Raw genomic sequence first — 72,089 nt, 5'->3', positions numbered from 1 at the left:
AATATTGAGACTAGAATCAACTGACCAGGGCGAGTTAATGATCAACCTGTTGATGTTACACATAATTCAGGAAAAACTATGTTTCAAGCTATTGAAAGGATATTTGGGGCTATTTTGCATTTCAAACTCACTCCAATGAAAAAATATCAAGCACATCGTCATGTGCTAGTCAACTACGATATCGTGGTTCCTTTTGTTGAGTAAGTATTCACATGTATTTTTAAAACACCCATATAACTTTTTTCTCCCAGTGACTATTTAGACTAATTTTCTTTTCTCTCATAAAGTACATTTAGGAAAAAGACAAAGCGAAGCTTATGAGCTCAAACAAGGTCGCAATCTAAGATAGACAGTGTTGTGCATGTAAAATTTTCTCGATGGTTCAAGCATGAGGTTGATAGAATATTAATCTGACCAATGTGTTTTTAGCCTAGAATTAGTACTTTATGAAATTTGATTTTAAGATAAAGCATGAATGTTATATGGTTCCAGGTTCCAATGGAAAGTACGCTTCATTCGAAAGAAATGAAGTTGCTTGCTTGCAGTCCCATGAATCAGGGAAGACGCTTTAGGGCGTACAATGTTAACGGGTACAAATTTAGAACTATCACAAAGGAAGACAGGCTAAAAATCCAAAATAGTGGAGTATATGTATCATCTAATACAAGAAGTTATGCAAGCATGCGTGATAATAGAGTGGCTGTTGGTAGTGTTTCGTATTACGAAAAAATTATGGACATAATTGAATTGAATTATAGCTTCATTTCACAGTGGTATTGTTCAAATGTGTTTGGGCTGATACCACTACCAGTAGAGGCATCAAACAAGACTATTTGGGACTTACCAGCGTTAATTTCTCTCATCCGATACACACTGGTGATCGAGAAAAAGATGAACTGTACATATTGTCATCAGAAGCTCAGCTTGTATACTATGTGGATGATGAAGTAGCTAAGGAATGGAGTGTTGCGGTTTATATGAAACCACGAGATTTGTATGACATGGGAAAAGAGAATGAAGAAGTTAAAGTTGGTTTTTCTCCACAGCCAGGATTAAACATGTCAGCAGAAGGTGACATTGGAGATTTACTGTTGACAAAGGAGGATGATATAGAAGATCCCATAGAAAATGCTTCAGAGAATTTCGATGATGTCGCGTAATGCTTATATGAAAAATGTTAACGTAATTTAAAAAGGATCTTTGTGTCATGAACTAAGTTAAACAAATTTATCGTTATACGTTGTTTTCTTTGGTTACAAAAAACTTGTGTATTTTTTATTTGCAGTTAAGTATTTATTGTATTGTGAATTTTCATGAGAAAAAGCAGATTTTCCATTTATTTTAAAGATTTTTTTCGTCAAAAGTTAGTTTACGTTAAATTATTAATGTTGTTTCAGTTATTGTTTTTCTTATAGTTGCAGTTTTGATAATCTTGATATCTAATATTCAATATCAATTCTAATAGTGTTACGTTTTTTAAACATGAATAAACATAATATGACGGTGGAATAAAACAAATGAAAACTGAGGACTTTCGTCATCCTCTACAAGCACAACATTCGCTACAAAGATTCTATCTAAAAAAATTTCCTTAACTACCAATAAGGGAGATGGTAATTGTCAAAAATTTGCGTTTAGTTTTAAAATTGCCTTAGCATATTGTCGTCTGATTTTTTTTCTAAGTCAGTATTTAATGACTTGGGAGTTCTCAGTTTCTTTTGAGTATACTCATTTTGTTGTATGCATGTTGATATTTTTAGTATTACCTGAATGTTTCGGAGAAATAGTTCCTGGTAGTCTTGATGGTAAAGGGTCTGATTCAGAAGACAAATTAGATGATATCTTCTCTGTTGGAATTGACAGATCCATGCTGTTTGATATCAATAAGGTTTCGGAAGAAGACAATGAAACTTTAAAAGACCAACAAAAAGAAGATGATATACATGTTAAGAAAAGTGTTTTAATATGAACAAAAAGCCATGGTATGGAGATAAAATATTAGATCCTATAAAACGTGAAGCCCATATATTCTTGATAGAGTATTTTTCGCCTGGTCAATACGATGTTAAAGAGAAATTTTGATATTTTATTATAAGAGTTACGTTGATTCCCTTAATTTAATGATTTGGATCGCAGCTTTACATGTTTATTTACTTTTAGAGTTTCTTGATTTAGGTTTAGTAAGACATAACTTCAAAGAGGAGTAACTTTAATTTATGCTCGTTAGAACTTTATTTTAACTTTATAAATTTAGACTATGACTTTATTTTCTTCTTTTATATTTATGTTTGAATGCAAATTTAAATGACAATAAAGTAAACAAGAAAATCTTATTGGTAAATTTATTCACATGAGTTAACATATGTAGTTTATTTAACTTGTGAATTTATTTTACGTAAAACGAATTTAGAAAAAGTGTTACGAATTTAAGTATCAATGATTTAAATATATGTAGTTTAAAATAGTAGTGTTAACTTAACTAGATTATATCCAGATGGTTACTACTAAAGAAAACATTGGAATATGTGGTTATACGCATTTTGCGACAGTTGAAAAAAAGCCGCCACTAAATACAAAGTTGATTGCACTCCTAACCGCCGTTAAATGTAAGACTGATCGCAGCCTCACTCTTTAAAAGTATATATTAACTAAACTTATATTATTATAATAAACTGTAATAACTATCTCTTATATTTTTCGATTTATTAAAAAAAGATCGCATTTAATTTTTTCTTTAAATATATTATTTTAAATAAATTTAAAATAAAAAAACTTTATATTGATTGAAGCGTGGTGGACAACAGCTATAAAAAGCTTTTTTGGAGGGCAGAGAAGAGGGCGAAAGACTAATATGAGTTGGTGGCTTGGCACTGTTTTAGGGTTCTTCAGTATCCATGTGATTTTTTTCTTGGCGGGAACCGTACCGTCCAACTTCATATATTTGGTTTATGCAATCAAATCAAATCAAATACATTTAATAAAACCTATACTCTATATGTGCTGTAACCAAAATATAAATATATACCATAGTCTATGTCACGTGTACCTAGGTCACGGTATGTGGACCTAACTTGGCCATTTAATACTTGGACACTTAGTAGTAGTTAATAATACAGACATTTTTTCACGGAATTTTGATTCTTGGTAGAATTTAGAAGACTGAGATATTTTGACTAATAATTATTGATTATGAACCTTATTAATAGGTAAATGGTTTAACTAATATTCGCTGTAAGAATATATATATAGGGCACATAATAAAACTATATTTTAATACGTTGTTTTTTACTTTAATAAATATATTCAAAATTTAATTTTTGTATATTTTTTATAAAAATGTTTTTTAATTTATAATATTTAGTTACGCTTTTAGATTACATGTTAACTAAATCATAAGTAAATTATCTCCTGGTACTAATTTGGTGATATTCAAAATATAAACAGAGAATAAGTTAACACAGCTGTATTTTCAGGATCCAAAGGAACTTTGTTAGTTGCTGACAGTTCATATTCTAGGGTTTGGTTGTGCACTGTTTTTCCTTAATTGGCTCTTTCTGTTGTCCTTTAGATGAACTAGTCAATGATTTATTGGACTCACCTGTGGCTCAAATTAACTATGGGACACTGTGAAGTTAGATCTATGTAATTTGATTCGGATAAAATTACTATAGTCTAAATATTTTCAGACCACTTCTTAATAAAAATCACAAATTTGATTAATTTGGCTTTATTTAACACAAGTTTTTTCTTTCACAAAGTGAAAATTTGAAATCACTAAAAAGATTAGACATTTATCTGTTATTTGACCAACCCACCCAATATTGATGTTGATATTTTAAATTAAATTAGGTGTTAATAAATATTTTGTAGTTTTGAATATTGAAACACTACCTCATGTTCTGTAGGTTAGTATGAAAATAGTGAAAAAGAACAAATAGGACCGGTGGAAGTAGTTGAACAGCATCAATTTGTTTCTTTTGTTTGGTTACTTTCTTCTTAATAAAACCGAAGGGAAGGTGTGTTGGATTTGTCTCTATGGAACAACAAAACAAAGCACCCTACTCCTGTCTCCATTATTAAAAGTCAACTATTGACATTTAATCCTATTCTTTAATTATGTTATACTACACTACCATGCTATATTAAGTAACTAAACCATATATATCTTTGGCATCGCTCTCAATTAATTAATTAATTAATGGCCCCTTTCTTGTTTGTTGGCATTGCAAAGAAGGTCATTCTTCAATCTCCATTTGGCTTTGGTGTTGGTTTCGAAGTTACTAAACAAAAGACATTTATACAAGATAATTAGATAAATGTATTTATTATTATTCTAAAGGATTACGATGTACTATAACACACGGCGAAAGTAATAAACTATTTTTAAAGATTTATTTTATATTTAAATTTTATTCAAATAATATAAATCAAATTCAAATATATATATATACTAGTAAAAGCAATTTTTTTTTCAATAATACAAAGATATTATGTATATTCACACAGAAATTAAGCTTTGCTATTTAATTAATAGACATCTGATTTAAATTAAAAAATTTTTACAATTCTTTACATACCATAATTTTTTTTAAAAATTAGACTTATATATAATTTTGTATGTAGAAATAAAAAAATAAAACTCTTATTTATTTTTTTACTCTTATCATATATATATATGAGTTAAATTTTAAAGTGGTCCCTGAACTTACAATCAAATCTCACAGTAGTCTCTAAACATACAATGGCCTTAATATTGTCCCTGAATTTAACAAAGGTGACTCACAGTCATCCCTGAAACATTTTCCGGAAAATATTTCTTAACGGTGTGATGAAGTGTGCTGAGAGATGCCACGGTGGATAGGTGACGTAGCTGTTATCGTTATTTGACTTAATTTAGTCCCTGAAGTGGTTTATAACCCTAGTTCCCAATTTGAGTTCCATCTGTGTCCACTATTAGAAGTCACTCTCTTTCTTCTTCTCTGCTCTCCTTCTTCTTCTCCATCACATCTCCTTCAACCAAAGCAGCATAGTCAAATAGGATGAACTCAAATGACATCCATACAAATTCAATTTAGCCTCCGATAAATTCCACACCATTAGCTCTCACACAAGAATCCAGTAACTCCTTAAGTCCAGAAACCATTTTCACTGTCGATTACCTCCTGAATGAGTTGCCATTATCAATTGAGAAGTTGAATAAGATGTCTGAGCTTCTCATCTTCTTAAGCCAGGAAACCATTTCCATGTGCTCACCATGAGTGCCAAAAGTTGAAAGAACCATATTTGCGCAAACAGTGTCAATCTCAAAGCCACCTCATTTCATTTGATCCATAACTCTCTGCAAATCATGGAACAACCCCAGCCTCCCATAACTATATATAACGGACTTCAACTCAAAAGCTGAAGGGCCAATCGCTCTACCATTATCTCTCAAATCCTCAACCAAATCCTCAGCTTCACAAGGCTTATCCATTGCACACAAACCACTAACCATATACTCAAAAGCTCTACGTTTTATGTAAATAGAGAAAGAACTACGAAAAAACTGGTTCATGTAACAATAAGCAATATCGAAATCTTTCGGTGAGCCTCTTTTGGAGTATGACTCAAGCAATTTATAGTAGAAAAGAGCAAGCTCTCTGTTTCGAGATTCAAACTCGGAAGTGGCCTCAAAGACCAGAGCTTTAGCTTCCTCAGAACGACCCAATTGATCAAGAAGCGTTGCAGAGTCAGAAACAATGGTAGGATTCCAAGTGAACTAGGGAGATTGGGCGATACATGAATAAAACTGCTAAATTTTGGAGAATTAGAAAATGGGAAAAGAAGAAAAGGGTTTAGGGTTTACCGCACTTACAAAGAGAGCGAGAGAAGAAAGGTGAGAAAAGGAGGAGGAAGGAGATAGAAGATGACTAAATAGTGTCTTCTAATAGTGGAAGAAGAAGAAGGAGATGTGGTTGAAGGAGATGTGGCGGAAAAGAAAAAGGAGAGCAGAGAATAAGAAAGAGAATGACTTCTAATAATGGACACAGATGGAACTCAAATTGGGGACTAGGGTTATAAACCACTTCAGGGACTAAATTGAGTCAAATAACGATAATACCTACTCACCGATCCACTGTGGCGTCTCTCAGTACACGTCATCATGCCCTTAAGGAATATTCTCCGAAAAATGCTTTATGGACGACTGTGAGCCACCTTTGTCAAATTCAGGGACAATATTAAGGCCATTGCAAGTTTAGGGACGGCCATGAGGCTCGATTGCAAGTTCAGGGACCACTTTGAGATTTAACTCTTTTATATATATGTATATATAAGTAAAATTTATTTTTGACTTTTGTCTTTTTTTTTTTAATTTAGACAACAAATATCTTAATGATTGAAAAATGATAATTCATCCCTTGTCTTTCTTTTCTTTAGACACATGAGCCTTTATATGAAGATTTTTGACAAAAGATGATGAAAAATATTTACATTATGACGTAATTTGTATGACTTGGTCTTTATTGACCCTACGTGGATGATAACTATTTGTTGGGATTGTTTAGCTCTTATATAATCATTAAAATGATGTTTCAATCAAATGGTTATCATCTCTTTGAAATATCGTTTTGATAACTGTACGAATAATAAACAGTCCCAATCAAATAGTTATCGTCCATGTAGGATAGATGAAGATTAGATCATACAAACTAACGTCACGCATAAGTATTTTCCATCCTTTTCTGCTAGAGATTCTCAGAGAATCAAAGGGATCATGCATCTAACAAAAGAAAAGACTAAAGGACAAATTGTCATTTTCTAATCGTTAAGGAATAGATTGTCGAAATTAAAAAAGACAAGGTACAAAAAGGAATTTACGAATCTCTCTCTCTCTCACATAAACACTATCAACACTAACTATCAACACTCTCCTTCTTTACTCATTTTTCTCTTTCTTTACAACAATGGAAGAAGCAAAACTCAATAGGACGGCCATCCTCTCATTCATGGCCTTCTTCCTTTGTGTCACCGCGTCGCACACGTTTTTCTTCTTCCTTTGCATCACCGCGCCACACGCGTCCTCCCTTGCGTCACCGCATGCCACACGCATCTTTTTTTACGCCACTGCGCACGTCTTCCTCTGCGTCACCGCACTGCACGCGTCCTCCTCTGCATCATTGCGCTACTCATGTCTCCTTTAACTGCGGTTTTATAAATGTAATGTAAAGACAAGATAATCTATATATATCGCTTAGCTCTTATGTAAATGTAATGCAAAGATAAGATAATCTATGAAATTTGCTACAATTTTTCATCTGTAACATCTCTATTTTCTTCACGCAATATCAAAGTCATGGTATCCTCCTTAAAGAGGATATGATATCAGTTTTCCAATAAAACTACCACACACACACACATTCTCTCTCTCCCTCTCTGAATTTTATCTTATTTTAAATTAAAATCTTATGAATCATATCATACCATAATTCAATTTAAAATAGAATAATTAATTTTTTTATTTTTATTTAATATTTTTAATTATCATATTATTATATTTTTAGGGCTAGCAAATATGTAATAATATTCTATTTGAATTAATATAATTATTTAGCAAAAATTAGAATATTCGTTAGTGTGTGACTCTATAGGCTTTCAACACTAAACTAGTAGTAAATTAGTCATATTAAATTTACTAATCAAGGTTGATATCTAAAAATACTCCTCAACGACCCAATAGTATGAAGTAATGTATTTTTACTAAGAATTCGAGATGAACAAAATATAACTTCTTCCATCTTTTTAACTCTTAATTAACCCTTAGAGTATAATTTAATTGTCAAACTCTAATTTGTTACTGTTATTATAATAAACTATGAATGACCTAAAAAATTTATTTTTTCATTCATTCAATCCCTTTCATCATTGTTTTATTTATTCCAATCATTATAATCATAGAGTTCAAACTCTTTACTGAGAATTAACAGATTTCTTATTGACTAATCATTATTTCTACAAATATTTAAATCATACCCAATATCAATTCAACTAGAACTTTATAGTATTAGGTATCTAGAATCAAAGTACAATAAATACATTTTTTAATTACCATAATAATTGCAGATAAAAAAAAATTATTATCATGTTCATCTTAAAAATATCCTATTAACAAATGTGTAGTAATTATAACTATTAGAAATGATTAAAATGAGTCAATTCAATGACCATATCTCTATATATATATATATAATATATATATATATATATATAATTAACCAAAATACTATATCAAGTAAATTATCATTTAATTTATGAAATTAAATATAGAACAAATACTCTAATGATGTTATGTGTTACTTTTAACTTTAAAAAATGAAGTATATAAACTTTTTTTAATATCAAAAGTCTCAATAATGACTCTTTAAATGATAATGAATCATGATAATTTTAATAAAATTTAAAAAATCATTTATTATTTTGTTTTAAATTTATAAATGTGCAAAAATACATATTTTCTGAAATTTGTATTTCAACTTTTATTTATTTTAATTTCTGTGATATTTTATTTAAATTCAAATAAATATATTTATTTATTGATATTTATGTTTTAAAGTTAATAATTAATTTAAAAATAAAAGATACTAATAATCTATTTTTTATTGGTCTAATTTTACTGATAGTGCTTGTAAAATTATAAACTTAAATTTTCTTTCTCTATTTTACAGACATTAACTATGAAATTGAGTGTTTGAAAAATTAAGAGATATTATATAAAATAATAAATATAGATTTTTTGGTATAAAGTGATCAATATAATTTTTTTATTTATTTAAAAGAAACCTACGAATTTTTTATAAAATATAAATATATATTTTTATATATAGTAACTGATTAATTACTAAATTTTGATATATAAATAATATAATTAATATATAAAATATACAAATATAAACTAACTGTTTTAATTGCTTATATATATTTTGGGTTGATGGATATGCAACATATACCAATATTGGTTTGTTGGTGTTCTTTCAATTTTGGTTCAAATTTTATCCATGGTGGACTTGGCTTTGCTACAAAGATACCAAGCAAAGCCTGCAAAATAATTTAAGGTAACATGCAACGAGAGATGGGCTGTGAACACGTGGAGGGTCACAAGGACGTTTCATTAGCGGTGGATGTGACAATATGGGCTATGATTCTTTTTTCTATTTTTTTATTATTTTATTCTTATTTATTTTTCTTTTAGCCTCTTCTTCATGAATATGGGTTTAACCCTACATCATTTTTTGCCCATATTTAGCCGTCAATCACGTTATGGGTCCACTCTCCATTTTATTTTTATCCCCTTTTTTCACATGTTTCTTTTATTTATACCAATCACCAGCTACAAGCCACATCATGAAAAATAAAAAGAAATTTTATACCAAAATAGGAAAAAAAAACCGTATCATAGACAATATATATCTTGATCTATCACATGCTAATGGGTAAATTTTATACTTTTTAACTTCTGGGTAAAGTTTGCTATTGTGGATTTTATGGCAAAGTGTAAAAACATGCACAATTGTTTTTCTTTGTTTCCTGCAGTATTTTTTAATTCGGCAAGCCAAAAACTAATTCACTACAGTACTGAAGGTTTGTTGTTGGCTAATAGGTTGCTGCATGCACAAGGCGAAATTCGAACTTCTAACACTCGCTTAAGCGGACTAGTGAGTCAATCACTAGACTAACCTAATTTGGTTAAAACATGCACAATTGTTCCAACCAGATTAGAGCTTAGATGATTAATTAAAAACAGGCTTATGATTTGGATTTGATGAGAGTAACTATGAAGACGTGTATTGCAAGTTAGTGTAGTGTTGGGACATATTATGAAGCTAATAAGTTTAAGTGTCCGAAACAATTAATAATAATTGACAAAGGCCCACATAGCAATATACAAAAATGAAAAATCAAAAGCTTCATCATCGATGAGTGTTTGCAATTTGTTAATGCCGTCTATCATGCATGCTTGCATGATCCTTATCACTAGCGTGCACTTAAGTCAATCATTTGCAGCTACCAACATGTTAAAGAGAGATAAAGTAATCACATTTTATCTTTCTTTTTTTTATTTAAAAATATGCTAATGATGTTAATTGTAGTTATCATGAAGACGGTTGGGTATTTATTTATGCTTGGACCTCATAAATAATATAATTGAAAAGATAATCTCCAAGATTCCCAAAGAGATGGAGAAGGAAGAGTAGAACCAAAGTGCTTCTAAATGTCAATAATTTGTTTCAACTTTTTCTTCTTCTTTCTTTAATGCTATGTTTGTTTGAAAGAAAAATAGAAAGAAAAAAAAGGAAGAAAAGAAAATGAGAAAAAAAATGATTATTTTTCATTGTTTGGTTGAGAAGAAAAATTAGAAGAGAAAGAAAATGAATGGAATAAAATTGGTGGGACTTACCAATTTTTTTTCTCTCCAATATTAAAAAAAAATGGAGAGAAAACTAATATTTTTCTCTTTATTTCTAATACTACCCCTTCACTTTTTTAATATATATTATAATATAAAAATAAAATTGTCTTTTTATAACATTTCTTTTTTTCTTATTTTCCTTCCATCCAAACACATCTACAAAAAATAAAAATCCACTAAATTTCTTTTCTTTTTTTTCTTTCCTTTCTATTTCCACCCTCTTTATTTCCTCCCTCTCTATTATAGTATAGGGATAAATATCGGTTATTTCTCTTGAAATTTGTCGAAATTCATCAACCGAATTTCCCTTTAATTGTTTGACTTATACTAAGATCCCTTAAATTAGACAATAACAAAAAAAATCCCTTGAATTTAATTTTTTTTAAAACTACTAAATATATTCCTACCCTCCTCTCACCTACACTCTCCAATTCTCCTTATTAATGCACACAGAAGATAAAATAAAATTGCCAATTTAATGATAAGCTTTAGTTTTTGGTCTTTACTTCTCTAAACATTTTCGTTTAAGTTTAGAAATTCTAAATCTATTTTCTTTTTTTTTTGTGAATTTGGGTCTATTATTTGTAAATATTAAGCAAGAAGACAAAAATGATATAATGAAACTAAAATTAAAGTGGTTTATATGTAAACAAAGGGGAAAAAAATAATTAACTTAAAAGTTTAATGTACGTTTGTTTTAAAGAATTTTAATTATTATTGGAAATTTTCCATGTAAATATATTATTTTTTATATTTGTTTAAAGTTTTAAAATTTAATTCCCAGGAATAATTTATTCTCAAGAATGATTCCGTGTCTAAAATTTAAAATTTTATTCCTATACATAAAAAGGAATATTTGATATTCTCATATTATGATAATAAAAAAGATAAATTATTAAATTTATTTCTGTAAAATCATTCATTTTTTAAATTTATCTTAAAATATTTTTTTAATCAAATTTACTATTTAAAAATTTTAAATTGGTAATTGATTCTTTTGTCACTTTCTTTATTTATGGCATCAGAATTTATTAATGTGACAAATTAAATGTAATAGCATAGTACACATCTCACCATTTTAATTAACTTTTAACATAATAAATTTATGAAATAAATAAAATCAATTCTAAATTTAGAAATTTAAATACCTCAAGACCTTTCTTAATTTAAAATTGATTTGATATAATTTCATAAACAAAAATATTTAATAACAAAAAAATATTAACAAAAAAACTGTCAAAATTTATTTTATTTAATAATAATCAATTATTATAATAATAAATGAATATTAAATAAGACATGTTCTGATTTTTTTTATCTTTTTAGAAGATAACTAGTTCGTTAAGTGTCAGATATATATTATGGTTAATGTGATGTTACTTATTTACTTAGTATGCTATATCAATAAATTTAATATTGTCAACAACAAAAATAATAGAAAAACCAATATAACTAACTTAAAATTTTTAAAAGATAAACTTAACCAAAAATTTTTTAAAAAAATCAATTTAAAAAATAGATAATTTTTCAGGGATGCCTATAATTGCTAAGGCTTGATTTAAAACACATAAAAAATACTTTATATCCTTCAATTACTATGACTTTTTTTTAATCAAAGAGTTCTTGTTATTGACGTTGAGAGTTATTTTGAAAAGTAAAATAAACAATTTCCAACCATTTATAGCACGAAAAGACAATGTTTTGTTTTATAATATTAATATAATTTGTAGAAAATATAATTTCCTGGAGTATTTTTTATAGCCTTAAATCAAATTCAGCTAACTATATTTTATTTATCTGTATAATTGAAATTAGTTGTGAAACTTAAAAGTCCCAATATATATTTTTTATATATCTACATTACATCAAAGAATGCAAAAGAGATGTCTATTTTTTTTTATTTCGGTAATTCAAAAGATATGTCTTTTTTTTGTTCTGGAAGAAATATATTTAATTGTCAATAATTTATGAGGCTTGATTTGATATAGGCCCAATTTATATGCCCTGGGCTAGCCAACCTTGACGTTAATAGGCTTCTTCTCAGTTAGAAAAAAAGCATTCTTTTTTCTGCTTAATCATGCCAGAATAAATTCCAGACCAGAAAACAAAAGCCATAATAAATTCATGACAAAACAATGCTGTGAATTATGTATGAATATGAAAGAGACTGGGCTTAATCCACCAATTAATATTTAGCTTATAATGTTTTTCATCCACCATCATAGAAGAGTTGTAGCATAACTAGCATTTCATGGATTAAAAATTAAAAATAAAAAACAGAGACCGTATATTAAATCCAATTTAAGAAAGCAAGTAGGACTAAATCCCATTTTTATCCTTAAAATTCACGCAATTTATTTTAATCTTTAAAATTTAAAATTATCTATATTGAATACCAATATAAATTCTCAATTCCGGTGATAATTAGGTAAATAAAATATACTAAAATAACACCCTTCTTATCACGATATTTCTTTTATCACACTGCATACAATCTTTAAAGCAAATAACTACATACTAATTCACTAATAAACACACCACAAAACAGCACAATTATACTCACAAGACACTTAAAAGAAAAAAAAAGCTCTTGCATTACATTATAAGGCAATTACATAAAGTATTCAACATAAAAAACATACACAGAGAAAATCAAAACCACACTGACGTAATTGGCAGCACTGGAGCAGAGTCCACATCTGCACTCAACAACCATAGATACATATTTATTATTATACTATATATATATTTTTAATTTTATTTCGCAAACTGCTTAGCCCGCCATCTGGAGGGGCTTTCACATCGGGCTTTAACTTTAAGGCTCTTCAGCCGGTGATCTGAATGGGCTTGACATCGGGCTTCTTAACTTCCTCCTTGGGAACCGTAACAGTAAGCACCCCGTTCTCCATGGAAGCCTTCACCTGCTCCAACTTAGCATTCTCCGGCAGCCTAAACCGTCTCAGGAACCTTCCGCTGCTTCGCTCCATGCGGTGCCACGTGTCACCCTTATCCTCCTTCTCCTTGCTCCTCTCGCCGCTAATCTGAAGCACCCTCCCTTCCTCGATCTCGACCTTCACTTCCTCCTTCTTGAGTCCCGGAAGGTCGGCCTTGAACACGTGCGCCTCAGGTGTCTCCTTCCAGTCGATGCGGGTGTTGGCGATGGCGGTGGTTTCGTTGGCGAAGTCGGAGCGAGGAGCGGAGAGTGCGGCGGAGGGGAAGTCCTGGAATGGGTCCCAGACGTCGAGGGAGAATGGGTCAAAGATGTTGGTCCTTCGCCCTGTTCCGAAGAAGCTTGGAATCAGCGACATTATTGTTTTTGTTTTGAAGAAAAAGAGTCACAGAAAGATGAAGGTTTAGCTGCGTATTTACTTCGTTTCTGATGGAATGCATTGGAATGAAACGAGAGCGTGTATATATAGTGTGTGTGAAAATGTTTCGAGAGGGTTCAAGATTAGGATTATGAAGGGGGAAGAGTGGAGAAGGGTTTAGAGGGTTCTGTAATTGGGAATGATGGTTTTCTGTTTCCGAATAGACGTGAACGTGGGTGAAGGATGAAGATCTTTCCCGAACAATGGAGAAATTACCCACCATCTTAATCAAAAGTTTTGATTTGATTTAGGAATACGAATATGGGCCACAAGCCCACACGTCCCAACCCCCTTTATTACTTGATGAGTAATGCTCTCGAAAACAAATTAAAAATAAAGAAAAATGTATGTGTTCAAAAATTTAAATTTGATTTTGATCTATCAACTGTATAAAAATGAAAAAATTTAGGCAATTATCTAAAAATTTAATTTTCATGCATAAAGTAGCTTTATACAAACATTTAGTGATATAATATCTTATGATAAAAAATAATTATTTTTATATAAAAAATATTATTTATACATTAATTTTCGTTATTATTTTTAGTCATTGTATACAAGTATGGTAAAATATCATATATACGGTGTTATAGAAATAACTACAATACATTTATGCACTAAAACAGAATTACGATGCGCAACACCATTACTCCTTAGTTTTTTCTCTTCTCCACGCAGCACTGTTCACTCTCTTCTTCTCTGCGCCGTCCATCTCCTCTTCTCAACGCCGTTTTCTTTTCTCTTCTCAGTGTGCTTCATTTTTCTCTTCTAATCGAAGATAAATTTCTCAGATCAATCAATGCATTATGTTTATTTATTTTGGTTCTTCTTATCTTAAGGTTTTGATTTTATTTTTATTAACCAAAATTAAAAATTTTGTTGTTTATTGAAATAAAATCCAAAATTCAATGGAATTTATAAATTCTTCGCTCGCCTTTTCTCAGCGCTCTTCGTTTTTTTCTTCTAATTAAAAGCGAATTACTCTTATCAATCACTTATTAATTCAATTTCATTCCCTCTCTTTTGATTTTGTTTTATTTTTTTATTTTAGGATTTTGATTTTTTTAATTGTGAAGTTTGTAGTTAGAATTAAAAAAATTCTGTTGGTCTTTCAAGTAAAATTTAGAATCTAATGAAATCACGAAGTTCTAATATTGAAGTTTGTGCTTTACTTAGTTCATATGTAGTTAGTTAATGATTTTATAGAATTAATGGATTGGTAAACTCATTTCTAATGCTGATTTGATTTTAGCCTCTGTTTATGGTACTTTAGACTTTGATAAAAAGAATTTTAACTAAATACAAAGTGTATATTTAAGTAGCTAATGCTTTTTAAGATATTATTTTCTGCACAAAATTTTGGATGTTGTATATAATTGCATTTGCAGATAAATATTTAAATGACATTACTAAAATCGTATGAGATAAATATGTCTATTCATAATAAGTTGTTAATTAAGCTTATTTTTAAGAATTAATCTCTACATACAAGTGTTTTACATTTACAAGCTTTACAAGTCTGAATAAAATTCACCTATTAAATAGTTACAGAAATACACTCAAAAATTACACAAATATACTCAAAGAATTTAAAAAATACACCCAAAACAGAAGGAAACAGTATATTTCTTCTTGAAATCTTTTAATGTTTTGCTGGTTAAAGATGAAGCACATGGCAAAAATAATCTAAAAGAAAAATCTAGAAGAATAGTAAAACACTACATGTTTCTTCTTTTTTTCTGGTGTATCAATAAACCATAGCCATCCACCGGTTTGAGCATTGCCGGTAGATCTCCTATTTCGGAGAACGAGTCGCAGAAACACTTAATCGTGAACTTAAAAGTTGATGATCCATCATTGCAATCATGTTGATGGCAAAAGAAAGCCATGTGTACAACATCTACAAACGCAAAGAGGTTATTGATTTCAAGCACAATAAAAATAATTACCTAACACTAATTTTTTTCAACACTAGAGTTGTGAATTGCAGTTACCTTGAACGGCGAGCATGGCGTCAAGGAAGAAGTGGCGGAAAGGAAGGGGTGCGTGGTTTTTTTTTTTGTGGATTTTGAACAACTTATATAACTTGTAAGCCAAAAAAAACTTGTATGTGTAACAAGCCTCTATTTTTAATTATCTTTTTAAAAGAGAAAGGGAAGAAGAAATTGAATCAGTTGCATAGATAACTAATCAAAGAAAAATTTTCATGATGAGAATATGAGAACATTATAATTTTACATAATTATACGTGTTTGAATTTTTTATTAACTAATATTTGTCTGCCTTTTAATTTGATTATCAGATTGGCAAAGTAAGATTTAAGATTTGCCAATTACATAAGATGGACATGAAGTACATAATGGTTAAGACTTAAAGACAACTATAAGACTCAATCTTGTTATCACATAATCTATTGGTTTGTCAAAACCTTTGCCAGCAACATTATCAACAAGAGTAATTGATATAAATGGGACAGAAGGTTTGGAAAGTGAAAAGCGTTTTTGTGGATAAATTATGGTCAATTACAAATTCACATATTTTGACAAACAAGATGTAACCTGAAATATAATTTATTAGGAAGACTTTTAATCATGTGCATTGCTATTAAAGAGGTTGTACAAAAATTTAAAGAACTGACAAAATTGATATATATGTGTGTTAATTAGTTTACAATTTGGAGGTGTTTTATTATAATTTTGTTATCACAATGAACTTTAATTTGAATTCTTAAGTTTGACTATTGATAGGTTTGTTTTACATGGATTCCAAACTTGATTATAATATGATTAAAGAATGAATTTGAATTTTTAAATTTTATTATTGTCTTAAGCGTGTTTAATTATAACCAGATTTTATAATATGTTTGAAGCGTGTTTCATTATTAATCTCATTATATCATAAAGTTGATAATTAAATACGCTTCAAATTATAATTTAAAATTCATTTATAGTCAAACAAGCTCAAAGTTGTAATCAAACTCAAAAATTCGAAATAAAGTTCAAAAATCATATTATAATCAAACACGCTCAAAATCATAATTCAAAATCCAGTTATAATAAAAAAAAGTTCAAAGTAATAATAATCAAAATCTATAATCCAAACAAAGTCCAAAATTCAAACTCCTATTTATATTGTCTTGTCCCTATCTCTATTTTAACTATAACACTAAGAGAGGAGACAACTAAAAAATTTAAGGGATTCACAACTAAAAATTGAGAGTCATATAATCCAAACAAATAATTAACAATTTATATTAGTCAAGATTATATCCTTACATATCAGCATATATAAAATCTATATGATATGAACATTATACTTAAAAATCTCCAAAGCCTAATGCATTTAGCATTTTGATAAGACAATAGAAAAAGATTCACCTAAATACATATAAATATAAAAGTTCTATACCGCATATTTTAGCCACAAGATAATCAATTCTACACACTTGAGCCAATTGCTTCTTCCATCTTCATCATCAACTTAAACCATCATATGTTCCTGAATCCAACACACACAATAGTTAAAATGAAGAGTGTGTGAGTGTCTAACTTCAATTGGATTTTTAAATAAATTACACTATGAACATGAACATGATTGATTATAATTGAATTTTTAAGATAAGTCAGATTAACTTGTAATGGAGTAAGAAGAGCATAAAGTCATACACATAATGCAACCCCATTAGGATAAGATTAAAACATGATTAGTTAAAGCTTCTACTACCAAGATATAGATAATAAATTTGATAAACTTAACCAGATAAAATGAACTCTAATTCCAAATTAAAAAAAAAATCAAGAATGAAAGCTATTTGGTTTAATACTACTCCTTTCTTAAATTACATGCTCCAAGACTAACATGACTCTAGGAGAAGAATACATTATAATTGGTTGAACTACAAAAATCATACATGCACGGGTGAGAATTTATTCGGCAGGATAGAAGAAAGATTTTCAAGGATTCAATCCAGCAACAGAGTATGTTTTTACACATTTTAACTGGCTACAATGATGTAATATCATGTTTTAAAACCTGAGCATAATCAAATAGACTCTAAATTATATCACAAAAATCCAACTATAATTAAGCATACCAAAAATAACATCAACTATGCTATAATCAAACATGTTGTAATATCATATTTTAAAAGTAAGGCATAATCAAACTCATTCAATATAATAATCAAACTAACTCTAACCCATATCACAAAAATTCAGTTATAATCAATTAAAAATAAAATAAAAAAAATAAGACTCCAACTCATCACAAACAGACTCTGAGGTGAGATAAATGTCAGTTATGAATTTTCACAAAATAATTCCATTGTAAGTATAGTTTCAAACCGACAAATTATTCTTCAATTAAAGTTTAATTTTATTTGTCATTTAAGTCAAATCCAATAAAAATCCGAGAGTATTTAAATCTCGGATCGTCTCTCAAAAGAATTGCAAGGAAGTGTGCATATTATTGGTTATAATGTATCTTTTTGGGATTTTGGGTTTGATAAACAAGAAATATAAATGAAAGTAAGCTAAATAAACTCAAATGGTAAAAAAGTCTTGGCAACGGTTGATGGTTAAGGATCACTATCCTTGTCACTAACCACAACATGATAATTACAAGGATCATTCCCACTTTGTCATCCTCAAAATTAGAGGAAAGTCAAGTAAGTTTAATTGATCCTAGTCCATAAGTCCTAGCCACTCACTAATTAATTTAGCGACAACTAGAGTCAATGGAAACAAATTATCAATCAGTTAGACATTAGTAACTCAAGGTTAACCAAGTTACCAACCCAAGTTAAGAACACAAAAATCTACTCTAAAATTTAATCAAACATTTTATCAAACACTTGGAAGGTATAAAAAGAAAGCATGTTAAAATAGCAAGAAATATAAATTCTACAACTACCCAAAGTAAAAAAAATCATAACAACTCAATTAAACAAGAAGAATATGAAAACATAAATTGCATTAAAGAAAATAAAAATCTAACAAGAATGCACGAATATAAAGGCAACAAAATAAAGGAAATAACAAATAAAACTAAAGGAATAAATATACAAGAACAATAAATTGGAAGGAAAAGTAAATGAAAACAAGAATTAAATGTAAATCTAAGGAAAATTTAACCTAATTCTACCCTAATTCTAGAGAGAAGAGAGAGCTTCTTTCTCTAGAATATAACCTAAAGCATGTTTTTATCTACTCCTAATTGCTCTCCCCTTATTTTCTCTTGAATTCTGCTTGAAATAGTTTCATAAATGAGTTGGATTGGACTTCTGCAGCCCCAGAAATCACCCCCAACGTTTTGCCTTTAATGAGGTCACGTGCCGCTTGTCATGCGTACGCATGGGTCACGCGTACGCGTTCTCACGGGTACGCGTCGCCATGAATCCTCCAAATGCTCATTTCTTCATCAGTTCTCCACTTTGCATGCTTTTTCTTCACTTCTTCTATCCAATCCTTAACTTATAAACCCTAAGATCACTCAACAAATATATCAAGGTATCGAATGGAATTAAAGTGAATTAAAATTAACAATTTTAAGATCTAAAAAGCATGTTTTAACTCTTAAACATAAATTAGAGAGAATTATAAAACCATGCTATTTTAGTCGATAAATGTGAAAAAAGTTGATAAGATCCACCAAATTCAATACAAAATAAATTATAAAATTGTGGTTTATCAGACTCCAACTCATTTTTTCCTCTTATGAAAATTTAAAAGAAAAAAAATGAGAATGCTGCAACATTCGCAAAAACAGATCTTTAGTTCTACTACTTCAACATCCCTTTTTGAGAAAGTAAACTCCACATGCATTAAAAATTTCAAAGAACTAGAATACTCAAAGCTATCAACTGAGTTAAAACTCATCGAGTAGAATTCAAAAACCGAAAAAAAGATAATGCAAAAAGTAAACTCCACATGCATTGAAAATTTTAGAGAACTAGAACACACAGAGCTATCAATGCTACAAACATTAATCATCCGTTTCTGCTCATTATCGTGTAATCAAGCTGAAGAAGCTCAAAATGAAGAATCAAAAGCACATAATTATCGAATTATTTTGAATTTTAGTTTTTTAAAGCAGATCTACTTATCTCAGAGAAGAGTAAGAAGAAGTTACGATCGAAGTCCAAAAACAAGTGAAGAAGCACTCCGTAACGTTATCGAAGAAGCACTCACCGAGGTTGAACAAGTTTTGTGGTTGAGCATCTAACGAATAAAAAATCGGTAACCCAGTAAATTAAGTAGGGAAAGAGGAGATTTGTGCGAGAAAGGAAGAAGGAAGATGGATTTTTCGTGCAAAAGAAGGAGAAGGAGGAGGAGTTTTGAGCGCATAATTGAAATTGGGAAGAGGAACGTGCAGTGCATGTTGACCTAATTAAGTGAGAGTGGGGCTTTGATTTTTAATTGTTGAATTTTATATTCGTAGACGTATTTGTATACGGTGGATAAAATAACGACTGAAAGTAGTGTATATGTAACACAACTATTTTTATATTAATTGTGTGAATAATTATCTAAAAAAATAGATATAATTGCATAATTGTGAAAAATATTTTACACTATTAATGCATCAAAGTTAAATTCGTTATCGAACTAGATGTATATAATTAATTAGATGATTTTTTAAGGGAAATTTACCATAATAAATAAAGTGGCTTCTAATATTACCAAAATACACATTTTGCAAAACGGATACCAAATGCATTTTTTCCATAAACTATGTAAACCGCGACAGGGGACCCACGGTGTACAAATGCACGTAAACCGCTACAGGAGTGTCGCGGTTTACGTTCAAGGCAAAGCTAATATAATCCGCGATAGGGGTGTCGCGGTTTATGTGTGAATGAAAAGTGTGCATAAACCGCTACAGGAGTCCAACAGTTTATGCTTTAGTATAAATACGCTTTAGGGTATCGCGGATTATTCATTTGTGATTTTTTTTTTAGGTTTTTAGAGAGAGATGGAGAGGTTTTGTAGAGAGGGGAAGAGAGAAAAGTGTGGTTTGTTTGAACTTGTTGGGACCGGGACAATGGCGCACGAACGCAGTCTTTACAGGCTCAACGGGGTTGCGCATGTTACTGGTAGCATAAACGAACAGGTTAATTTGGTTATTATTAGTTAATGTATTGCGTATAATAATATATTTTAAAGGTTTGTGATTTAGGTATTTAAATTTAAATTTAAATTTTAAAATTATAATGTAAATTATTTAATTAATTTAAATTAAAGTCTTGAATCATTTCTGCAAGTTTTATTGAATTTTGTGATTAGAAAATAGGAATTGTATGTTATTTGTTTAAACTTTAATATTATATTTTTTGTTTTAGATTACTTTAAATTAAATATGTCAGTAGTATTATATACTTTTATTAACTTTATTTTAAAATTATAAGTTTAGTTTCTGTTTCCTTTTATAGTAAAAAGATTAAACTTGTTAGTGTTGAAATTTTTATTTGTATGGTTTATTCTGTCACACGTTACAGCCGACTAAGTGTATTTATAGTGTTCGGAGGCAGCAGAATATGTCTCTGCATGAAAGGATCATACTTTATCTGGAGTGGGCTGGTTTGTACCACCTGGCGAGACTTAACGTGAGGAGGTTCTGGTTGGACAAGCCCTTAGTCAGCGCTTTCATTGAGAGGTGGCGTCCTGAGATGCATACATTTCATATGCCTTTCGAAGAGTGCACCATCACGCTGTAGGATGTAGCATATCAGGTAGGACTGTCCATGGATGGTTTACCTGTATCCGGGTGCCTTACAGATTTTGAGAAGTTGATGGATAAAGGCAAACCGGCGTGGGAGTGATTTCAGGAACTGCTTGGCGAGCTTCTACCACAGAATAAGATAAAGCAGTTTACAGTCTACTTCACCTGGTTTCATGAGAGGTTCAGGATGCTACCGGATGATGCTACATAGGACACCGTACGCATATATGCACGGGCTTATATCATGATGCTGCTCTCCACTCAGTTATTCGGTGACAAGAGTAAAAATCGGGTTCATATACGGGGGTTGCCCTTTGTAGCGAGACTTAATGATATGGGCAGTTATAGTTGGGGGTCAGCAGCATTGGCCTGGCTATATCGTTGCATGTGTTGGGTGGCCAACAGAAACGTGACAAACTTGGCAGGCCCCTACAACTATTGCAGTCCTGGATTTTCTGGTGGTTTCCTAGCCTGAGGCCGCAGGGATTCGACGCCTTTTCCTTCCCATTGGCTTCCAGGTATAGATATGTGCACAGTTAGACTTGAAGTTTAATTTTTTTTATTATAAATTTGTTTAACATTGTCTTCGTTTAGGTGAGCCACCTACTTACCGACATCCGATGGCAAGGAAGAAAGAGTTATTCAGTATCGCCTTTCGCTGGACCGCTTAGGTGATCGAGATATAAGTTTATTGATTTTGTTTGTATTTTTATCTATTAATTAACTATATCTTTATTAGTTAATGGACTAATGGACGATTCTGTCAATGTTTGTAGATTATTTGGGAGCCTTATGCTTCACTCGACGTGATGGCCGTTGTTCATCCAAAGATTCTCACAGAGGAGCACAGTCGGTTATGGCGCGCATGTACTTGCCTGATATACTTTGCCGTCATTGAGTGGCACCAGGTGGATAGGGTGCTGCCACAGTTGGGTGGTGTTCAACACGAGCCTGAGTCGGCCTCGAATATAGATTGGCTTCATGCCAAGGATGGGAGGGGTGGGGACAGATGGTTCCCAAGCTACTATCAGGTATAGCACCTTAGTTGGCACAACAGGGTTGATTCTGTTCTGAGTATCCCCCAGGTGCCTGATCCCGAGCTGTCGACAGACTTTCTGAGATGGTGGTACAGAGTTGCCCATAAATTTCTGTCGCTGGATTCATTAATTGCCGATCCTAGGGCGGAGGAGATCAGTCAGGATGTTGTTCAGAGAGGTTCGTCATAGGCGCCTTCTGGGTTCCGATGTCAGACGTGCCTGATAACAGGCGTGTGGAGAGGCGACGACGCATTGGTACCTGGGCTACAAACCAGGAGTGGCGATGGCTAGATGAGATGATTCAAGATGATATAGTTGGTGGCGACGTAGGAGGACATGCCGATCACCGTGTCCAGCGTGGCCGTCCTCGACCTCGGGGTGGTGCATCAGGAGTTGCATTTGGTGGTCCTAGTGATAGACCCACTGAGCAGGCAGGGGCTGGGTCCTAGGAGGTTCCTTTTACACATGTTTCGAGCTCCCAAATATACCATGAGATCGATGGACAGATGTATGATGACCTGGCGGGCCCGACGTTCACGATGGATATGGACCATCAGGTCGGCAGTTCACCGTTCTATTCTGACTTTGCAGATCTTCTCCGGGATGAGGACCCTCCGCATTTTCAGCACCAAACCCCACAGGATCAGATGCCGGAATACCAGCCCCAGATGGATGTTGTGCAGGGGTACCGCCCACAAATGGAGGAGATTCAGTGGTACCAGCCGCAGATGTCAGACCCTCCGGGGTACCAATCCCAACCACATGTTCATGTTGACCTGAATGAGCCTGCTAGCAGCCCGTATAACAATTTGTTCAGCATGGGAGGGACGCCTCCATCTGCATATGGTGTGGGCATGCATGTCGATCCTCCAGCACAACAGCGTCAAAGGACAGTCAGAGTGAGATGGCTTGATGTGGTACAGAATCGCATCTCCTATGCGCATTCGGGGATGACGCTCACGAGGAGGATGAGGACAGGCAGGAGTCGTAGCTGTTTATTTTATGTTTTTATTGATGATACCTATGTATGCCTGATTTGTCGTGTACTTTTGTATTATGTGATGGTACTTTTTAATCCCTTATTTATGTTTATTTATGTTTAGGCATCATGTACTAGTGTATACTTAGTTTATTTTTCATGGACTTATATATATGTTATTTATGGTTGGGACAATTGGTATGCCTTATTTATGCACACTGCTCGTTCACACATAAATCACTGGATCCCTTTAGCGGTTTATGCGCACTTCTCATTCACACATAAATCGCGACACCCTTATCGCGGATTATGTTAGTTTTGCCTTGAACGTAAACCGTAATACCCCTATAGTAGTTTATGTGCATTTATAAACTGTGGGTCCCCTGTCGCGGTTTACATAATTTATGAAAAAAATGTATTTTAGTATCGTTTTGCAAAACGTATGTTTTGGTAATATTAAAAGTCACTTTATTTATTATGGTAAATTATCCTTTTTTTAATACTATATTTAGAAATTAATTATTTTTATTAATGTAGTAATATAATTAATTATCAATACAAAACCCCTTTTTTGTGTCTTTTTTTTGGGTGTCTATACAAAATCCTTTTATATATACTGCCGATAATATATAAAAATTAAGTTTTAAAAAATTTAAAATAAAAATTTTAACTTTATAGAATATTATTGTTATAGTAGCGAATTTAGAGGCAATGTTTTTCTTTTTGTTTTATTTATAGATTTTTAAATTTAATTTTTATAAAATGTTAACAAAAATTTACTAATTCGTTTAAGTAAGTTTTGGATATTCAAATCTTGTTTTGTGTATGTAATAATTTATTAACCAATGATAAATTTTTAAATAAAATTTTAATTTATAACAAATTAATTCTTAACATGTCAGAGACTGAAAAAATACCATAAAGAATCGAAATAAAAAAGATAAACCCAAAAACTAAGAAAAACGTGGGTGCATTAATGTTACTTATTTTATATAGTATATACAAATGCACTAGTATAAAAATGTGAATTTACGCATTTTAATCATATTTAATAATAAAATTCTGAATTTGATATAAAAATAATAATTAAAAGAAGAAAATTAAAAACAAAAAAGTTAATTACAAAAGCTTCATCCGCATCTATCCCAATTGAAGGTTCTATATCTACCCTAAAGAACAAGTAATTGACCGATTGAACCGGAAAACTATAATATATTAATATGATATTGTGAGCCGTCAAAATCAAGCATCAGAGCAAATCAACATGGTAGTCAATTTTAAAATATAAAAAACCATTGTAGCCAATTTTAAAAAATAATCGTAGTCAATTTTAAAAGGTTATAAAATAAAATATTAAAATTATTCATTTACAAAAATATAAAAAAATCATGATAATTACTAAAAATATGAAATAAATATTAGAATTATTAATAAATTTTAACATAATTAATTATTAAATATTAATCTATATATAATTAATTATATAATAATTTTTAAAATAACTAAAAAGAAACATATTCAAATTAACACTTGAATTAACTAATAAAATATAAAAAAAATTATATTATAATAATAATAATTATTAAAAAAGTATAAAACAAAATATTAAAATTATTAATAAATTTTAATATAAATAATCATTAAATATTGAATAAATATTTTTTTCGATTTCTAACCATTTATTTGATGGACTTTCCACCTCTTAAGAAATCTAAAAACTCAAATCGATCTCTATCTATTTTGATATATGTACGTTTCAATTCCTGGTTAAGAACCGAAAAAGGTCTAGACTAAAACGTACATATATCAAAATAGATAAAGATCGATTTAAATTTTTAGATTTCTTAAGAATAAAAGATTCATCGGATAAATGGTTACAAACCAGAAAAAGCATTTACTCTTAAATATTTATGTATGATTAATTATATAATATTTAAAAAAACTTATATAAACTAATATCAAAATACACTACGTCCATTCTTATCCCTAAACCGACAAAAGAATCAATTAATGCAATAAAGATTGAGGACAAGTTAAGGCACTGAAAGAGTGAAGAAAAGTTGAAAGCATGGAGAAGAAGCAAAAGCAGGGTGTGAGGTTAGTGCTTCTCCCTTTGCCCCTTCAAGGCCACATAAACCCTATGCTTCAGCTTGCAAACATTCTCTATTCAAAGGGTTTCTCCATAACCATTATCCACACAACCTTCAACTCTCCAAACCCTCTCAACTACCCTCACTTCACCTTCTTCTCAATCCAAGATGGCATCACTGATTCCTCTTCTTTGGATCTCTTGCACCTTGTTATTCTTCTCAACATTAGATGTGTCACACCTTTTAGGGACATGTTGGCTAAGGTAATATCAGATGCAAGAGATAATAGGGAGCCTGTTGCATGTTTGATCTCAGATGCTCTCTTTTATTTCACTCAAGCTGTTTCCAACACATTAGAGCTTCCAAGGATTGTGTTAAGAACCAGTGGGATATCTTCCTTTGTTCCTTTTCTGTTATTTCCACTTCTAATAGAGAGAGGCTACATACCCCTACAAGGTACCTTTTACCATCAATTATTATTCTTCTTTTCTTATTTTTATTTTTCAATAGCCATGTATAATTTTAATTTATGTAAAAATTCAGCACGTAAAGTTGATAATCGAAAATTTTTAGATAAAAATTTAGTTAAATTAATTAAATTATTTAATAATTTTTATCAATTAACTTTATATAAGTTAATTGTACCCAAATTTTTATCATAAATTTATTATATTATACATTTAAATAAATTTATATAAAAAATATTTACAAAAATATGTGAAGAATATATTTTTTGAGTAAAAATTTACATATAATTATTTTTATATATAAAGTTAATAATTAAAAATTATTAAATAATAATTTAATTAAATATATTAAATTATTTAACTATTTTCAACTATTAATGTTATATAAAGATAAATATATATGAGTTTTTATTATTTTGTTGGGTTACATGACGATAATTTATTTAAATCCTAAACCTCACTAAACTAATCCTAGCTTGTAATAAAAATTTGAAAGGGCGTGGTATGGTAAATGTTAATGCATTTTTAAAAAAATAACAAGCGTAGTTATCTTTGAATAATAATCTGTTATTAGAGGTAATAAATAAATTATCAGAATTTACACTTCTATTTTTAGTAATCTTATAAAAAAGAGATTAATTTAATTAGTATGTTATATTTTTTAAATATAAATTATTGATATAAAATATATCAAATAAAAAATTAAGATACCTTTCAATAAAGAATATAATATTTTTTATTTAATAAAAAGGTGTTTAAAAATAAATTAGTTTGATATACTTTTTAATATATAATATTCGTAAAATTATTATTTTTAGAACTTAAACTCAAAAATTATTTGTTAGAATGTAAAATACTTGCTATTTTTATTAATTTTATATTTATTATTATTATTTAATAAATAAATAGATGAAAATAGACACGTTGTTATTTATAATGGGGTGGAGGCGGAACTTCGTTGATTAATCAACAAATTTAAGCATTAAAATTTGAATGAACTACAATGTATAACAGAGGACAAAGATTGAAATTTGTAAATACTACTGCTCTTACCTCTGTAGAAAATGGCGACAAAGAGTCTCATCAGGTCGTTTTATTGAAAAGTAAATTGTATATTATTAAAATTCAATTCGAGAAACTACTACGTGCTTTGATGAATAGTTGGACCACGCGCGTAATTTCCTTTTAATTATTAGGGCCAATCCTTTTATTTTGATGCTGCTCATCATCATACAAAGACAGAGATGCACATTTTTTCGTGTTCTTCCCTATTACAATTTATTAAATTAATATATATAATATTATCATAAAACTATTTTTTCAAAAAAATTTAAGTGAATAAAAAAAATAACATAAATAATTATATTTCTGACAAATATAAAGACCAACAAATTTTATTAGCACTTGAATATTATCAAAATGGTTATGATGATGGTCAGAAAAGTAAGAGAAAATAATAAAAAAAGAATTTGTGTCTATTCAAATTGTGTAGAATGATATAATATAAAAGAGTATTTATACGTATTAAGAGAATCAAAATAATAAATACATAATATCTTTATAATAAATATTTAGATATACTAAATAATTTTAACAAAAATTAATTGATCTTAATATAACAATGATAATATGACTTTTCTTAATTTATTTTTTAAAAAACTTTTTACGTTATTTAATTATAATGCATGTATATATCATATTATCATTAGAAAATATAACTTGAAGATTCATGTGTTTTATGTTGATAAGTCATAAGGCATTATATGTGTTAGTCTTTCATGAGGATGTGCTAACTTGAATTTCAATATGTTTAAAAATTCAGTACAATTAGGTATTCTTTAAATATGATCTTTTATTTAGTTTTTAGAAAAAAAAATAATAAATAATATTTTTAATTTTTTAAATATCTAATACATAAAAATGGATATTAAAATTAATGAAATAATAATACAGATTAAAGACTAAGTGCATGTTTAGGCGTCATTATTTTGTTAAAAAAAGATCTTTTTTCAATAAAAAAAGATCTTTTTTTATTTTTTAACATGTTTGGCAAATTTCTAGTAGTAAAAGTAAAAGCATTAGTAAAATCAAAAAAAGATCCTTTTTGAGAAGCTGTAATTTACATCTTTTTTTAAAAGATCTTTTTTTCTTAAAAAAAAGATGTTTTTCATATAATAAATAAATAAAAAAGTACTTTTATATTGTTATACCCAAACATAATTGATAGATAAAAAGACCTTTTTACATGAGATATCCAAACATAAAATTACTTTTACTTCTTAGAAGTTCACCAAACAAGCCCTAAATTTTAAAGAACACTTAGATATTAGATATTTACCAAATAATGTTAAGAAAATTAATCATGAAAATAAAAGTTAAATTAATGATTGTAAAACATGTGATACAAAAAAATGATAAAATCTCTCTAAGTTTTCGGTCAACGGAGGACAACTCCATGTATATATCGAAAATAGGAAGATTTGAATCCACGACCACTAAGATGCGTTTGTTTTTAAGAAAGGATATGACAAGACATTGAGAATAAGATAGAATAAGACACTAATGAATAGAGACACAAAATTTTTGTATTTTATTTGGTGATAAACTAAAATAAATTATGAAAATTCAATTTATTCTCATTTTTTTTCATTCAAAAAATTTGAGATGAAAAATATAACAATAAAAAATATAATTATGAAAAATTAACAAGAATAATAAAAGAAAAAAAATAAAAAATAAGTTGTATCCTTTGTTAGTGTCCCTGTGTCTTTCTTGTCAGGATAGATACAAAATACATTAATTCAGTGTCTTTAGACATATTATTTCTGTCTATATTTCTTCTGTCAAATACGATTTTGTGTTTTAGTATCTCTGTCTTAGTGTCTTGTCTCTGTAAACAAACACAAACTTAGAGAAATATGAAGAGCCTATGCAGGACAACTCCATATTTCACAAACAACATAGTTTACGATTTTACTCACGTGGAGGTACACAACACGACTTGAGGCACATGGCCTAGCTTTTGGGGGAACTATAAACAAAACACCGATCCACTAAAAACAAAAGTAGTGATCGAAGAAGAAGAAGAAGAGTTGAGTGACGAGAATGGAGAAGCAAAGGAAGGGTGTGAGATTGGTGCTTCTCCCTTTGCCCTTTCAAGGCCACATAAACCCTATGCTTCAGCTTGCAAACATTCTCTATTCAAAGGGTTTCTCCATAACCATTATCCACACAACTTTCAACCCTCCAAACCCCCTCAACTACCCTCACTTCACCTTCTGCCCAATCCAAGATGGCATCACTGATTCCTCCTCTTTGGATCTCTTGCATCTTATTATTCTCCTCAACATTAGGTGTGTCACACCATTTAGGGACATGTTGGCTAAGGTAATATCCGATGCAAGAGATAATAAGGAGATTGTTGCATGCTTGATCTCAGATGCTCTTTTTTATTTCACTCAAGCTGTTTCCAACACTTTTGAGCTTCCAAGGATTGTCTTGCGAACTAGTGGAGCATCTTCGTTTGTTTCTTTTGTGTTATTTCCACTTCTAATAGAGAGAGGCTACATCCCCATACAAGGTACATTTTACCATTTAATTATTACTATTTTGAATCTAAATCTTGTTACTTTTAGAGGAAGTATAGAGAAATATAGGGAGCTAATCGAATATCTGTACAATGTGTACAATAGGGTCTAGGAATGTTCATCGTTAGATTTATTAGGATATCAGATGTTTATTATTTCTGGTATTCGGATGGTTATTTTGGATAGTATGGGTGTATTATGTTTGAGAAATTAGTAGTATTTTATCCTAAATGTTCATTTTTTAACTTATATTGAACCAAATAAATAATCTATTGTACACATTGTACAAATATTCCATTAACTCCCTTACTATATTCTTATATATATATTTACAAATATTTTTAAAATACATATCAGCAAGATTTTCACTCTAACTTTCCTGGCAAGGCCTAGATCTTGTGAATTGAACCACGTGAAGTTGTGGACCGCTTCCATAATGGCATGATGCAATTAGGGTAGTTGTGACTTGTGACCTTGTGATTGAAAAGTTTTGTCCTGCTCTGCTTATTCCTTTGTGACCAATAATTATTGGCGAATGATAATTCCGGAGAAAATAAGAAGGGAAGTGCATTTTGAATTAGTTTCAAATTTAAATTATAAATTTTAAATCCAAATTATTGATACAAAATATAATAGATAAAGAATTAAGATCTAATTAATAAAGAGTGCAATACTTCTTACTTAATAAAAACGTTTAAAGATAAAATATTATTATCCTCTGAAGGAATTTATAATAACATCATTTGTCATCTTTCCCATTGTTAGGGATGATAATGAGGTGGTTATGAGTGAATTTTTGTATTATCTAATTTCGTTACACTTTATTTTATTTTATATGAATTTGTTCTGTTATTATTTATGGATAATAAAACCTATATTTTACATTCTACTTGTTTATACTCTAGCCTATCATTAGAGCCCAATCTTAATGACTAAGGCCCAAATCTACATCACATAGCACGTCTGATCTTATAGAGATTGGTCACAACAGAATAAACTCAATCCGACTTATTAAAAATAAGATGACATTCAACTAATTTTTACAATTCTTCTCACTAATAATTTAAAAAAGAGATCACAACTACCTTCTTAACCCCAAAAAAAAATACTATCTATCATTAAAGGTGGATAAATTATATAAGGATAATAAGATTATCTTTTTATTATATAAGTATCCTTTAAATTTAAGTATTTTTCAATTCCAATCTACTAAAATTTGTTTAAAATCTTTGTTAATTTAAGCAACAAAATCCTTTACAGGTATCATCATCTATCTTTACTCGTGTTCTGTTTGGTTGACATATAGAATAAGACATAGATATAAAGTATTCGTGTCTATATATTGTGTTTGGCAAAAATAATGAACAAAATACACAAATATTTAGAAAAGATATAATTATCTTTCATTCAACAAGAAGTTCTACCACCACTGTACACCCATTACCCCAAACATTGCACGTCATTACCATTGAACTTTTATTTCTTTTAGTATTTTTTGTTTCTTTCGATATCATCTCAAATTATCATGCAAATATTAAATATACAATTTTTTTAAAAAAAATAGAAAACCAAAGCTCAGAATTTATCGAAAGAGACAAATTGAGAGAAAGGAGAGAAAAAGCATATCTAGAAGGTGGAATTTGGATATAGAAAGTGTAGAAAAGAGACAGGATGAATCTGAAAGAAGGGGAGTGCGGCGAGGTAGCCTCGACGGCGACAATAAGGCAGAACGCAGAGGAATGCGCGTCCATGAATAGGCGGAGTAATGTGGCGGTGAATGGTAAATCAGACGGCAATGTCAAAGAGAGAGGAAGAGACGACAATTGAGTTTCCATTGGTGATGGTTGAAGAAGGCAGAAGGAGGAGGATTGCAACCAATGAGAAAGGAAGAGGTGGTTGTAGAATCTGAAAGAGAAAGAGGAAAAAGAAAGGTTCAGGGAAATAGGGGGACACATTTTAGAAATTTAAAAATTAAATAAGGGTAAAAGAGTACAAAATTAATATCTCACAAGTTGTGCCTCACCAAATTCGAGGTACACAAATTTAATATTTATGTGTCCATTCGTGTCTTTCGAAAATCTGTATCTCACCAAATAAATAGCAGACGTGTCACAGTGTCTATATCTAATTGAGACATCAACCAAATGCTTGCTCAAAGACATTAACATCATCATCGAAAGGAGCCTGGACATCAACATCTCTTTCTTTGCTTCCTTTTTCCACTTAGGAAGCTTTCCTAGGTTATTTTGCTTCATGCTTGGTAGCATCTGTTCCAAAGCAGGAGTGCTCTGTAATTTCTATAGTTGCTCGACGATAGGAAATTTTTATCATTTGTCAGTTGTCGAGAGTATTCCTAGCCGCTTCACTACATGTGGTATCTACCAAGATCCACACTTGCTTTCGAACAGAACAGAATTGGTGAGGACAGTAGCTGGCAAGGTAGTCGCTGACGCGGTGGAACAGAACTGGCGCTGGCAGAAAGTGGCTACGCAATGGAGGAAAAAGGCGAGACTGGCGATGGTGGTTTCGATTTTTGAAGTTCTAACGGCGGTGGCTGGACGGAAGTTGCGCCAATGACTTCGAACTCGAAATTGCGACGACGGCGGTGGCTAGACGGAAGTTTCGTTGGTGGCTTCGATGACGATGAGAGGAAGAAGGACTGGAGAAGCTCGAGGGAGTGCTAGAACTGGGAGTTGCGCGTTTGTGGACTGTGGAGAGGTGGGTTGGATAATGGTTAGGTTTTCATAATGAAAACGGTGCCGTTTCTAAATAAATCCAAAAAATCGATCGTTTACGATTCGATTCGACCAACTGATTTCTGGCTGGTCGATTTGGTAGTCCAATAACGCCGATGTTTCAAACTTTTGATTTCACTTTCTATCTGAACTGTATTTTTCATCAATTTATGGTTCGATCAGACAGTTTGAACCGGTTTTAATTCCTTGATAAAAATAAAAAATAAATTAGTGATTGTAAAACACGTGACACAAAAAAAAAGTATAGAATCTATGTTTGCTCACCATTTTCTTATTCTAGAATTCCATCCCAGTCAACAGAGGACAACTCGACGTTTCAGACAAACTCATGGGGAAGTACTGCACCCTCGAGGCACGTGACCTACTTTTTGAGGGCACTACGACAAAACCCCAATTCAATTTTAAAAACCGAACGGTAGTGAAAAGTAGTGATCGAAGAAGGAGAGTTGAGTGATGAGAATGGAGAAGCAAAGGAAGGGTGTGAGATTGGTGCTTCTCCCTTTGCCCTTTGAAGGCCACATAAACCCTATGCTTCATCTTGCAAACATTCTCTATTCAAAGGGTTTCTCCATAACCATTATCCACACAACCTTCAACTCTCCAAACCCCCTCAACTACCCTCACTTCACCTTCTGCCCAATCCAAGATGGAATCACTACCCAAAGTGATGATTCCTCTTCTTTGAATCTCTTGCATCTTATTATTCTTCTCAACATCAGGTGTGTCACACCTTTTAGGGACACGTTGGCTAAGGTAATATCCGATGCAAGAGATAATAAGGAGCATGTTGCATGCTTGGTCTCAGATGGTTTATTTTATTTCACTCAAGGTGTTTCCAACACCTTTGAGCTTCCAAGGATTGCCTTGAGAGAGGGTGGAGCATCTTCATTTGTTCCTTTTGTCTTATTTCCACTTCTAATAGAGAGAGGCTACATCCCCATACAAGGTACGTTGTTTACCACTTATTATTATTATTCAATAATAGTAAACAATTTTTTTTGTTATATATAGCTAAGGGGGTTGTGATTTTTTCTTTTTTAAGCATGATGATAATGAGATTTGAATCTAAATCTTCTTAGTTTGGATCTTTATATGCACTAGAATATATATTCTTCATAGACAATCTTGAGAACTACTAGTGTTTAGTAATTTTAAGAAGAAATATTGAGTTTGGTCCTTAAGTTACATTCGAGCCTTAATTTAGTTCTTAAAATTTTAATTGTTTTAATTTAGTTTCTAAACTTTTTAAATTCTAATCACGTTAGTCTTTGCGGTGATTTCCGTTATAGAGTCAATTAAAAAGTTTAGAAATTCGATTGAGGCAATTAAAATTTCAAAGACTAAATTGAAATTCGAGTGTAACTTCATGAACTAAACTGAGTAATTTTTTTTAATTTTAATTAGTATTTGACCAACATACATATTAAATTATTTTCAATAAATAAAATTTATTAATTTATGTGTGTAAATTTTAATAAATATAAGTATAAATTATATATTTTATGTGTGTAAATTTTTATTAATGTAGAAATTATTACGGACTATTAGTCCAAAATAATAATATTTGTTAGGGATATAGTATTCCTTCATATTCTTTTTGAGTTAAATATGTTTTTTAATTTTAATTTTATTATTATCTTAGAAATAAAATAATATAAACTTGTGATGACCTATAAATTTTTGCTATATATTTAAGTTTCATGAACAAGTAGTGTGATCGTTGGAAAAAAAATATTAAATGCATAGATTTTTTTTTTTGCATTTGTATATATGTACATATTAACAAAAATATTATCATTTTCATTCTAACATAAATTAAAAAGTGACGCCTGGAACTTATGAATTGAACCACGTGAAGTTGTGGACCGCTTCCATAATGGCATGATGCCATTATTAGGGTAGTTGTGAACTTGTGATTGAAAAGTTTTGCTTGTTCTGTTTATTCCTTTGAGACCAATAATTAGCGTCTGAAGCAACTTAAGTGTTAAAATAAATAAATTTGGAATTAATTTAGCAGCACGATGGACTGTTCTATATGTCACACTTTGTCATAATAGCATGACATGCCAGACATGTGTAAATGCGTTGTGTTAATTCCACTGAGTGAAAAATATATCGAACTAATCGGAATTCTGTTGAGTCTGTTTATGTTGGACTTAAACATTTTTTTAAAAAAATCTTAGGACTAAATAGTTTTTATTAATATTAGTTAATATTTAGTTAATATTTTAGAGCATTTGCAAGTTAATACTTAATATTTAGAATATCAATAAAATATTGATTAAAAATAATAAATTTATTAATCATATAATATTACTCACTTTAACTCAAATTTAAACTGATTTAATTCAATTAAAATCGATCCATTTCAATTTTAAATATTAATAAAATATTGGCTAAAAATAATAAATTTATTAATCATGTAATATTACTCACTTTAATTCAAATTTAAGCTGCTTTATTCATTCAATTAAAATCGATCCAGTTCAATTAAAATTGATATGGAAGAATTTTGGATAATCAAATATTAACAAATATTATGTCAAAAATATTATATATACATAAAATTAATTATTATATATTTGTGTATAAATATATTTATTATTTAATTTAATTTTAATATATATTATTACTTTATATTTGAACATATATTTTTTATTAATTGCTGATTTATTAATTTATTTTGAAAGCATTATTATTGATATTATGTTCTCCTATTTTATTTCATTTATTTATTTTTCTCATCTACAAATAGTCAAATACAACTAATTAATTACAATCTTTTATTATTAATTGTTTCTTTTAACATGATTTGACCATTCTGTCTTAAATTTTGATAAATTTACTAGACTCTCAATTGGAAGAAACAGTGACAGAGATTCCACCACTGAAAGTAAAAGATTTGCCATTGATCGACACCAAAGAACCTGAAAAATATTACAAAGAATTATCCAACCTCGTTGAAGGTACTAAAGCATCTTGTGGAGTGATTTGGAACTCCTTCGAGGACTTAGAATCATCACCATTATCATATCTCCGCCAAGAATTTCAAATCCCATTTTTTCCAATAGGCCCTTTCCACAAATATTCATTCTCGCACTCGCCCTCATCTTCGTCTTCGTCTTCGTCCTCGTTGTTGACTCAGGACCAAAGCTGCATTTCCTGGCTAGACAGACACAAACCAAATTCCGTCATTTACGTGAGTTTTGGCAGCCTCGCAGCGATAACCGCCGCAAAATTCTTGGAGATAGCTTGGGGATTAGCCTCCAGCATGCACCCATTTCTATGGGTGATCCGAAAGGGAATGGTTATCGACGATGGCAAAGAGTGTCTAGATCCGCCATTTCCAGCCGGATTCATTGACAATCTTGAAGGAAGAGGGTACATTGTGAAATGGGCACCACAACAAGAAGTTCTTGCTCACAAGGCTGTTGGTGCGTTTTGGACACACTGCGGATGGAACTCAACGTTGGAGAGCATTTGTGAAGGTGTTCCCATGATTTGCATGCCGTTTTTTACGGATCAGAAGGTGAATGCAAGGTATGTGAGTAGTGTTTGGAAGATTGGGGTGCAGTTTGAGGGAGAAGTGAAGAGAGAGGAGGTAGTGAAGATGATTAGGGGTTTGATTGAAGGGAATAATAAGGAAGGGTCGCAGATTAGAGAGAGGGTTTTGGATTTGAAGGAAAAGGCTAGAGTTTCTTGGAATCATGGCGGTTCTTCGTATACTTACTTGGACGCTTTGGTTAATTTCATTTTGTCATTTGAACCAAAACGGTAGGTTCTGTTAGGAAACATTAAGAAAAGATCATTAATGATGCTCTTGTTAGATTTATTGACAATTCGATTCATCAAATGTTGGGAGGTATATTATTGTTGTTCATTTTATGATTTTAATTGTATTTTAAATGCTATATCTATTGTTAAACAACAAAAATGCTATTTATACATTAAAATTAGTCACTAAAATTAAGCACAACGTATTTATATATAAATACATATATAGTATAACTCATTTTTAATGTGCACTTTTGTATTTTAATATTAGGTTAACTACCAAAAACGACTAAAAAAAATATTGAATACCATCGGATTTACTGGCAAATTTACCAAAAAAATCCGCCAGTAATATGTTTACCGGTAAATTTTTTCGTTCGTCACTAATTATCGTCGAAAAATTTTCATTAATAATTTTTACTGTTGGATTTTTTTCCTGATAAATCTGGCGATAATATATTATTAATTAATAATTAAATTAATAGTTACTAGCGGATTTATCTGACAATAAATTTAAATCTTAAATCTTTTAAAAAAATTGTTAATTTTCATGTATTAAAATATGCTCATCAGCTAATAGCAAGGTAGTAGACTCGTAATTTTTATCTCAACTCGGAAAGCTAGTTCAAAATCGTAAGTCGTTGAATCGTGAGAAAGAACGTAAACGTGACTCGTAAAATGTAAAAAAATATAAAAAATTCGATAACAAAAAATTAATCTCACAAATAATGAAATAAATTCTAAATAAGCGAAATCACCGATGGCTAATATAAATCAGGGTAAAGTACTGTTTTGGTCCACCAATATTTGGGGTGAATCCTATTTTAGTTCTTAATGCTAAATTGTCCTAATTTTATCCCAAAACGTTTAAAAGGGAACGAATCTGATCCGCCGTCAAATTTCTCAGTTATACTTAATGGAGATGATGATGTGGAATGTTTTGTTATTTGATAGTTAAGCCTATGATACACACACTAAATTACCAACACTTCAAATATGAAACACTTCTTCTTCCTCCTATCATACGAAATCAAGCCCTAACAATCATTAATCAAAAATCAATAAAAAAAAAAGAAAAAGGCTGCCGCTTTTTGGTTTAGATTGTGAGGTTGAGGTGGAAATGAGGTCAACAATCGCGACATTGAAACCTTAGTACTTTTTGTCACGTGCTTCATCCACCTGATATGGTGTTGAAGTTTTTATTCTGTGTCTGTGTTCCTTTGATGTGTGTTGGTGTCTTGTTAGTGTCTCGTTATTTTTCAGGGTTTTCAAACTCTGTAGTAGATGCATGTTTTTTTTTCTTTCTTGCCCTAATATTGTGTAAAATGGTCTTTGTTTGTGTATGTGGTTTATTGTTGATTTTGCTTTCAATTTTTGTTGATGTTTGTTGTTGCTGTATTTTGGTACATGTTACAGGTTGATTTTTATAATGAGTCATTTTAGTATGAAGATATACTACCGTGAGAGGTTTGAGTTTGATGGAAAACCCCTGCATTATGTGGGTGAAAAGACTACTATTGTTGACTATTGCGATGAACATAAGTGGAGGAGTTTGATTGAGGCTATTAATATAGTAACTAACCAGGGTTACATGAAGCAAGACATATATAGCTGCAATGTGGTATAAGTCTCCTACGAAAGATATAGTGGATGGGTTGAAGATGCTTAGAACTGACAATGATACTTTTGGACATTGTCAGAATTGGGATGAGGAAAAATTTTGTGGAGCTATTTGTGGTGCACAAGGCTTGTACTTTAACTAAATTATGTATCATTGAGGAAATTGAGGTGCAAGATGTAGTGGGTTCTACTGAAGAAACTAAGACAATTGTTGGGCCTGGTGCTAGGACAAGTATTGGGCGTAGTAAAAAAAGTGATCATGCCAAAATGAATACAACTATAACTGGTGTGACAGTGGACATAACTGAAGTGAAGGTTGATGATTTTAAGGGTGGGAGCGATAATGAATTTGTGGATAAGAGTGATGATGATTCTGATGATGGAAATTATGAGTCTGAAAGTGCTGACTCAAGAAGTGATATCTCATGGACTGACAATAAACCTGAAGATAGTGTTGTAGACATTGTATTTGATGACAGTGATGATGACTGGGGTGGTGACGGTGGGTTATATGATGTTGAGATAAATAGTAAGAAGGATTGCAGAGATTTTGATGGTAACATTTAAGTGGAACATATTAATGTGGAGGCCAACGATAGCAGAGCAAAGGAGAAGAAGGTTGCTAGGTTCAGGGATGAGACTGATGGGTATAATAGTGATGAATTCTTGGGCCTTCCTATAAGTGATGAAGAAGGAGATGTGCCCTTAAAGAACTTTTCTCTGCACAAGCAACTAAAAAAAATGAGTGAATATAAGTGGCAAGTTGAAACTTTGTTTGTTTCAAGAGACCAATTCAAAGATTGTGATACTAGTTATGCTATTCATAGGGAAGAGTTTTGAAATTCACCAAATGTGATGGGAGGAGGGTTACGGTGGTTTGCCAAGATGAATGCAGTTGGTATGCATACTGTGAAAAGCTAAAGAAGGAGAATACATAAGAGTTGAAGAGTTGCTATAACGAGCACACCTGCAACAAGAAGACTAAGATTGGAATCATGCATGCTAAGTGGTTAAGTAGAGTGTTTATAAAAAAGATAGCAGAGAATCCAAAGATAAAACTAACCACTTTAATGAGAAAGGCACACAGCAAGTAGAATGTTGATCTCACCAAATCTAAGGCTGCTAGAGTGAAATAATTTGTCCAGAATAAAATTTATGGTACATATGGAGAGCAATACGAAAGACTTTATGACTATTATAATGAGCTATTGAAGAGTATTCCGAGTCTTCAGTTCATCTCCAAGTTTGAAGATCTGATTATGGTTTAGAGACACTACCTCCTTGAATGGATATGAGGCCAACATTTGAGAGGGTTTATGTGTATCTGGATGCTTGCAAAAAAAAGTTTCATGGTATGTAAAAATATCATTGGACTTGATGAATGCTTCATCAAAATCCCATATGGAGGTCAACTATTGACAACAATTAGGTGGGATTCAAATGACCAAAATTTGCCCATTGCTTATGCTATTTTGGAGGCAGAAACCAAGAACTCCTGGACATGATTTCTACATCATTTGTGTGATGACTTGGAGGTTGACAAGATCAGACATTACACTTTCATGAATGATCAACAGAAGATATGCTATTTAATTTACATATTGTATTTTAAATAAACAAATTTACCTCATTTAGTTGTTGACGTAGTGTAATGTATAATAAATATAGGGATTGATACCCACCTTTGATGAGTTGATGCTTGGAGTAGATTATAGGTTTTGTGCAAGACACTTATACAGCAACTTCAGGAAGAGATTTTCAGAGGTCCAATTGAAGCTGATGATGTGGTATGCTGTAAAGACAATCTATGTTCAAAAGTGAGAAAGAAGGATGTACGAAATTGAGAAAATAGATGTTGCATCCTACACACACCTGATGGAGATTTCACCAAAATATTAGAGCAAGTCTAGATTTTTTGTTTTGCCTAAATGTGATGCACTAGTTAATAATATGTGTGTGTGAGTGCTTTAACTTAATTATTATAGAGGCTAGAGAAACCAATTGTGTCTATGTTGGAGGACATTAGGGTCTGATAACAGGGACAGTATAACCACATACACAGAAAATGTTCTACCCAAAATAAAAAAGAAAATAGAGAAAGAATTTGACCAAGGTGATAACTGAATGACCATATATGCTGGGAGAAACAAATATACCCATGAAAATAAGAAAAAAATTTTTGGTAGATTTAACTAACCGTGAGTGTTCATGTAAAAAGTATCAATTGATGGGTATCCCATGTCAACATGTAATGAGTTGTATTAGGAAGTTGTGTTTTGATGTTGATGACTGCTTTAAGAAAGATACATATGTTAGGTGCTATGAACATGTTATTTACCCTGCTAATGGTTCTAACTTATGGAAAAAGAATCTCCATGATGATATGCTGCCTCCAGTGTTTAGAAAATCTTTTGGTAGGCCAAAAAAAGTAGGAACAAGAGTGCTGACGAAGTCAGTAATGGGCCATTGTCAACACTGTCCCGAGGAGGCCAACAACAAAAATGTTCTTATTTTTTTACAGATGGACACAACAAGAGAATTTTTCCTAAGAAGCGTAAGGTGGAAGCAGGTTCACAAAAGGTACTATAATTCTTTACTTAATGAAAATATATGTTTCTTGATATGTTGATCAATCTTCACTTATACTTTCCTATGCTTTCCTGTTTTTTGGTTGTCTATAGTTAAACAGACTACTGAAAAGAGGGTTGGATCAACCCAGACCATGCCATCAACTTCAATTACTGGATCAAACAAAAATGCTAGATCAACCAAGCCAAAGAGCAAGGTTTCAATGGACAAGGGCCTAAAGAGGAAGTCACCAAATGTGGCATCTACCCAACAGACTCAGGCCACTACCAAGAAGACCAAGGCCACCACCACTCAACCTCAAGGCCATAGCTCCAACCTTATTCACCAAAGCCTTTCAAAAAAAGTGCTAAAATTTATGGCAAAAATACCACCACGGGCTTGGAAGAATCTGAAGTGATTTTTTTATGTTTTTTGTCTATGTGTTTTTTTAGACTCTAGGTAAATTGGTTATAAAATTTGGTCTGTAATAGTATTGGCATAAACTGTAGTTTCATTTAGAGTATGATTTTGGTTAATCGCCTAAATTGTGTTTATGGCTAAAACCTACTTTTGTTATGTGTTTATGGATATGACCTACTTAATCTGTTTTATAGTGAAGATCTTTCTGAATTTTCATTTTGTTAATGAAATTGCTACAATCAATGTTTTAGGTGTTTATGAGTTTTGTTAATGATATTGCTATATTGAAAGTTATAATACAGGTGATTATGAGTTTTTTCTGTTCATTTGGTTTAATAGAAAATCTCAATATTTTGATGAAAATTATGCAGAACCATTTCTTAGAAAGGGTAAACTTTATTATTTCCAATCCGAATACATCCATAATGACTGCAAACACTTTTATACAAAGTAACTGTTCTTCAATACATTGATTTTCCTACTTCACCCTAAATTCTCTAACTATAATTCTTCAACTAGTTCACAAATATGGTAGCCTCTTCTGTCCTGTCTTTATTGCCCTTTAGCATCCAACTAGCACTACCCACTGCAACATACAGCAACCATGAATCTTGTTTCAGCAGATGTAAGTTTCTCTTTCAACAAATTTCTTTTCCTCTTCAGTCTTGCTAGTTGTGTGTTTTCTCCTTCAGGCTATGCCAAGAAAAGAAATCACATCCCTCTCCAACCTGATTTTAATCATATGTTCAAGAACTTTAATCTAAGAATATGTTTAGAAATTTTAATTCAAATTTTAATCCACATATTTTGCATCATAGGAAGTAATCTAACTTTGGTTTATTACCTGATATTTCACACAATTCCAAAATTTTCATCCAGGATTCTCAGGAGTTGAAGAAGCTTTTAATACTGATATATTACCGTACAAGAAAGTGGTCTTCTCCTTCGAGCCTGGTTATTGCCACAGGATGATTGAGAAGACTGGATGCCATTAAATCTCGAAGATGACATTTAACTTCTGCTTCAAAACGCGATGGATTTGGGGGCAATGGAAGGGAGGAAGCGTTTAGGGTAGGATTTTGCCATTTTTACATTTAATTTATAATTTTTTTCATCCAAACAATTATCTTCACTGAGTGCCACGTTAAACATTCCACGTCTCACCTCTGTTAAGTGTAATTGAAGAATTTGAAGGTGGGATTAGATTGGTACTTTTTTGGGATAAAATTGGGACAATTTAAACGTTAGGGACCAAAATAGAATTCACCCCAAACGTTGGGACCAAAACAGTATTTTACCCTATAAACTATAACAAGTCAAAAGTCACAACTCACAACCCAAATTCACTGCTCAACTCACAAATCAAAACACAAATTCACAACTCACAAGTTTATACGATATTAAAATAAATTCAAGTAGTAAATAAAACAACTAGCTACTGCAATGAACAACTAATTAACTCAAGTCTGAACAAGTCATTTAATAATCATTATATTCTTTATCTATCAAAAAATCTTTACGAGTTTCACAAACTTCCATATTACCATCTTCATTATCAGAAGTAGGAGGAGGTCCTTGGAGAAGGTCCACTTGATGCTATTTCTGTAAAAAAGAAGGTATAACAATAAAAATACAACAATTGAATTCAATGCAATAGCAAATTTTTAACATTGTAGTTCAAAAAAAAAAATTCAAAACAACAAAAATTTAACAATTGAGTTCAAAGCCACAACAATTTCGTTCAGAAAAAATTCAACAACAACAAAACATCAATCATTCAGACAATATATACAAGCTTGATTGTTGTGGATTATCTAATTAAACAAATATCCATATATACAAGCTTTTTGGCCACTGTTCTCATTTGGTGAGAGTAACCAAAATGTATAACAGTTGCCACTAAGCTAATATGTATTTTTATTTAGCAGTGGATCTATCACATTTAAAGATTAAAGATTTAAGCCTAGCTTTGAAAAAATAATTTAAAAAAATACTCAACAACACCAATAACAAACATATTAAAATCAAAACAATCAAAATAAATAATCAAACACCATCTTCAAACTACTAACAATTTTAATCGCATAAGCCATCCCTATTGATCATAGGGTACCTAATTGGATAATCACATTCATATCAGACTTTATTTTTTATGTTCCTAAGTCATTATATAAAAGAATAAAAGTTCACATCTCTTTTCATGCTTTTCATATAGCAGAGAAAAATTTAATATGTCTAAAATAGGATATACAAGAGTAAAATTCAACTAAATTAATTCAGTTCAATTTGGCAAAGAAGATTCAATAATCATTTTAAATTTTAATAATCCAATACTCAGCAGAATCATCATTCTTATATTCATACATCAAAGAACAAAATAAAGAAAAAAGTAGCATAGCACAGGTATACAACAAATTCATTGAACAATATTGAAGTACTTAATAGAGAAAATAAAGGGAGGAGGAAATTGAAGTCACAATCAAAGGGAGAAAGAGGAGGTCTTACTTGAACTGAAGGCAAAGGGGAGGTCTCACAGAGTCACAGTCTCACCCAGTCACGTTGTCCAACCACCACAGTCCAGTTCGACAACGTCCACAGAAGGCAACCCTCACAGGTCATAACAACAAACCGAACAAAAATTAAGAACAAACTAAAAATCATAACAAAATCGAAATAAACAAAAAAAAGAACAAAATCAGAACAAACCCTAAAATTTAATAAAAGTAGAACCAAATCAAAATAAAATAAGAACATAGGCAAGCACCATAAATTAGGGTTTAGGGTTACGATTCAAAAAGGAGTTAGCAATTTTGTAATTAAAATGAAGTAAAAAGGGGGATAGAATAGAAAGAATGATGAGGGCAACCTACCTAGAGGAGGGAGGAGTGACACAGGTCAGTAATTAAGGGAGCAACGACGGTGCCAGCAGCGGCGGGAGGACGAAAACGGCGGTGACAGAACAACCAACACGTCGCAAGGAGCACCTAATCGAGTCACGCAGTCTTTGGACGCAGTTGGTGGCGGCCCACATTGGCAGAGGGGGCTGCCGGAGGTGGTTTGGGGGGAGAGAGAGAAAGAGAGAGAGAGGAGAAGGTTAGAGAGAGAATAGTTTGAAAATGAGGTGGGAGAGGGTTCGCGGTTTGAATTTAGGGCAAGATTACCATCCGATTTACCGGCGGAAAAATCCGACGGTAATGCTTTGAACGTGCCGAAACACAGCATTGCACTAATAAGAGATTACCGACGGATAAATCCAACAGTAAATCCTATGGTAATCTCGGCGCCAATTTTTCTTGTTTTTCCTCTCTAATTATTACTGGTGAATTTACCGTCGAAAAATCAAATTCGACGATAACCTTTTTATCCGACGAATTTATTGTCAAATCTCCCAATAAACCCGCCGCTAATGTCTGACGCTAAATTTGACGGTAAATCTGACGGTATTCAATATTTTTCTTGTAGTTAATGCCGCTGAATTATTCTGACGCTAACAAAAATGTCCCCAACTTTTGTTATCGACAAAAACACCCTTAAATTATTTAAAAACGTGCCAAAACTGCATATCCATGAAAACAGGTGGTCCGTTAATATTTTGGTCTGATGTGGCAAACAAGAACCACCCTATTTTGTTCTCTCATACTTCCTCTCATTCACCCACCCTTTAACTTAGTCACTCCCAAGCACCTTTGTCCGTCGTGAGAGCCACCGTCGAATCACTACCACCGCAACTCCATCCCCTCGCTTTTCTTCTCTCACCTCCTCACCATCAACAACTACTGTCCTCTTCAAAATCACAAAGTAGAAAAAAAGAGAAAATTAAAATTGCTTAAAAGTAGTAACTAACAAATTGATTCATCTAGAATTATTTTAACAATAGTAGAATGAAAAATAGATCAAATTAAAGAATAGACCATATACAACTTTAAATTTTATATTGTTTAATATCTCAGAGAAGAGAGGGAGATGATAAGCATTGAAATTGATCTTCAGATCAACTTTTCTTCTTTTGAATTGAACTTTCTTTCCAAAACCTAATTGAACTTTATCAATTGAAACATACCCAAATTAAAAAGGAAAAAATCTAATTTAAATTTTAATTTTTATTAAAATCATAATTCATTAACAACAGTAGCATTAATCAGTAATTACCAATGAATTGAATAAAAAAATTATACAACAAGAACAACTAAAAGAATGAATACTTAGGTATAAAGCATAAGCAGAAAGAGTGGTGGACCATTGACAAGAAAGGAGTAGTGTGAGCGAGGACCACTGGTAAGAGAGGAGCAGTGCGAGTGAGGACAACTAACCAAGGAAGGGAAACGCAATCCAAGATCTGCTGCAAAGGAAGAGTAGTGTGAGCATGGACCATTGGCCAAAGAGAGAAAGTAGTAAAAAGGTGGATCCTCAAGTAGGGAATGGTTGTTTCTTTTTAACGCAATCTCCGCTAAAGATTTGGAGTAAATGCAGCAAATGGTGGTGTCTTCGTCAACTTTGCTGTTTTTGGCATTGTTGAGAGAGGTAGAGCGCAATAGAAGAAGTGAGAGAAGAAGAGAGGGAAAGGATAGGGGGGAGATAGAGTTACAACAGTAGTGGTTTGCCGACAACTGCAAGTGTTGCAGATGGTGAATGGGTTAGAGGGTGGCTCCGTGAGAATGAGACCGTGAGAAAAAATGTGAGAGAACATAAGAGGATGAGAAGAAATTGGCATAAAATTTTTAATTTTTTTATAAAAACATAATGGAGTCACGTTAGCTTTTTTGATTTATCCCGTATACTATTATGTTTATCCCATTAGACCAAAATGTTAACAGATCATCGTTGTTTTTACGAATGTGCAGTTTTGACACATTTTTAAATTATTTAAGAATATTTTTGTTAATAAATAATAACAAAAATTAGAGACATTTTTATCCGCACAAAAATATTTTGAGGACATTATTATTGGTAGTTAACCCTTTAATATATATTTATGTTAGTGGCTAATTTTAATATACACGTAATATAATTGATTAAATAATTATATTACATGTACTTCTAAAATTAGTTATTTTTATAGAATATATGGTAAAATATAAAATATCAATTAAATATGTATTACCATATATATATATATATATATATTAATTATAAATTTTAATATTTAATTTTAAAAAAAAATAAGTTATAATAAAAAATTAATTAATATTAGTTAATTAAAAATTAACTCTTTATTCTTATTCATATTTTTTTTTCGTTCATATTTTCGGAATGTAAGAAAAATCGGAACAAGTGAAATCTTTTAATTTCTTGACTACTTTGTCTTTCTACACTGCAGGGCAAAAAATTTTTCCTTTACAATTCGTATACCTTAATTACAGTTTGCTTAACCTTTAATTTAGATGACAAAACACCAAGTAACTCTCAATTTTTACGTGTTATGTTTAACGTTTTAAAAAAAACTTCAGCAAAAACAATTCTAATAGATGAAAATGATGGGAAAAAAGAAAAGGAATGGGGGTTGCTTCTAAAAGATGAAAAAATGAAGAAAGGAAAAAAATCAGTCCATGGCTTCTCCTCTGCATGCCATTACAACACAATTGCTATTGAATGACACTTTTCATATACGAGTGTCATAATGTATGCTTATCTTCAAAATGGAGTAGGTAATCTTTTTCTTTCAATATATATAGTAAAATTTATTTTGATAAATCTAATTAATTGAGAAGCCAAATTAAATAAGTTATTATTTTCAGGATGATAAATGTAATAATCATTTTAAAAAAAACCACTAATCTTAGTAAAATAGAATAAAATTTTAACCGTAGCTTTGTTAGCTTCGTTTTGTTTGGTTTGTAAAATTATACGTAGTATTAATTTAATCTTTAAAATTTTAATTGACTTAATTTAATTTTAAATTTTTTTAAATTTTAATTACGTTGATCTTTATTGTAATTTTTATTACTAAATTAATTAAAAAGTTTAAAAATAAAATTAAAATAATTAAAATTTTAAAAGCTAAATTAAAATTTGAATGAAAATTTTGCTTTGGACCAATAAAATAGATGACAGTTTTTAAATCGTTCGATTATTAACTAATGAAACGGTCAAATTTTCAACGCCAACAATTTTTATCATCCACGTGTGATTGCCTCCGAAAGCATCAACACTCATAGGCATTGTAGGCATAACAAAACCCAGCTCATAGATAATTCCACAAAATACTAGACACTTCTTTTTATGACTATATATACACGACGCCTTCTCTCATTCTCCTCAGAATCACTCGCACAAACTCGCACAAGAAGAAAATCCTTCTGATTCTTAGTTTGGAAACCGAAATCCAGCATGTCTATGATCCCAAGCGTGTTCGGTGGAAGACGTAGCAACATCTTGGACCCATTCTCTTTGGACGTATGGGACCCTTTCCAGGACATTTTCTCGGTCGCTATGTCGGGTCCCAATGCGTCAGCGTCGGCACGTGAAGCCAGCGCCATAGCAAGCACCCGGGTGGACTGGAAGGAGACTCCGGAGGCGCACGTGTTCAATGTGGATCTTCCGGGGCTGAAGAAGGAAGAAGTGAAGGTGGAGGTTGAGGACGGGAGGGTGCTGCAGATAAGTGGTGAGAGGAGCAGGGAGCAAGAGCAGAAGGATGACAGGTGGCACCGCGTGGAGAGAAGTACGGGCAAGTTCATGAGGAGGTTCAGGCTGCCCGAGAATGCTAATATGGATGAGATCAGGGCAGCTATGGAGAATGGCGTGCTGACCATAACTGTCCCTAAGGTTGAAGAGAAGAAGCCTGAAATCAAGTCTATTCAGATCTCTGGCTAAATCTTTGGTTCAATTAATATACAAATGTAAAGACAAAGCGTGTTGCATTTTTCTTTTTGTGTGTTTTGATTTTGAATGTAATGGATACGAAGGGGCCAGGGGGTGGTTTGTAATAAGCCTTCATTAAGAAATGCTTTTGGTAATTTGTTACTCTATTAATATAAATAATTTTCATTACACTTACAGTTAAACCCACAACAAGTCCATTAGATATGATAAATTTTCAGTTTAATTCATTTGACACAAAATAGAAGGGAAAAAATCAGAGAGATGGTGAAATTGAATATCATAAACCATGCAGGGAGCACAAAGGTTTTATTCGAGGGATATTATTGAGTTTAATTTCGTGAATATATATATATAAATTCACACACAGAGCAAGTTAGAGAGCAAAGACTAAGCATTTGAATTCAATAGCAGAGAAGATGGTTATGGTTTGGAGTATCAGTCTTCATCATCAATAGGAATGGACCTGAGGGGCTCGACCTTGGGAACGGTGATAGTGAGGACGCCGTGTTTCATAGAGGCTCTGAGCTGGTCCACGCAGGCGTTCTGAGGTAGCTTGAAGGTGCGCTCGAACCTGCCGCTCCAGCGACCCACGTGGCGCCACGTGTCGGTGGTTCCTTCCCTGGCGTCGCGTGCCCGTTTGCCGTAGATCCTGACCGTCCATCCCTTGACGATCTCCACCCTGACTTCATCCCTGGAGAGGCCAGGCACGTCGGTTCTGAACACGTGGGCGGCAGGTGTCTCCTTCCAGTCCACGTCATCCGGAAAGAACACCGTCGTTAGGTTTAGGACACTTCCGGTGCTCCAAGCCATCGATCGCTTCAAACGCTCTCTTTCTGGTTCTTCGTGTGAGGTACTGCTTGAGAATAACGCTGGATAGTTCGTGATGATAATCGAGTGTGAGTGCGCGCGCAAAATGTAGGACGAATATATATAAGAAGAACAAGGAATTCCTCCACCTCTGTTTCTCCAAAGTTATTCTTCCACTTATGGAATAACTTTTCACTATTTTATTTTTAAATTCATGTAAGTACCCAAAACATAATTAGTGGATGGGGTGAGGCTTCTTTTATTTTATTCTTTTAAAATTTATTTTTCAATATAAAAAGTTTTAAAAATAATTATATATCATTACATTAGTTAAAATAATTCATTTTTAAATTCATTATTAAAAAAATTAAACTATTGTTTTATCAAAAATGTTTTATTTCTTAAACAAAAATTACAATAGAGACATCACAGCAGCTTACAATATCTACATAACAGCTAAAAACATACTGCCTAAATAACATTATACATACTAGTATTTTACAATAGGAACGAGTCGATCTTGTATGGCTGCATCTTAATGTAACCTTTGTCGTTGCACCTGAAGGTTGAAGCCAAACCACAGCCGTCAAATTCGAATTTATATTGCAGTGTGGCCCAGAAGGAGTATATTTTTATTTTGACATGCTCCTTGAACCAGACACGTAGTACGTGACCATGCTCACCCCACTAGCTAGCCTACCACAGCTAATTCAGATTTGGGCGACATGCGTTCTTCCATCCATGCGGGGTAGGGGTCGTGTCTTTCTTCAAAGAATTTTCAATTTTGTGCAATTCACACAGCTCGTAACGAAAATCATCTCACTCGTGAAGGATCCAGAAGTGAGAAATCGCCCAATAACATTGACAACGTATTACTTATGTTACTCCTAGGACACCATTGTTTTTGTAAGCACAATGCTTGATGTGTATCAAATGGTTAACATTGTATCAATACTAACAATTCAAGGTTTTGTATTTAAACACCATTATTCTTGTTATTTTAATTTAGTCTTCTACTTAGTAGTAGTCTCGTAGAACATCGCTATCCTTTTTTTTTAATGAATCAAACAAATATTAGAATTTTCTCTGGTAGATCTTTATTGGTTGTTGGCTTCTGTTTTTTATAAAAACAAGTTGAATATTAAGTCTATTTTCTATAAACCTATAAAATAATTCACTGATTCATTTTAGATTTTAAACATCATTATTTATTATTGAGCTTTAAACCTAATGATTTGTGCATATTATAAACTAAAATGTAAAATCCTTTGTGATATAAATTTTTTATGGTTAAAATCTAATCCCTATAAATACATGTTATAAGAGAAGATTCCCACTTTTATCTAATTCTCTTCATGATTAACAAATTCATCATGTGCCACCTTTGAAAATATTAGAGAAAGTGTGTGTTTACCAATCATTCCTACAAATATTATCCTCCAGTCACTTTGGCTCTGACCATAATCATAAACTATGCATATAGTTATCTGGTATTCTAACATCAAAATCTTGTAATAAAATAAAAGTCTTCAACAAGTAGAACATAAATTGATAAATCATTGTTTCTTTTATTAAGAACATATATACGGCTACCTGCATGTTATATCTATCTATCTGAATGCGATTTTAAAGAATTAACGGCTCTTCCGAACCAATCTCAACTTTGTGATCAAATTATTGACATACTTGAGTCCAGCTCTCACACATACACTAACATGTCACATGTCTCCTCAAGACCTCAACAAATTCGTATTTCGTAATTATAAACACCTTTAGCTCACATTCCAACTTTCTTAACCTGTAATTCCTCTCAAGCTAGTAGAATTTGTTAACCCCAATTGCGATTTGGCCATTTGGGAGAAATGCAGCACTACGAACTAAGAAATCCACAACCAACCAAATTAAGAAACAGAAATTAACAAGGCAAAACGCACAAGGAAGTTTTACATTCACTCGCACAGTAAGCATAATCCATCCTTATACACAAATCGACAATAGCATTCGAGTAAAACACAATTTGACAACAGAATTCTAGGGTTCTAACTACACGTCAACCGGAGATCTGAACGGATCTGACGTCAGCCTTCTTCCTATCCTGAACCTTGGGAACCGTGACGGTGAGAACACCGTCTTCCATGGCGGCCTTGACCTGATCAACCATGGCATTCTCGGGGAGCCTGAAGCTTCTCTCGAACCTGCCGCTACTTCGCTCTACGCGGTGCCACGTGTCATTCCTCTCCTCGCTCTCGCGGTTCCTCTCGCCGCTGATTCGGAGCACCCTATCGTCCTCGATCTCAACCTTCACCTCTTCCTTCTTCAAGCCAGGCACATCCGCCTTGAACACGTGAGCAGCAGGTGTCTCCTTCCAGTCAACATTGGCGCGCAAAAACGACGACGCTTCGGCAGGGAATAACTGCTGCTGGTGGTGGTGGCGGCGCAAGGGAACGGGAGGGAACGGGAAGGTTTCGAATGGATCCCAGGCATCGAGAGCGAAGGGGTCGAACGGGGTGGGTCGGCGACCGAAGAAAGTGGGAATAAGAGACATTTTTGTGGTTTCAGACTTCAATGTTTAAGATCAGAGAAGAATGTGGATTCGCAGTGTGGTTGATGATGCGAAAGGGGAGGGGCCTTGTTTTTTTAGTGTGGTAAGAAAAATCTTCACATTTCTAGAACGTTCTTTTCGCCTTATGTTTCTCGAAATTTCTAGATCTGCCCCTATACTTTCCATTTTTACGTTATTGCCTACGCCATACAAGTTGCAAGCCCAAGAGCTTCGTCATGTTGTTGTTCAGGCCCAAATATTAATATATTTTAACAAAATCACTACCAAAAACCAGAAAAGAAAGGGAAAAGACGGTTTGACCCACATTTCCTCCATAACTGATGAAATTCAGTATTCATAATAAATTGTTTAATAAAATAAGTACACAAACCAGGTTGGATTTAATATACATTTCTTCCAAGTAATTATATTATTTTTAGACTCAGCTCTATTTAATATGCATTTACTATTTCTACATGAGTTTATCTAAAAATAACCTATATAAAAAATGTTCGCATCAATACTGGATTTTATATAGCCTTTTGTTTTTAAGGTTTCCCTTAGATGGGAATAGAATAACTAATTAATTAATTAAGAAGTAAAAAGAAATTAAGTTACATAACTTCTATATATGTGTGCTGCTACAACTAGCCTAAAAACTTGACCAAGCAAGCACCATCATAGAAATGGGATGGTGTATTTACAAAAGGAACACAAGCAAATTTAATTTGCATTACAAGATGTGTCTCACTCTTGGATCATTGCGTCCTCATCACTTTCACTTTCATCAGTTGAATCATCCAAGTTAACAGCAGCTACCTTGGAAGCACTAATCTTAAAAGAAGCTTGTCGAATCTTAAATGGCAACTTATTATTAGCATTGTTATTATTATTGTTGCTTGTAGTAGAAGTAGTAGTAATGGTGGTAGCCACTTCCCCTGCTTTATGTTGTTCACCTCTCTTCAAATCACTAGGTGGCAAGAAACATTCCATGGACAAGCCTTTAATATTAAAATCCACTTCTTCAATTTTCCATGTCTCTTCCATTCTTGTCCTAGAAAAACCATTCGGCCCCTCGGCTCCGAACCTTGACAACGACACGGATGTCTTCCCGGCGTGCGCGATTTGGATGCCGTCCACGGCTCTGTAGTCTTGTATTAGGGACTCCATGTTGGTTTCCCAGAATACGGGCGCGTCGCCGGATTGGGATGACGGCGAGGACTTGAGTTTGAGCAAGTAGGAGTCTTGTAATTGAACAAGAAGGCCTGTTCTCTGGCTGAAATGGCCCCATAGTGTGTGTTGGATTATTTCTACATTGCTGCTGCTTCTTGCTTTAAGTGATGCTGACTCTGCTTCTAGTTTTAGTGTGAAACATTCTTCATTGTTCACTGTCTTCTCGCCAATGCATATTGAGTTGTTGAAAAGATTGGCAGTGGATCTTGGATCAATACCCTACTCAAAACCAATCAACTATTATAATTTAGAGATTCTTGCATAACTCATGTTTGGAATTAGATATATTCATAACAGAAGTAGGATTTATTTCTTTTATTTGAGATACATTTATTTGTTCATAGGTGTAGCCAATTTTTGTATGAGTGTGTTTGAACTTTGAAGTCAATTGGTAGACTTTTTATTTTGTTAATAATAAATTTAACAAGTATCTTAACTAACCTCTCTGATTAGTTCTCTTTTATAGTGTTAATTAAAAAAATATGAAAATTTATATAAAGTTTAAATTTCTAATGTATTTTATTAAAACAAAAAGTTTAAAACTTTTACTAATAATAATTTTAACCATTTTAGTTAGATTTGATTTTTTTTTTAAATAATTTATGTTTTTTAATTTCTAGTTTCATAGAACTCTGGAGGTTAAAAATGCACTAAGAATTTCTCAATTCATAATCAAGATGTGGACATAGTGATGTGATGTGTATGTATGCATAACAAGTAGGGTGAGCTGCCCTCAATTTTCTTTCATCTCTTTTGCCCCCATTTTTGTGGATCATGTATAAACGGAATTGAGGTTTTCAAATTAGCAAAACAACGAAAGAGTAAAGTATAAAAGGTATGTGTGTATGTCAAACTTTAGCTATAACAGCCAAATACAAACCCACCAATTGAAGTTTAAATCCATTCACCTTTCGCTATTGTTAGGTGGAAAAAATGCCATTTCAAAAGAATGGAAACATAGTTGTCATGCACTAAGCACAGTGACAATAGATATTGTTAACTTCACGCGATTACAGGTATATGAATTTGAGAAAAAAAAATTCCATCACTGAATTGACTTCATGCTTTTTAAGGAAGGAATTTCCTCCGATTAACTTATTTATTACATTGTTGACTTTTTTCAAAATTTATGTAATGTTGACCTTACTAGTTTTGTGAGGTTCAAAGGCTAATTTAAATTATTAAAAAAACAGTGAAACGTAATAAGGGTCCTTTTTTCTAATTCCTTTTGCTTTTGCTTCTTTTTTCATTCCTTTTGAAAATCGGAGCCATTGGTTGAGTAGGCTTCGGTAGTTAGGTAGTGTTTAGTTATGGATGCTGGCAACAACAACATGCAAACTTGCTTTCTTGTGTATAGGAATTAAGAAACTAGATTTCTTATAAGAAAAAACAGAGAGAAAGAGAAGTGAGAACGCTTCATGTCACATATGGGAACACTTTCAATTCGGGTTTACATTTGAGGAAATCAGAATCATAAAATCAATTAAAGCAAAACAACGAAATAAAGCAACACTAATTAATGTAAGCACATGGTATAGTGGCCCCTCAACTTCTCATTTGAAAGATACTATAAAACTTAGATAAAGAGATAAGGATTTTTCCAACATATCAAAAATTACTTGAATCCAAATTATGTACGTATATAGACAACATTTTCTTTAAAAAAAAGACAAAAAAAAATGCACGTATATACATATAATTGAATCTTTACTCTAAAATTTATGAATTTATAGCAATATTCAATCATGTCATGTGTAAAAATATAAATATATATTAAAAATATATAAAATAACATATATAAATAATGAATATTCACGTCGAATTGTATTTATGTAAAGTTTATGGTTAAAAATCGGTAAATAATAATTTAGTTAAATTTATTAATTAAATTATTTAATAATTCTCAAAAATCAACTTTATATAAAAATAATTATTGTATGTAATTTTTACTTTTCACCTATATAAATATATATAATAACTAATTTAATGATTGATATTTTTATATGCAAATAATATTTTTGAAAAACCAATTAATCAAATATCAAACAGTTCTCTGTGACTATATTTTAAATAAACAAAAAAATTAAATAGAGTAAATCACTCATTTAATTTTGTAGGATTTCTAGTTAATTTGGATTGATAGAGTGGTCAGTTCACTTGTCGAATTTGAATTTCGCCAAAATTTTTCAAAGTAAAAATGAGATTATTAAAAGAAAGGTGAAAACTCAAGTGCAGTCGATTTTACGGGAAGTTGATAACTAAAATGTTAGATGATGTGATTGATTTAACTAAATTTTCATCTAACGGCTTTCAACTATCAATTTCATGTAAAGTCGACTGGACCTTAATTTCCACGTAAAAGAAATTTACCAACCTGAATCAAACGCCTAAGTGGTCGTGGGGGCCCTCTAGAGGCATGAGAATGATGCCAAGGTGTTTGCCTCCAAGCAACTTTTCCATCACTGCCGGCACTTATCTTGTAACCGGAAACCACCAGCTCCAAGCACCACAACTCCGGCTTCTTCTGCCACACCACAAACCCTCCCATCTCCCCCGCCGCCGCAGCCACCTCCTTTGTCGTCCTCTTCTTTTTCTTTTTCTTCTTCATAACACCTTCTTCCCCTCCCCAGAACTCTGAGCTCCCTACCCTCACCTGACCCATTGCATACATGCTTTCTACCGAGTTTAAAGCTCTTTCTCCTCCCACTGCTGCCACGTACTGCTTTACAATATATTTCGCCACTGAACCCTCCTTCATAACCAACCACATCAAATTAGTACAACACTTTTAGCCAAGTGTCACAAAAATTTCACCTACTACTTCTGTTCTTAAATTTTAATCTTGTCCTTGTTTGTTTGTCCAACATTAGACTTTAATTTTTCTTTGTGTAAAGCATTCTACATAACCACACGGTAAATATAAAAAATATTTTTTTTTTTATCAATATGACGTTACGTAATTGGATTCTGAAAAGTAAAATTTCGCGGAGTTTGTAGGGTATGGACATTTCTTACAATGTTATTATGGTGTTTGATGTTGTGAGAGATGATGGGTTGGTTGTTGTTGTGAGAACTTATAGGGAAGGGGAGTAATGGTGCTCCAATAACACCCAACAATAGTTGGATCTCTGTAGTTTTGCCTCCGAATACTGATGATGATGATGTGGGTTCAGCGTTTGGCTTCATCCATGACTTCATGTTCTGCCATGCCCTGTTCTTGCTGCTAAAAATCTCTTCTGGAATCGGGACTTCAAGCACAGTTTCAAGCCCATCCTCTCGATCAAGATTCCGACACAACTTCTTCATAGTTCAATTCAAAGAGAGAAGACCAGAGAAGGAAAAGAAGAAGAGAGTATTTGAGTATCAAACAATAATGGTGGACCTATTATCAAGTCGTGTTTGCACGCCACTCTTACACACTATATAAGCTTTAATGCTACTTAATTTAACTTAACGTTTTCATTTTATTTATTTATTATTTTCGGTGAACTTTAATTTCTTCATTCTACCTTAGAATTAATTCTTCACGGCGGCTTGCAAATATATTTAATTCGAGAAATCATTTTTCCAACCATACTACTATCTATATACTAAAACCAATCATTCAAATTATGAATTATAACAAAAATTCAAGTGAGATTAATTTCACGTAAAGTTGATTTGATAAATTTGACTAACTTATTATCTAACGACTCTCAACTATTAATTTCATATGAAATTAACTGCACCTAAATATCGATATGTTGAAATATAAATATATATTAAAAATAAATTAAACTAACGCATGTATTTATAAATAGTATTTTTGTTATTTTTTATATGTAAATTTTAACTCTCATTACTAAAGGGAGCATGTTGGGTTACGTTGTTTGGTTTTAATCGCAAAGGTTATTATATTATACGGTTGTTTTGTGTCACTTCTCTTAAAATATAATTACTACTATCTTAATAACTTTCCCTTGGTAGAAATAGGAGGAGGCCAAATAGAATGAAATAAAAGTCATGGAGTAGATAAAGTGAGATTAGCAAGCTAAGGTAGTTAATTATTCGTCATTCTAGTAGAATTAATATGGTTATCTACTCCACTCTACCTTCAAATTTAGACAGCTTAAGAGTAACGGAGACTCATGATTTAAAATAAATAAATCAGTGTCACAATTATCACAATCATACGTAATAATTGTTTTTTTAATTAATATGAAATTAACGTAGTAATAATAGTTTGGCACTGAATATATATATAGACTACTTATGAATTGATAGTAGAAAAAATTTAGAGAATCAATATTTTTATTAAAATAATCAGTACTTAATTAATAAAAAAATATTATATTATTAGATATAATTTTATATTATTAAAAATATTAATATTAATAATAATTAATTAACAACTACAAATCACAAAATCTGTTGGTTTTAGAACTCCTCTTTTCAATCTAATGAAAGAATTTGATCAAGATTTGGAAAACTTAGATTCAAAGGTTGAAATCAACAAAAGAGGAAGATAAAAATTCATGAATGTGTTGCAATTTATGAAAAGGGATTAAAGAAGACCTAATTAAAGAGGGTGGTTTACCGTACCCCACAATTCAAACGTTGCTTCCTTATACAATAGCAAATCCTTTTATAAAAACTTTATCTTTAACGCCATAATTACTAGCTAGTTTAAAGAATATGATCATACTCATGAAAGATACCCTACAGTTTAACCTAGGAAAATATCGGCCACATGATTAATAGTGGCCCAACCATATAAGATGAGCGATAATGTTAACGAAAAAATAACTCAAAATTATTTTATTTAATTTGATATTTTTAGTTTTATGTATATAATAATATTTATAATTAGATATTTTAAAAAAATTAATATTATCTAATTATTCTAACAATGATTAATGCAAAAAAGTGTAACTGAATTCAAAATAAGAAAATTTCGTACTAATTTTCATTTGCCTTCCAAATATTTTTGGATACGGAATATTGGTTTTATTTTTAACTAACGTCATCTTTAATTAAAATGTGAAAGGCTTAATACCTAGCTCATACTATAATTTGGTTTTGCTTACATAAAATGTGATTTTAATAAAACTGTAAAATAATAATTTTAGGTCACGTCTGGGGTGACTACACTAGTTATGACTATGGATGGCTATGTATTAAAAGTAAAATTGAAATGTGACATACTGACATGTGAATGTTCTAATTGATATTTGACTTGTTGAAGACTTGTCCAATTAAACATTCTATTTTTACCGTGGTTAAAATTTAAATAAAATCTATTCTAATTGTTGAATTTTGTATATAATTAAATAGAGAAAAATAATTAATTTGTGTTTAATTTGTTTAATTCTTTCTTGAATGTTCTTAGTGAGAAAATTTTGGGAAGACTAATGATAAATGATAAATTTAATATTTTCAAAATCTAGTTAAAAATGTCACAAATATTTAAAATAATAATTGAGAATTTAATCATAAATAATTTTTTCTTGAAATTACAATGTAGTGCATAATTATTAGTTATGAGAGAGTTGGGGGATTTAATTATAGTTGATGAAAATTTAAATAGTAAGAAGTTAAAAGTGCAATTAAAGATTAAATGGCAACGAAATTAAATTAAAAGTAATTAAGATAATAAACTAGAAAAATAAAATAAATTCAAGTTATAAATTTTTTTGGCAAGAATGGAGAGTTAAAGATCACTATTCTTATCACTAACCATAATATATGATAATTACAAAAAGTAAATTTAATTCCTCAACCTCTACAAATTGAAAAAAATTCATTAGGTTTAATTAATCCTAATAATTTACAAGTCCTAATCAATTGAATAATTAAATTAGTAAAAGATTAACATTAATAAAAAAATAATTTATATCTCTAAATTATCAATCAAATTTAGACATTAGTAACTCAAGTTCATTCAAGTTCTCAACCCAAGCCAAAAATAAAAATTTACTCTATAACTAGTTCAAACATTTTATCAAACAGCTAGGGTACATAAACATAAAACTTTATAAATTATAAAAAATAGTAAAATCTACAACTACCTAATTTAAGAAAGCAATACTAATATCTCAAATAAGCAATAATAAAGCATAAAACATCAAATTCATTAATGAAAAGTGAGAATTTAACAAGAATTCAATAACTAATAAATAACAAAATAAAAAAAACAACAAAAAATTCTAAGAAACTTAGAGTAGCAAATAAAAATTATAAACTAAAAATTACATTGAAACAAAACTAACAACTAGAACTAAAGAGAAATTCATAAAAAACTTTTGAATTCTAGAGAGAAACTAGAGCTTCTTTCTCTAAAATTTAAGGACTAAAATTCTAAAAAAAAAAAGAGTGTATGATAAGTTGTATTTGATCTTCCCTTTATATTTCCTTTCAAATGCATGAGAAATAGACTGAACAGTCAAATCTTTATTTTTTCATAAAATTTTTACTTTTGCATATTTTTCTCCCATCTTTCTAATTTATTATTGTCTCTTAAACCTTAAACAATTTAAACAAACATATCGAAGTATCGAATGAAATAAAAATAAAATAAATTTGACAATTCAAAAGACCTAAAAAACATATTTTAATCAATTAAGCATAATTAAAAAAATCACAAAAATATGTATTTACAAAGAATAAATACATGTTAATAAATTTCACTCTTTTCATTTCAATCCAAAAATCATCATTAAACATAAATTTATCAACTAATAAAATGATGGCACAGTGTATAAAGTGTAGACAAAAATCTCGTTATTCCTTTTCAAAATCTTTTCACTAAAAACATTCAAGAAGCAACAATCATCAACACAAATTAATTAATATTTTTTCTCCATTTAGTTATATAGAAGATTCAAAAATTAAAATTGATTTCGTTAAGAGAAAGATTAAGTATGTAAACTTTAACCACAGAAAAAATGGACAAAATGTTCATTTGGACAAGTCTTCAACCAGTCAAAAACCAATTAGAGTTCCACATGTCACATTTTAATTGGATGCTTAACCGTAGTTATAATTTTTGACTTAGTAGTAAGCGTCTAATTGGATACAGAAGCAAAGATCCGACCAACATTCTAATATAAGTGTAATTGAGAATGGTAGCCCATGGCGATGGCCATGCCCATTCCAATTTTTTTGCATTGGTAGTTGGTGCTGGTTGCTGGGTTAGGATCACATGAAATCCATTGATGTCTCCAATGTTAAGAGACATGTGAGGTGTTTCCCGATTCTATTTCTATTTTCTGATTATGGGTTGTGTTGAGATGACAAGATGGTATTAAGTGACAAATTACATTGTCGTCGTTATTCAAATTCTAAATCATGTCAATATGTCATGCACGTTCTCCTTAATTAGTCTTTACATGTTTTGAGTGGCCATGGGCCATGTCACAATATATGTTGTTTCAACTTACAACACTAGGACGTTTATTTTTGTATTTTTATTTATTTAAAGGGACTAGGGAATAAAACAAAGGTTCTGTTTAAGATCTTAAGTAGTAAGTGTTCATGTTCCCTCTCAAATCTCTATGGTCTATATGTATTCATGATTTGTTTGATATTTGTTATGAAGTGGGCCTCGTATAGGATTGTGTTATTTTGTTAATGAATCTGTCTTCTTTTAATGTGCCCGCCTATATCATGATTAATATCGATAGAAAGAAAATTGGCAAAAGTGATAAATATCTTGATTTTCTATGAAGAGATTTTGGATTTAAATTTTTGTGATCAAAATCAAATGGGATTGAATTGCTATATATATGGGAAACTAATCAGCATGGGACAACAATATGATTGAAAAATATATTTATTTAAATCTTTACTGTCAACAACAAAGTTTTTTTTTTCTTTTTTAACTATCATTTCGTTCTCATTCTTCAAATCATAGTTATCAAATTTGGATCGGACCGGTCGATTCGATCAAAAAACCAGTAAATCGGACTTTAAATTGATCCGGATGACTCTTCTAACCACTTCTGTAATTGACTCGTAAAAAATCGGTTTGACTCGCTTTAAATTGGTCAACTCAGTTCGAACTGAACATATTTGACTGGCAGGTCAATATCCTGCGCACCTCCATGATGGACAAGCGGTGCCATGGATCACAGTAAGAGATACTCTTTTAAATTAGAAGTTTAAATCTTTTCTCTCTTTTAACTATCATTTCATTCTCATCCTTCAAATCATAGTTATCAAATCCGGACCGGATCGACCGATTCGATAAAAAAACTGTTGAATTAGACCTTAAATCGGTCCGGATGACTCTTCTAACCATTTTTGTAATTGACATATAAAAAATCAGTTTGACTCATTTTAAATCGGTCAACTCGGTTCGAACCAAACATATTTGACCGACGGCCTTGGAGCGTTTGAGATAAAGCAGTGTTGATCTTTCACTGGGGCAATTTGACCTTTAATATTATTTGGGTAAATAATTATATATATTATAAAAGCAACGCCAAGCACTTATTAAGTTATTATACTAAAGACTAATAATTATATATATTATACTAAAAATAATTATATTTAAATTAAAGCAATACAACTTAAAAATATAAAAGATTATTTTTATTCTTCCATAATAATATTGTATTTGCTTATTTTATAGTTAATTTTGATATACTAACTATATAAGATATTTTACATAATTATCAATTACTTCTGTTTTTTTGAATAACTATTTATGCAGTTAATATAAAAATAATTATTTTTGTTAATGAAAATTACATAATTAAATATAATACATCAAAATTTTAATTTTATTATAATTGTATATATTTATTTAATTATTACCGGGTTAAAGGGTTCGATCAGTAACCCACCGATTAAACCATTAACCCAGTGACCTAATAATTTTATCGGATCGATTGCCGGTTCGGTTCTGATAACTATGTTTAAAATTTAACTTATAGTGAATCTCTACACTAAAATATTTTATTTTTGTTAAATTCTAAAAATAAAAATTGTAAGAAAGATTATTGAAATATGAATAAAATGTGAGAGAAACTTCTAAAAAAAATAAGACCAAAGATTGGTAAAAAAAATATTATTGAGTGAAGGAATGGTGGGATCAACCAGAATTTGTGAAAGAAGAAGAAAAATTTTTAAATTTCGGACGAATTTTTAATCTTTTTTTTTTTTAATTTATTAGAGACTTATTAGTATTTATTTTTAAAAATTATTTTCATTGACACTCACACCTGACATGTTAACCAGTTAATGTTTCACAATCAGCTGCAGGAGTTTATTAGTCTAATTTATTTTATATGTGAAGCCTGTCATAATATTTTTGGATAATAAAAAAATACAATGTTCCACAAATTAAATTAAACAAATGATCTAGGAGTCGAAATAGACATTCTCTCTTCGTGATTTTATATGCAAAGTTTTGAGGGAGATAACAAAGACAAGGAAGACTCTCATCGGTCTCCTCAAAGAGTTTCTAGAGAAATTACAAATTCATGCTCTTATTAAGAAGGTCCTAATTTTTCATTGCAAATATTTTGTTAGAAACATATCTAAAATAAAATTATTAATGAATTTGATTAAAATTGAAATAATTTGATATATTAAAAATATAAAAGATTCTCCTAAATTCATAATGACATTTCTTCCACTATCGTGAAACAAAAAATAACGAGTATGGAGGATAAACTATAAAGAATTCACACAAAAAATGAAAGCATTAATTTAAAAATAATAATATTATTCTTATAAATTCTATTTTTAAAGTAAAAAGACAAAAAAATTAGAGATGGATATTTTGTGCGGTAATGACAGAATTTAAAATTTTAAAAATGGAGTGAAATTGGTAGAAAAAGACGAGAAAAGAGAAAATGAAAAAAGAAAAAGATTAGGATATTCATAGGTTTAGATCAATAACTTGATTATTTATCAGAATTCGAATCGAATTAATTAAATTGATTCTTAAATTAAAGGGTCATTGAGTATAATTAGACCTGATTTAATAATATTCGATAATAATTAATTTGAGTATTGATTTTGCAGGAACGAAATTCGAACTAATTTACGAATTTAATAACTCTTTTATTAAATAAAAAATATAAATTCTAATAATATATATAATTTTTTTACTAATTAACTTAATTCTATTATAATTGTAGATTTAGAGTATTTGGTTATTGTTAGAATATTATTGACCTATTAGTTGATATTATATGTTTATCATATTTACATAATTTTTTAAAAATTTTTTTTCATTTTTTCAATTTTTTATTTATTTTTGGTGTCCAATCTCACCTAATGAGATAAAATTTTGTTGTTGTTATTGTATTGGGTATCCAATTATCCGAACCGAACCAATTTATTCTTAATCGATTTGATTTAGTTCGAATACATATAAAAAACAATATAATCAAATCAATCTGAACTAATTATAATTTAATTGGTTTGATTCTCATTTTACTCCAAACCTTGTTGAGTTTGCCCAAGATCAAGCCAAATCAGATTTTTTGCTAAAAATTACTATATCTAATTCTGCAGATCAAAATGTAGGAGACAAATGAGAGTTCTAGGAATATCAACAGTGTAGAGTCTAACTAGATCAGATCTTCTCTCACTTCACCCAAGCTCAGAAAATAAAAGTTCTTGAAGAACTATCCACAAAAGTTTATAATTGGAGATCCATGTCAAAGAGTTACCACAAGATCATCAAATAGAAAAAGGATGGAACAAAATGATCTGACTTTCATCTCTCAAATAGAACCTTAAAATGTGAAGAAAGTCCTTGATAATCCATCATGGGTCAAAGAAATGGAAAAGAAGCTGATCCAATTTGAAAAAAATAAATTTGAACATTGGTGCCAAGTTCAAATGGAAAGAAGGTGACGGGTACCAAATAGATCTTTTGAAACAAACTGAGTGAGGATGATAGCATTACAAGAAATAAAGCAAGACTAATAGTTCAAGGGTATAATCAAGAAGAGGGTATTAACTTTGATGAATCTTTTGCCCATGCTACAAGAGTGGAGGCAATAAGATTGTTACTTACCTATGACGCTCACAAAGGGTTCAAACTTTTTCAAATGGATGTCAAATATGTCTTTTTAAATGATATTATTGATAGAGAAGTATACGTGGCGCAACCTCCCGATTTTGAAAACAAAGATTTTTCAAACCACGTTTTTAAACTTTCAAAAACTCTTTATGGTTTGAGACAAGCTTCTAGAACTTGGTAGGAAAGATTTAACTCTTTCTTGTTGAAAAATGGTTTTTAAAAAGGTACCACGGATACAACCCTTTTCATTAAAGAATCTAATGATCATTTCATTCTAGTACAAGTTTATGTGGATGATATTGTGTTTAGATTGGCTAATGAAGCCTTGTATGCTAATTTTGGAAATTTAATGACTAGTAAATTTGATATGAGTATAATGAAAAAATTCACATTCTTCCTAAGACTCCAAATCAAACAAATTTCTAATGACATTTTTGTATACCAAGGTAAATATACTAAATAGTTTGTAAAGAAATTTGGTTTAGAAAATTCCAAACCAAACCAATGAATACACCAATGCATTCCAACTCTAAACTTGAAAAGAATGAAAATGACAAAGATGTGAATAAAATAAGCTATAGAAGAATGATCGGATTTCTCATGTATCTAACTTCCTCTAGAGTAGATATAGTTCAAAGTGTTAGAGTTTGTTTTAGATTCCAATCATATCCAAAAAAATTTCATTTTTCGGCTGTCAAGAGAATTATTAGATATATAAATGATATATCTGATTTTGGTCTTTGAAAAATTATCATAGAAATATTTATTTTAAAGTTGGATAATAAATAAAAATGATAAAATAGTTTTGAAAATGAGAAAAATCAATTTTTTTATATTTTTAAAAATTTTTAAACAACTTTTTAAAAAATTAAAAATATATCTAAAAACCTATACTAAATACATTAATATAATATTTTATAAGTCAAAATTTTTTTTTAAAAATTTTTAAAATAAACCTTGAGTAAATGAACCAAATACATATGAAAAATTTTGGAATGTACGATAGTACACAATAAAAATACATGTACGTATTTACTTTTTTACTTATTAATTAGGGAAAGAGGACCGAAACATGCCACTGAAAGACTCTACTGAGACAAAGATGGGCTGTCAAGAACGTAGAGGAGGTAGGATGGGTAGTTGGTCAGATCTAGTAGGGATCGTATATGGACGGTAGTTGGAGTCGGCGGCTCTCCTAGGATTTCCTCATCTGGGATAGATCAACCGGAAGAGGTATGCATAAAAGTATATGTACCAAGGAAAAATCCCCGAATTCCTTCTATTTTCTGGGTTTGGAAAAGTGCGGATTTTCAAGAGAGGGAATCGTATGATATGTTAGGAATCTCTTATGAAAATCATCCGCGTCTGAAACGTATTTTAATGCCCAAAAATTGGATAGGATGGCCTTTGCGTAAAGATTATATCGCCCCCAATTTTTATGAAATACAAGATGCTTACTAAATGATAAAAATACAAAAACAAATCTGGCATTTCGACAACCAAAAAGAAAAATATTCAAGGAATATCCATTCATTCTCTTAGAGACCAAAAAAGTAATTGAAGTTCAATCAGACAGAATAAAAGAATAATGGAAGTCCCATTCCCATACAGGGATTGGATAGATAACAAAATTCACAACAATAATGTAGGTATTGCAAAAAAGATTTGGGTAAGGATTCATTGAGATTGTAAATTTTGAACAATACTTTTTTCGTATGAGCCAAGCCAATAGGATGAACTGAAAAAGTTCTGCATCATGAACTATGTAACGTTCACATCAATATCTATTCTATTATATTGCCGCGAAAAAGAAAGTAACATGAAAGCAAAGGAGATGCAGAAAATAGAAATGAAATATCAAAGGAAAATACATAGGTCCGATTCTCTTTGTAATGTATCCGAGATTTTTTTTGACTATTCCCACCCTTAAACTTTTCAAGACGAGACTTTTTGATCTTTCAACCATTTAATGTAACCATTCGAATATTATTGAACTATTAATATTCTTTTGGGAGCCCCCCACATAAAAAAGGGGGGTTCACTTTTTTACATATTCTATTTAATTTAATGTTATAGACATAAACATACCGGGAACATACACTTATTCTTTACTCATCTAGTAAACATCTCCAGACACCTAGATGGATAAATTTATATGTATCAACATCCGATAAAAAAGAATACGTATCTATTATTCCCATAAAACATCAGAGCATGTTATATTATATCATGTATTGAAATATATATATACTAGATGATCGTATTTATATAATGAGTAATTATTTAAAGGATTTCGCTAGAGAATCAATAAAGTATTTATATAATAGATACAATAGACAGGGTGGCACAGTGATGGCACGAAAAAATAGAACGTGGGGTTGTTAACAGTAAGGTAAGGCGGTTTAGGATTTGAGTAAACAGCCGAAATAGATTTTTTTGAGTTTTTTTATTTTTAAAAAATTTGAATTTTAAAATTAACTAGTGTATGTTTCGTACTTTATACGAAATAATACATAAAATTATATTAAAAATTTTATTAAAAAATTAAATAATATATATAGTAATTATTATTATAAATATTTTATAAAGTTATAATTAAAATCAAATTCTCAAAATTTTTAATATTAAAATATTAAAAATAATTAGTATTTATCTTAATCAATTTGAGTTTGTTAAGTGATCATCTCACAAGTCCGCTTAAACAACTATTAGGAGTTAGAATCTCGCCTTGTGTATATAGCAATTCATTGGCTAGCGATAAACCCTTAATAAAAGGAGTATTAATACGTGGTTAGACTTGACAGGAGTTTTCGAATACGCAGGTACCCGACCTGTCCATACCCGGATGAAAGGGTAATAACTTGATCCGAGTCGGGGCAGATTTTGTTCAAGATAGGTATCGTCGGGTTTAGGGTGTACCCGCCCCAAATATATACATATAAACACTTTTTAGGAATTAAGATTTGTCTCACATCACACATGATTCATAACTTCAGTCTATACTCTACGCAAGATAAACTTAATCATCCTCACCTAAAATCTTCTTCTTCTCGACTTCTTCACAAAAAAACTGCATAGCTCATGTCATGTTGTTGCTGAGTCCATCACCGCTTACCTATTCACAACTCCCATCTTCCTTCACAGCCAGAGACGGATCCACGTTTAATATAAAGGGGGCATTTGTCCCCACAATTTTTTTTTTTAAAAAAATAATACTTATATACATATATACCACTTATTATATTATATTTGTCTCAAAATAAAATATAAATAGTTCTTTTGTATTTTATGTTAAAAAATATTTTGTTAAACTTAACACATAATAATAATTATATTGTTAAATTTGATTTAGTATGAAAAATAAATAAATGCACTCAAAAATTAGTGATAATTAATTATATTATATTAGTTAATTAATTAATAATTAAATTAAAAGTTAGTTTTCTAATTAAATACAACTTAAATTATTAGTAATTTTTTAAAAATTGTTTAAGATATAAAAATATATTATCTATGTATTAATATACTGTAATTATTTTGGTTAAAAAATTTATTTATACTATAAAAATTATAATAAGTAGATTTGACAATTAAGTAAAATAATTGTTTAAAAATATATATAAAAAAATAATATTTAATCATGTTAAAAATAAAAAAGGTCCTTATAAATATTTTTTTGTTATTTTAAATATTATATTATGCGTATGAAATTATATTTTTATTATTTTAAATATTATAATAATAATTATGTGTATATTTCTAGTTCTTATCAATATGTATTAGATAGTTCTAATTTTAAATTTTGAATATATCTAAACCAATTTAGATTGATCAAGTGATCGACTTAGTCGTCAGCTTAAATAAGTATTGAGGGTTCGAATTCTGTCTCGTATGTATAGCAACTCGTTGCCAGCCAATTGTAGATTCTTAAATGGAATTCAAATTCACGACGGATTAGTCCTTAACTTTTGAATATCGTGGGAAGCAAAAAAAATATCTAGACCTAAATTTTATTATATTTTTGTCCCCATTACTAAATTTTTCTGAGTCCGTCACTGTTCACAGCTTATGTCATCATCGCTGCTCATCCCGTTACCGTTGTTGTTGAGCCCGTCGCCACCATTCTCATGCGAGTTTTTTTTCTCTAGGTAAATTTCTCCCCCCCCCTCTCTCTCTCTCGTCTGTTAAGTTCTTCTATTCAAATATTGATATTTAAATTATAAAAAAAATTGATTTTCATATTTTATAAAATATCATACTGGCAGTAATTGTAAATATGATGCTACTTAAAATTAAATAAAGTAACATAGATAAAATAAATAAAAAAATAACTTAATCTTGTATAAAATTTACCTATAAAATTTGGTACCAAAAAATAAATTTAATTTTAGTATATTAATAATATAAAATATTTTATATAATCATTCAATTCAATTTGATTTATCTATTTAGGTCATTATTGAAAATAAATTTAAGATACCAACATACAATTACTTTAAATTAAGCAACAATTATCAATACTATATAAGAGACACACTATTCCACTAAGAATGATTGCCATAAGGAATAATTTTCTAATTTTTTATACTAATATTAGAAAGTTTATATAATACTATATAATAATATTATCATGATCAATACTATATGATATCAAAACAAAAAAAAACACCGTGCTAATATAATAATATTAATATTATATAAATCATCTTTGTATTTATTTTTCTGTGCGTATATAATATTTAATTAACACATTAAGACGTATATAATATTTTGTTAATACATATATAATATAAAGTGATTTACAAATTATTATTAGTTCGTATATAATGTATAATTAAATTTAATGAATTCAATTAGAATAAACAATAAATTATTTATTTTATTTAAGACTTTATAAATGAATAAATTAATTAACTAATATAACAAATTATAATTAATGTAGTAAATTTAATTAAGTAATATATATTATAATAAATTATATTAATATTTAAATATCTAATCAAATCAATTAGCTGATATAATTAAGTCATGGTAATAAATTGTATTGAATGAGTTAAAATAATTAAATCAGAAAATACTCTCCAGAGCATGTCATGTCAGCTCCATCATTAAGTGCAGACATCCGATTTTTATATAATAGAACAAGTGTAATTACCCGTGCCATGCACGTGATAAGATTGAAATTATAACTTTAAATTATTTTTTAAAATTAATTTAAATTATAATAATTTGATTAATAAAAAATTAATATATTATGCATGTTTTTTTTAATTTAGTATTAATTGGATTAACTCTAAAATAATTATTAATCGATTTTAATAATCTACTTTCTTCAATAAATCAAACATATATACTGAATGTGATCATAAATAATATAGTAATAGTTAAATCTACCAACAAACATATTGACTATTATCACACTCTAAAACAAATTAAATATAAAGGTTATTAGCACGCACTTATAAATCTATAAAATGCACTGTCTTTAATTTGTGCAAGGGTTTATTTATCAAATAAACTTAAAATATAAACAAAAAATATTTATAAAATAGACCTAGCATCACTTGAAAGAATCATGGAAAATAATCAACTTACCTTATCATCCATAAGAACCATTTCTATGTAAGTCGTGTTGTTCTTGTCAAATTTGGATGAGACTTTTCATAACCTTATAATTCTTGTCTTTATTTTTCAAACTTTTTCATTACATAATCTATCATAGGTAATACTATTGATAGAATCGTAGTTAGTATCCTTTAGGTATGAAAAATAATAAACAGAAAAAGTTCTATGTCTGAGGTACGAATTTTCTAGATGATAAATAATTGTAACAATTTGCTATTAATCCTTATATATATATATACACACACTAATTATACACGGTAATAGTTAACAAATATTTTCAATGGAGATACTTACTCAATATATATGTCATCGACATTAATTATATGCCAATATTTATAGGAAAGAGCTAAAAGAGGAGATATATAAATATATATATATATAATGTTATTGCTATATAGGAAGCATACATAAATTGTTACATTTTTTTATTATGTTATATAACTTAAAATTATACTATCATGTTATTATTAATCCTAGATACTTACTATAATTATATCAAATTTAATTATGAATCTAAATAAATAAAATAGATAACATTCAATATTTTTTTTACATTCAATATTACTGTAAATATAAAAAGTAAAATAATTAATGAAAAAATATGAGCAAAAAATAAAACATATTAATTAAAATTTAATTTATTATCTAATTAATCTTGTGTCCATATGATATAACTTTACAAAAATGTTATGAATTACAACCTTTTTTATTCTACAAAAAAGAAAAACACTATACGTAGCCTTTAGTAGTACAAAAAATAATTATAAAAATTAATTATTGATATTGATATTAATCATGATTGATTATTAATACTCTAATTTTTTAAAATATATTTTACCTTTTTAAAATATAATGCATGCACCGTGTAGACTTTATTGTTATTATTATTATTATTATTATTATTATTATTATTATTATTATTATTATTATCCACTAATTGATATCAAACTAAATGGGACACTATTAATGTGTGCATCAATTATCTCCTAATAAAATCATTGCACTTAAAGGAGAATTAGAACTATATCAATTAATATAATTAGAATGATTAAAAATATCGATGATTTATAAGTAGTTTAATAACGCATTAAATATTAATTTGATATAATTATAATGAAGATATTTTCTTAAAATAATATAATCATACATTATTCATGAGCTAATTGTAATATAATTAAAATAAATTTATTTGAGAAAAAAATTAATGTATAATTTTCAAAAATTATAATAATTTTTTATTTATATATACGTATATATTAATTTTATTGAATAATGCTATATATATATATATATATATATATATATATATATATATATATATATATAATTATATACATATACATAAATAAAAAATATATGAATTATATTTTGTTAAACTCCATGTTACCAACTATTAAAAACATTTAAATCACATGTATTAATTTTTTTGTTATAATTATTTCGTTTTATATATATGATTATTTTTTATTATATAATCATGCAATAATATTTTTTATAATATTATTGCTATATATGAAGCAGCTTTATATTACTATAATTATATCAAATTTAATTATGACCATAAATAAATAAAATAGAAAACAATCAAAACTATTTTTTATAGTCAAATTTTACTGTAAATATAAAAAATAAAATCACTAATAATTAAAAATTTGAGTAGAAAATAAAAATCCATAAGCTAAATTCAATTTGTTAACCAATTAATTTTATGTCCATATAATATTATTATTATTATTATTATATATTGATTAAAACTGTGAATACATACTAATAAAATTATTACATACGAATGAGAATTAGAACTATATCAATTATATTAATTATATAAATTCAAAATTATTATTATTATTATTATTATTATTATTATTATTATTATTATTATTATTATTATTATTATTATTATTATTATTAAGTAATGATCATAATTCATGTGATAATGAATATTACCTATAAAACATCTAAAATTAAATAATATTCAAGTATAATTATATGACAATTATAATTCAAAAATTACTATATATGAAGTCACGTGAATTATTATTATAATTGATATAATAATTGCTATAATTGCTACATATTCTCAATCTTATCGGTTGTATCAATTTAACTATATCAATTATATTCAAATTAGTAGTCAATTTTTTATGAAAATTCTTGCTATAATTAGGTTATACTTATGAGATTATCTTGTATTAATCGTTATAATTAATTTAATAAAGATATTTATTAAGTATATATGTTATCTATATTAATTATATGCCAATATTTGTAAGAATGAGTTTAAAAAAGTGATATATAAATATATATAATATTATTGTTATATAAAAAATAGATTTAAATAATATATTAAATATTAATTTGATATAATTATAATAAAAATATTTTTTTAAAATAATATAATGATACATTATTCATGAGCTAATTATAATGCAATTAAATGTATAATACTATTTTATATTATTTATTTACCGTCATGATTTGATTTGATTATTTTTTAGTTTATTTACTTACATAAATGATTAAAATATATAACATAACTATCGTAATTATTATAATTTTATGATATAATTATAATTAACATATTTTATTATAATTAAATATTGATTTGATATAATTATAATGAAAAAAGTTTCCTAAAATAATATAATCATACATTATTTATGAGCTAATTATAATACAATTAAAGATATTATTATATCATAATGTCTACTTACTATATTAATATAATATCAAAAGATACATGTTTCATTATTTTTTATAGATAAAATCGATTTTTATTGCTAACTAAATTGTGTTTAGGTCAACAAAAATTATGTTTAGGTAGAGATTTTTTGTCAAATATAATGAAAATACAAATAAAGAAATAAAGGATAAAAATAAACTTAAATAATATATCTGGTACCATTTCATTTTATTAATTATTAAATTATTTAAAAATAGTACATCCACGAAAAATACTCATAATATATAAATTGAGGCAATAATTTAAAATTTTCTAATTATAATTTAATCAAATACTAATATTAAAACCAAATTACTTAAACAATATTGAATCTATTCTAGTTCTTAGTCACGTATAATATAGAGCCATTCTTGTAACGATAACCAATTGAAATAACTTTGTAAATATCAACATTTAAAATTCGTGCAAATTCAAACCATCCTCTTGTTAAATAAGCTTCATCATCCGCTATCCATGCAACGCGGCAAGGTA

General features: G+C 30.1%; 6 protein-coding genes across 10 annotated transcripts; 2 read left to right on the top strand and 4 right to left on the bottom strand.

Moving 5' to 3' along the window:
• Positions 1 to 13,014: 13,014 nt before the first annotated feature.
• Positions 13,015 to 14,151, bottom strand: LOC112702458 (17.3 kDa class I heat shock protein). Its single transcript, XM_025753488.3, has one exon. The coding sequence runs from the start codon at positions 13,750 to 13,752 to the stop codon at positions 13,270 to 13,272; it is 483 nt and encodes a 160-aa protein (XP_025609273.1). The 5' UTR covers positions 13,753 to 14,151; the 3' UTR covers positions 13,015 to 13,269.
• An 11,378-nt stretch (positions 14,152 to 25,529) lies between these two features.
• Positions 25,530 to 36,312, top strand: LOC112702457 (UDP-glycosyltransferase 76B1). 5 transcript variants are annotated; one of them, XM_025753487.3, is made up of 3 exons: positions 25,665 to 26,093; positions 29,040 to 29,684; positions 35,297 to 36,312. In XM_025753487.3, the coding sequence occupies exons 2-3, from the start codon at positions 29,210 to 29,212 to the stop codon at positions 36,223 to 36,225; spliced, it is 1,404 nt and encodes a 467-aa protein (XP_025609272.1). In that variant the 5' UTR covers positions 25,665 to 26,093; positions 29,040 to 29,209; the 3' UTR covers positions 36,226 to 36,312. The 5 variants fall into 5 exon arrangements, with proteins under 5 accessions (XP_025609269.1, XP_025609272.1, XP_025609270.1 ...); XM_025753485.3 differs by having other exon boundaries at positions 25,947 to 26,093; positions 29,029 to 29,684; XM_025753484.3 differs by lacking the exon at positions 29,040 to 29,684 and having other exon boundaries at positions 25,530 to 26,093.
• A 10,584-nt stretch (positions 36,313 to 46,896) lies between these two features.
• On the top strand, positions 46,897 to 47,816 carry LOC112702455 (18.2 kDa class I heat shock protein). The gene has a single exon (XM_025753481.3). It carries the CDS (start codon positions 47,157 to 47,159, stop codon positions 47,637 to 47,639), a length of 483 nt encoding a protein of 160 aa, XP_025609266.1. The 5' UTR covers positions 46,897 to 47,156; the 3' UTR covers positions 47,640 to 47,816.
• Positions 47,817 to 48,083: 267 nt separating this feature from the next.
• On the bottom strand, positions 48,084 to 48,458 carry LOC112702456 (18.3 kDa class I heat shock protein). Its single transcript, XM_025753482.3, has one exon. The coding sequence runs from the start codon at positions 48,456 to 48,458 to the stop codon at positions 48,084 to 48,086; it is 375 nt and encodes a 124-aa protein (XP_025609267.1).
• A 1,912-nt stretch (positions 48,459 to 50,370) lies between these two features.
• Positions 50,371 to 51,242, bottom strand: LOC112702454 (17.3 kDa class I heat shock protein). The gene has a single exon (XM_025753480.3). The coding sequence runs from the start codon at positions 50,998 to 51,000 to the stop codon at positions 50,506 to 50,508; it is 495 nt and encodes a 164-aa protein (XP_025609265.1). The 5' UTR covers positions 51,001 to 51,242; the 3' UTR covers positions 50,371 to 50,505.
• Positions 51,243 to 51,508: 266 nt separating this feature from the next.
• Positions 51,509 to 55,727, bottom strand: LOC112702453 (uncharacterized). The gene is made up of 3 exons (XM_025753479.3): positions 55,246 to 55,727; positions 54,605 to 54,982; positions 51,509 to 52,449 (listed from the first exon to the last, which is right to left on the bottom strand). The coding sequence occupies exons 1-3, from the start codon at positions 55,534 to 55,536 to the stop codon at positions 51,745 to 51,747; spliced, it is 1,374 nt and encodes a 457-aa protein (XP_025609264.1). The 5' UTR covers positions 55,537 to 55,727; the 3' UTR covers positions 51,509 to 51,744.
• Positions 55,728 to 72,089: the final 16,362 nt, after the last annotated feature.

The sequence above is a fragment of the Arachis hypogaea genome, chromosome 7 (genome assembly GCF_003086295.3).
Source record: "Arachis hypogaea cultivar Tifrunner chromosome 7, arahy.Tifrunner.gnm2.J5K5, whole genome shotgun sequence".
NCBI lineage: Eukaryota > Viridiplantae > Streptophyta > Magnoliopsida > Fabales > Fabaceae > Arachis > Arachis hypogaea.
The sequence above is the reverse complement of the archived record's forward strand: the minus strand, read 5'-3'. Positions and strand labels throughout refer to the sequence as shown.

Excerpts from the sequence above, each read along its gene's own strand:
- LOC112702458 (XM_025753488.3), bottom strand. The coding sequence starts at position 13,752 with ATGTCGCTGATTCCAAGCTTCTTCGGAACAGGGCGAAGGACCAACATC.
- LOC112702457 (XM_025753483.3), top strand. The coding sequence starts at position 32,901 with ATGAGAATGGAGAAGCAAAGGAAGGGTGTGAGATTGGTGCTTCTCCCT. Across the intron at positions 33,394-35,296 it reads AGGCTACATCCCCATACAAG|ACTCTCAATTGGAAGAAACA; the intron begins GTACGTTGTTTA and ends TAAATTTACTAG.
- LOC112702455 (XM_025753481.3), top strand. The coding sequence starts at position 47,157 with ATGTCTATGATCCCAAGCGTGTTCGGTGGAAGACGTAGCAACATCTTG.
- LOC112702456 (XM_025753482.3), bottom strand. The coding sequence starts at position 48,458 with ATGGCTTGGAGCACCGGAAGTGTCCTAAACCTAACGACGGTGTTCTTT.
- LOC112702454 (XM_025753480.3), bottom strand. The coding sequence starts at position 51,000 with ATGTCTCTTATTCCCACTTTCTTCGGTCGCCGACCCACCCCGTTCGAC.
- LOC112702453 (XM_025753479.3), bottom strand. The coding sequence starts at position 55,536 with ATGAAGAAGTTGTGTCGGAATCTTGATCGAGAGGATGGGCTTGAAACT. Across the intron at positions 54,983-55,245 it reads TCAAACACCATAATAACATT|GAGGGTTCAGTGGCGAAATA; the intron begins GTAAGAAATGTC and ends TTGGTTATGAAG. Across the intron at positions 52,450-54,604 it reads CACTTAGGCGTTTGATTCAG|GGTATTGATCCAAGATCCAC; the intron begins GTTGGTAAATTT and ends GGTTTTGAGTAG.